This window comes from Desmodus rotundus, chromosome 8 (assembly GCF_022682495.2).
Source record: "Desmodus rotundus isolate HL8 chromosome 8, HLdesRot8A.1, whole genome shotgun sequence".
Classification (NCBI taxonomy): Eukaryota; Metazoa; Chordata; class Mammalia; order Chiroptera; family Phyllostomidae; genus Desmodus; species Desmodus rotundus.
The window spans coordinates 132,184,808-132,246,985 of NC_071394.1; the positions used below are offsets into that span (position 1 = coordinate 132,184,808).

At 53.5% G+C, this 62,178-nt stretch overlaps 3 long non-coding RNA genes across 6 annotated transcripts; 2 read left to right on the forward strand and 1 right to left on the reverse strand.

The window, feature by feature from the left end:
* Positions 1 to 8,025: 8,025 nt before the first annotated feature.
* Positions 8,026 to 51,414, reverse strand: LOC128781503 (uncharacterized). The gene is made up of 3 exons (XR_008427483.2): positions 50,994 to 51,414; positions 25,182 to 25,271; positions 8,026 to 10,131 (listed from the first exon to the last, which is right to left on the reverse strand). It is a non-coding gene; the product is annotated as an uncharacterized lncRNA (long non-coding RNA).
* Positions 51,415 to 51,715: 301 nt separating this feature from the next.
* On the forward strand, positions 51,716 to 56,762 carry LOC123480339 (uncharacterized). 4 transcript variants are annotated; one of them, XR_008427551.1, is made up of 4 exons: positions 51,716 to 52,230; positions 52,420 to 53,178; positions 53,279 to 53,614; positions 54,141 to 56,762. It is a non-coding gene; the product is annotated as an uncharacterized lncRNA (long non-coding RNA). The 4 variants fall into 4 exon arrangements; XR_011651505.1 differs by lacking the exon at positions 51,716 to 52,230 and having other exon boundaries at positions 52,366 to 52,962; positions 53,054 to 53,178; XR_008427552.1 differs by lacking the exon at positions 51,716 to 52,230 and having other exon boundaries at positions 52,366 to 53,178.
* A 1,258-nt stretch (positions 56,763 to 58,020) lies between these two features.
* LOC123480303 (uncharacterized) lies at positions 58,021 to 60,577 on the forward strand. Its single transcript, XR_006656238.3, has 3 exons — positions 58,021 to 59,368; positions 59,513 to 59,613; positions 59,979 to 60,577. It is a non-coding gene; the product is annotated as an uncharacterized lncRNA (long non-coding RNA).
* The last annotated feature ends 1,601 nt before the right edge of the window (positions 60,578 to 62,178 follow it).

Genomic DNA, 62,178 nt, shown 5'->3' on the forward strand with positions numbered 1-62,178 from the left:
GCCCCACCCCCGCGCCCGGAGCGAGACCAGACTTCGCGCTTCCGTGGTGCAGGGCCCCTGGCAACACCCTTCCCAGAAGTTCAGAAGTTATCAGCACTTCTTGCCCTCCCCTGGCCTACCCCTGGAAGTAACAACATATACTCATTTCCCATTTTTTATTTGCTCCACGTGTACTCCCAAGCTTCGGGAGCTGCGCCCACTCGGCCAAAGTTCTGTCGCACCCAGATTGTATTGTTGTTAGGTTTGCTTCTCTCGGTGGTGCACGACTACTTTCCTCAAACAAAGTAATCCCGCGCCGGCACGCCCCCTTCCCCCCCACCCCAAGACCCTGGTGTTCCAGCTTGCTGTCTCCTGGCGCTGTGCGTGTCTCGTGCGGGCAGCGCGCTGGTTTCGGGCCGCACGTCCACACCGCGCGTGCTGACGCGTGCACTGCACCCCTCGCCACCTTCGAAGGCCCCTTTTTACGTTTGTTTCCCACGCGCTGATTGAGCACTACCGCGCGCCAGGCACGGAGCTAGGAACCAGGGGGACTGAGGCTCCGGGATTGTCGATCCCGCCCCGGGTTGCGCAGCCTGGCCTTGGACTTGGGCGTTCGCCGCAGGTTTGCTGGGCCCCGCAGCTTGCTCTGGGTCAGCGGCGCCCGGCGCCCGGCCGGACCGTGCTGGCTCAGCTCCAGGGGGAGCCGCGCGCACTGCAGACCGAGAGAGCCCCCCAGCCCCCCACCCCGGAGCTGGGCCACGTAGCCCGGGGCAGGACGGTGTCCTAATGTGCTGCGCAGTGCTGACAGTGGGCGGCCCTCCCTCTGTCATGTCGCGTCTCAGCGCGGGGAGCACACCTCGCGGACACGGGGAGGAAGGCTAGGCTTCTCTTTTCCTTCCCAGCGGGGCTCAGCGTCTGGCCCGCGGGCGGGCCTGCACCGCGCGCCGGGAATATTTTAATATTTTTTAAATATTTTAATATTTTAAATATTAATAATATTTTTAATATTTTAATATTTTAATTTTAACCTTTTAATATTTTTTTCTTTTTGAGTTTTCTGACATGACTTATACTGGTGAAATTAGCAAGTGCTAATGAAGATTTATTGATTATAAATCGTTCTTTAGAGGAGTTTAAAGCATTGCAAAATATTTTGGATTTTAAGCTATGGCCAGTAGTGCTCTGGTGAACTTAAATTTTTTTTAAAAAAATAAATAATACTGTGTATCCTAATGCACTTGTCCCAGTTGTTACAATTCATGGGGGATGCTTTCTATGTTTGGCTCCACAATATTTTATTTTGATACAACTTTAGAGAATTTGGTTTCAAAGTCAAGATTAGTTCATTTAAAATCCTATCTATAGAATAGTTGAATTGGGAAAATCATTCCCTTTCAAAATACGTCTCCAAAGCCAAAGCACTTACATGCATGACCAATGAACATGAACAAGGGGGAGGGGGACTGCTAGAGGGAGGGAGGAGTACTAGGCGGGGCGGGGGGAGGGGGAAATTGGGATAACTGTAATAACATAATCAATAAAATATACTAAAAAAAGCAAAGTCTTCAGAAAAGACACATGAATAAACATAAGATTGTTAAATATATTATAAAGCCCCCTGAAATCCAAAAAAAAACCCTTTTACATTTGCTGGCTGCATATCCATCCCTAGTAAAACGAGAGAGGCCTCGGGTTTTTTTATCCCTGCTCACGGAAAGAAATGCATATTCTTTCATGACAACACGCACACACACACATGCACACACACACACACACACATTGGCCGGGCCACAGCACTGAGCAACCACTCCCCACTCTTTCATACTCCCCAGCAACCACTGGCCACTTAAGCAAAAGCTGAGCCACTTAGGAAGAAGCAAATCCCATGCATTTCAGGAAAAAAAAAAATCCCACCAGACAATACTTCCCCTGGATACATGCATTCTGGTATTTTCTAGTCTAGTCAAATCACTTTATTTAAAAAGAAAAAACGCTGACCTTGGCTTTCTAAATTGAGTTCACCCCCACCCATACATCCTGGTCTGCAATTTGGAAACAGGCCAACGCTAGAGCGAGCGTTGTCATTCTGGCTCGTCCCCTCCAGAAAAAGCCCGGTGGCATCTGCATACATGAAGATCTTCTAAGTCACGTAGAAAAAGGCAGCGGGTCCTGTTTGAATTCAGTGGCCAGATGCCCCCATTCGGGAGGCGATGCCCAGCAGTGGGGATACGTGTGCAGAGCTTCGCTGCTGTGTGCGGCGCTGTGTGTTGGGGACGTGTGTGTCCCCTTCCTCTGGCTGAGGGAGTCCCTTCTGTTGCTGGTTTGCTGAGCCACTTTGTCACCAGTGGCCGCTGAGTTTGTCCAATGCTCTGTCTACACCCGTGGAGACAGCCATGTAATCCTTCTCTTCCGTTCTGTCAGTATCATGAGTTACAAGTTTGCCGTTAAACCAGCCTTGAATTCCGGAGATGAGCCGATGTTGGTCGTAACACACTGTCCTTATTTTTCCTGCTGGATTTGATTAGCTGACATTTTTGGAGGGTTTTTGTGTCTATGTGGTGGATGGCACACAACTGCAGTCTTTAGTTTTCTTGTGTTCTGCCTCAGGTTTTAGTATCACGGTAATGCTCACAAAACGACCTGGAAAATACTTCTCCTCCTCTTTCCTAGAAGATTTTAAGTAGGGGTTGCAACTGTTTCTTTTTCAAATAGTAGCAGGAACTACCTGACTCTCGGTTATTTTTTGGGGCGGGGGATTTTTACTATGAATACATTTTCTTTAATAGAGGTCAGGCTATTTAAATTTTTTATTTCTTTGGTCAGTTTTGGTAATTTTTGTTTTTCAAGAAATTTGTCTATTCATTTCAATTTGTCAGTATATTCGTATAAAGCTTTATCCTTTTAATGTCAAATCTATATAATGATAACCTCCTTTTTCACTCTTAAATTTTTGTTGTTGTTGATTTGTGTTTTCTTTTGTTTCTTTTCTTGGTCGCCTTGCTAGAGGTCTTGTCAATTTTATTAATGTTTACAAAGATCCAAATTTTGATTTTGCTGGTTTTCTGTGTTGTTTGTGCGCCTTAGTTCGCCATTGTTCTCTCGTCTCTCTCACTCCCTTCCTTCTGGTGGTTTACGTTAACTTGCTCTGCTTTTTCCCATCTCTTGCGATGCAAGGTCGTATCGTTGATTTTAAACCTTTCTTCCATCATGAATATTGAAAGCTGCATTTTTCTCTCAAAGGCCTCTTTCGCAGGATTCCACAATATTTGGGTTTTGTATTTTTCTTAGTATTATTCAGGTCAAAAGCTGTTCTAATAGCCTTTGTGATCTTTCTTTGATTCAAGGGTTCTTAGAAGAGTGTTGTTTGATTTCCAAATATCTGCGAATCTTCTTTAACTTTGTTCTTTTGAAGAAATTAGGGCCACAGGAAGCTACAAAAACCACGCCGAGAAGCTGCATGTAGCCCTCGCCCAGGTCCTCCCGGTGGTAACACCCTGCACAGCTGATCCACAGTGTTAAACAAGGGCTTTGACATGCGTACGACTTACAGTTTCCAGATTTCACTGGTTTTACAGGAACTCACCTGCGTGCCTAGTGCCTAGTTCTGTGCCAGTTCGTGGCACATGCAAATGAATGCAGCCACCACCACCAACATGCAAAGCTCTCCCACCACTACGAAGTCCCTTCATGCCGCCCCTTCTTCATCACATCCCCTCCTTGCCCCCGATGCCCGCCACCCCGTCACCTGGGCTGGGTCTCCGTAACGCTTCCACTTTCAGCACGTTATATAAGGGGAACCTTATAGCATGGGACCTGTGAGACTGACTTTTCCCCACACTCAGCACAGTCTTTGCAGGTCCACCAGGGGCTGCGCATCCTTCAGGCTCTTCCTCAGTGATGAGTGATGTCCAGTGACAGACGAGCTGCAGTCTGTCGAGCCCTTCATCCCCTGGAGAACGTTTGGGCTGTTCGATTCTTCTGCTGGAAATAACCCTACTTGTGAACACATGAGTACGTGTTTTTGTGTGGACGGAAGTTTTCTGCTCCCGGATGAATGTGCAGGAGAATCATGCCTAGGTGCCCTAGTCACGTAGGGTTAGTTTTTTTGCGAAACCGAGCAATCATGTGCCAGGTCAGCTGTACCACTCTGTGCTCCCCTTCGCAACGCGTGCGAGGCCTTGTTTCTCTGTGTCCCTACCAGCCTTTGGTCCTGCCACTATTTTTTATTTCAGCTGTCCAAACAGGTGTGCTCTGCGAGCTCTCTTTTTGTTGTTGCTTCTTAACTTATCGCTGTTGGGCCAGAAGACGCCCTCCGTAGGTTTTAATTCCCTGACATGTACTCAGCCATCTTTCATTGCCCAGAATACAGTCCCTCTTGGCGAGCGTTCCACGCGTTTGCGAAGAATGTGTGTGCTCCGCGATGTCGTGGGAGGTCAGTTGAGACTGGCTGGCAGTGCCTTTCAAACACGCCTGCCCCTTGGTTTTCGGTCTGTGCGTCCCACCGTTACTGACACAGCGGTGTTTAACTCTCTCCAGCCACGAGGGTAGGTTTTGTCCCTTCCTGCCAGTTTCTGCTTTGTGCATTTTGGAGCTTTATTCTTAGCTTCATACACATTTCGGGTCAACAGTATTCTCAAGTCTACTCTGTCTGATAACCACATTTGCCTTTTTATACTCAGTGTTTGCTCACTATACGTTTTCTCCTCTCGGGCTTTCAACCTGCGTCTTCATCATTGGATCGCGTATTCGTACAAAGCTTGTTGCTGGATCTCGCGTTTGTATCAACCTGACAGTCTGCCTTTTCGTCGGAGCGTTTACTACACTTATAGCTGAGGAAAGTATTCGTATGGCTGGTTTCAGTCCCCCATCTTGGTGTTTACCTTCTACCTGTCCCACTTACTCTCCGTGTCTGCGCCCACTTTCCTGCCTTCTTTTGGGTGTATTGCGGTTTTCCATCATTTCGTTTCAACTCCTGTTTGCAGGTCTGCTTCTTGGTGGCTTATGCAGGTGGCGGTTCTTAGACTTGGCGTGCATTGGAAACAGCTGGAGGGCTTATTGGGACGGATCTCTGGGCCAGTCCCCCAGGGTGGCCAGATCCGGGGGCTTGTGGTCGAGGTAGAAGGTTGTCAGATGCTGCGGCTGTGCGTCTGGGGCCCCTGCTGGGGGCATCTCGGCGCTAGAGCTTGCGTGCCGCATCTCCCAGTTATCCCAGCCTGCCTTCAAACAGTGTGCCAAAATGTGCATACAACTCTGGGTGTGTCGGACCTCACGACAAATCGTTCTACTTGTTCCCCCCCTTCATGTTCTTGCTCACACTTTATTCTTCCGTCTACATAGAACGTGGGGGTTGCTTTACACAGTCACCAGTCTTTTACAGTACCACGCACGGAGGGACGGACACAGGTGTCGGTGTACCCCTCTGAACGGGTCTTCAGCGTCGACCCACCCACCGGTTTACCCTTGCGGATGCTCCTCCCGTCTCCCTGCAGGTCTTTCTGCTCTGCCTGGGAAACGTGGGGTAGCTTTCCTTGCAGCGCTGGCTGCGGGAGGCGAAGCCCTCCGGCTCCTGTCGGTCTGACAAAGTCTTCCTGTCGGAAGTGGGTCCCTCACTGGGGAGGGGACCGTGGCCGGCCAGTGCTTTTCTCTGGCCCCTTGGAAGACGCTCTATGGCCTTCTGGTCTCCACAGGTTCACCTGTTATCTGCACCTTTAATCCTTCATACGTTTGGTTGGTTTTTCCCCTGGGACGGCTTCCCAGAGCTGGTGCTCACCATCGCTGTGCGGCACTTGGGCTATGAGTCGCTACGTGCGGTTTCTCTCTGTTTGCTCTGCTTGGGGTCTGCTGAGTTTCTTGGTTCTGTGAGTTGGTATTTTCCATTCGCTTCGGTAAGTCGTAGCCACCAGGACTGCAGCGATCTCCTCTGTGCTGCTGTCCCTCTCCTCTTACTTCTGGGACACCGTTTACACGTAGGTTGGCCTGTTCGAAATGAGCCCAAACCCTGTCAGATGCTCGGTTTCCTCTGCTGGTGAGTCATATAATGAATTTATTCTCAAAACTGTTTTTTTTCATTTCTAGCATTTCCAAATGGGTTTTTCTAGTTTCAGCTACTTTGTTGAAATCCCCCATCTCTTCATGCCGGTTGCCTCGCTTTCCATGAGCTCTTTTAACATTTTCATACCGCAGGTGTTCTCCATCACACTTTGTCAATTTCAGCTTCCAACCTGTGCCCGGATCTGCTTCTACTGCCCCTTTTCTCTATTAACCACGAGACACATTTCCTCGCTTTTCCGTAGGTCTTGAATCCTTTTACTGCATGCTGAATGTTACACAGGAAAGCAGGATACAAAGTAAATAACATTTCCCTCCAAAAGAGCAAGCCCCCTCCTCTGTGTGAGGCAGAGTCCGTGGGACCTGAACATTGGCCTGGAACGGGGCTGTGCTGCAGCTTCAGCCTCTGGCTCAGCCCCTGCGGCTCTCAGACGCCCTGAGGGTGGGGCTGGGACCTGCCCAGCAGCAGAGCTCGGGATCTAAGCTCTGCGGAGACTCCAGAGACCTGCCCCGACCCCCAGCCCGAGCCAGTAGGCGTGAGAGCCGTGGGAGGTCTCCCCCTGCTCTCCGTGCCTCCAGGGCCCTCGCACTCCCTGGGCGCCCTGAGGAGCTCTCTCTCATTAGCCCCTCTTCCTGCCCACCCTGGTGAGCCCTTCTAGCCCCCGTGGGGACTCCTGGCCAAGTTCAGGTGCTGAAGATGCACCTGGGGCCATGCCTCCTCGGCCCATGGGCTACCACCGGTCTGTCCGAGGTTCAGCCAAGGTCTCGCCCACCCCGTGATCGCAGAACCTTCCTCCTGCGGCCCTTCACGGAGGTGAACGTGGTGCGTGGCTCCTCCCACCCAGGTGGAGCTTGCTGCTCTCCGAGCTCAGTTTATTTGGGTTCTCTGAGCCCTCAGCCCTCCAACGGGTCTTACAAATTGAGGACTGATTGGGCTGAACCTGGCTCGTTCTGGTGGTTAGGGTAGAAATGTGACCGACCTATGAGCAGGACCCCAGCCCCTCTCCCCCATAACTGCCTCTTAACTGGTAGGAATTGAAAATTTGAAAGACGAAGCCAGTCCAGGGAGCTAACAAAACAGAGGATGGAGAAGGTTTGTATTGTGGTCCATCAGACAAGGAGAGGGGGAGGGAGGAGGGGGAGGGAGGTGGGGGAGTGAGGTGTGCTGGGCCCCCAGCAGATGACATTTGCTCTCAGTGAAAGGACAGCCCACCGAACTGTGATGTTTTCTTTGGACAACGCCCACTCACTCATGTCTCTCTCAGGCCCGCGGCCCCCACGTTTCACTCTGCATCCCCATCCCCTGGACATCTCGCTCAAATTTAGGGGCGCCCTTACCAGGCTGGGGCTGGGCACGAGATCCGGCACTTCTAACCTGGGCGCCCCAGGTCACATGGGGCCTGTGACCATTGAGGCCTGGGAGTCCTGGCCCTGCAGCCTTAGGTGGCCAGAGTGATGGACAGAAGCGTGTGTGCTGAGCTGAAGGAGACAGGAACGGTTTAAACTGAACTAAGTAAAGCCAACGATCCAGAGCAGCCAAGAGGTCGCAGCAGGCGGGCACCCCAGGTGCAGAGAGAAAGGGCATTTTTGTGCTTAGGAAACTGGGGGAGAGGCAGGCCTGTAAGTCATCAAAATGGCTTCTTCGGTGGGGGTTTCGTTTTTTCTTGAAGTGGGCAGCTGCCATTCGGGGGGCTGGGGTCAGGGCCAGTTCACTGCCACATGGAACCAGGCCTGGGGCGGCTCTGCTGGGGGCCTGGAGTGCAGCGGTAGTGCCGGGAGGGAAGGAGGGCAAGGGTGTGGGAGAGGGGGCCCCGCCAAGAGCTGGGCCGGCCCAGGGCTGAGGGGCCCACAGTGCGGTTCCACACCCACACCCGGGCCCATCACGCCTCTGTCCCTTCCAGTGAGCAAGTTGGCTGGTGTGCTTTCCTCAGAAGAGACTTACTGACTGGAATTTTGTCTTCTTAAAAGATCTTATTTATTGATTTTTAGTGAGGGGGAGAGAGGGAGGAAGAGAGGGAGAGAAACGTCAATGCGAGAGGGAAACGCTGATTGGCTGCACCCCAACTGGGGAGCAAAGCTGCAACCCAGGCCTGTGCACTGACTGGGGATGGAACCAGTGACCTTTCACCTCCGGGGGCAACACCCAAGCCACCGAGCCACACGGTGCGGGCGCTGACTGGAGTTTTACCGCCCCGAGGCTGGCTGACTTAAAAACTCGTTCCTGCGCCGGCAGGGAAGCGAACGCATTCTCCTGCCTTGCCTGTGCTTGGCCACGCGGTGCTGGTCTCCAGCAAGGGCTCCAGCCCACCCCGTTGGGGAGAAAGCCCGGAGAACCTGGCAAGTGGTTATCAGCCAGCTGAAGGCAAAGATGCAATTTAACAAAAGTCACCAAGGACAAGCGGAGGGGGTCAGTTTGGGTGACGCCTCCCTGAAGACAGTTTAAGAAAGGGCAGCACTTAATCAGAAACATTTAGGAGAGTTTTCTGTGTCCCAGACACACGCCACGTGGACAAAGCTCTCGCGATAGTGCTCTCAAGCGCCTCCACGTCCGGGGCGGGGGTGGGTGGGTGGCGGTTTCGTTACTGGGAGGCACGTGAGCAGCCTGAACCAGCCTGATGGTTTCTGCGTGTGACCCCTTAGGGTGCCCGCCAATGAGTCAACAAGAATTACTCAAAATGATCGTTTTTTGGCCTATAAACAGGGCATTTTAACTGGAAAGTTAGTTGTTCTCTTAAGGACCTAGTCCGAGTGTCTTCTGACAGCGGCCGCACTCCGCATCTTCTCAGCAGTACCCGTCTCTTCTTTAAGCGAGGATGAACCTGAGGCCGAGTGCTAGCCAATCACCACAGTTTGCTCGAAAGAGTTGTGAAAGTTGGGGGTTGGAAAGTAGGTGACGAGGTCCAAGGAGGTTGGGTGACATTGCTGGTGGTTAGCTTCGGTGCGGGGTCAGACACACCACGGAGCCTGTGCAAGTCACTGACAGCCTCAGTTTGCTCGTCTGAGGTACTAGCTGTCTCATGGGGCTGCTGAGGGGATTGAACTACATGATGTGTTTAGAAAGCTCATCACAGTGCGCGGCACAGTGGCGACTCAGGTCATGTTTGTTAACCCTGTGTTTCTACTGTGTTTCGCTCGGTCACGCAGGTGTGAGGCGGGCGTTCGTAGCAAAACCAGAATTTTCTTCGCAGAAATGTCCTGAGGGGGACCTCGGGTCCTAAGACTATTCTGTGTTCTGTACACAGAGTACAGGTTGCTCTTTGGGACCGGCAACCAGGGGGTCGATTTCAGTGTCCTTGAACTGCCTGCCCAGAAGAGGGTAACGCTGGGCCTGCCTGCCCGTCCCCAGCACAGTGAAGTTGTCCAAGACCCGATCGGCCTTTTTATGGTAAAAATAAACGAGGAAAATCTCAAGTTCTAGATTTTGAGTATATAAAAAGATAGATGATTCTGTGGACTATGAATTTAATGTTTACAAGAATCGTGACAACTGAAAAAAGTTAGACCCATTTTTAAAGTATCTTCTCGGAGAATCTAAGTGGGAATTTTTAGAATTAACCTGAATATATTCATTCCACACAGAATCAAGGAGCCCGTGCTCCTGGCGGCACTGAGGACGCTGTGGCTTCGTGTACCTGGTGCTGAAACTTCTGAACAGCTCCAGCAGTGGCCGGTATTTAAAAAGTGAACCGAAAGCTGCCTGGCAGATAAGCTTGGTTAGTGAGGGCAGCCGACGCCGGCCTGCTGTGCACATGGACTTTGCAGGCTGCATCTTTCAATGAAGTTGAGCGACAACAGGGATTTGTGCTAACGGAAGCACAGAAAAATAGAAAAATGTGTTTGGTGGAGCTCCGTGTCTCAGTGGCCTGACAAGTACAGCGCGAATCCCCGGCCCACAGACGCGGTAAGAAAGCACCGGGCCCACTCAGGTCGCTCGATGTGCTCAGCTCCTCTTGATCGCTTATTCACTCAACGAGGAGGCGCCGAGCGTTGCCGTGGTCCCCTGGGCGGCGTGAGCAAGAGAAATTCATGTTCTCACAGGTTTGGAGGTCGGACACCAAGAGCAGGAGCGAGCACGGATGGTTTCGGCGAGAGCGACCTTCCTGGCTGAGTCCTCACGCGGCAGACAGGGAGGAAGAACGGGGAGGGAGAGAAAAGGAAGGGAAAGAGTGCAGTGAGCTTGCTGTTGGGAATCTCTTCTCCTAAGGGCACTAATGCCATTGTGAGGGCCCCGCCCTCATGGCTGAGGCCGACAGAGCGGCTAGAGCCGCTAACACTGGTGACCTCCCGCAGACCCCCCTCCGAGTGCCGCCACATGGGGGGTGGGGCTTCAACATGCGGAGTGGGGGGCACACATGCCTTTCTGCGTTTGGCACTGGAAACACAGATGGTACTGCCCCTACCCTCCTGGAGATGGCGGAGCAGACAGGGAGTAGTCCACACATAAAATCAGTCTCTGAACCGGGTGACGGCCACGGAGGGGCTGGCCATGTGCCAGGAGAGGAGGGACGGGGGTGAAAGGCGAGGAGGCCACCGGCCCTTCTGAGGACGGAGCATTTTGGATGGGGCACAAGGGACGAGAGGGCGCAGGCCACCAAAGGTGAGCCAGGTTGGGGGGCTGTCAGTGGAGGGGACCGCAAGGGCGATGCCTGAGGTGGGAGGGGCTCGGCATGTTCTGGACCAGGTCTAAGGCCATTGCGATCAGAGGGTCGTGACCGAGGGGGAAGGACACAGAAGAGACTGCAGTGGTGGCCCAGGTAAAACTGCTTTATCCGTGGGGTAGTTCGTGGCAGCGCCTCAGTGGCTGTCAGTGGCGGGGCAGTGGTTGCGAGTCCACCTCGGCAACCTTCCACACCGCAGAATGTCGGTAACTCGGCTTCCTCAGCTCATAGGGAGGCTCTCTGAAGCCGAGACAGCTCACCACCCAGGGTGACTTGGGAAGACGTGAGGTGTGCGAAGCCGTCACCAGCCGGGACATGTGAGGCCAGGTGACCCTGAGGCAGGCTCCCGGCACCAGCCACACGGGTGGGGAGAGGCCCTCGGGGCCTGGACGCTGCCCTTCCTGACCTGGGAAGCAAAGGAGCCCCCGTGGGGTGACAACCCAGTCTGTTTGCCTCCTCCTCCTCCAACCCAGATGCCTGGACCCCAGCGGGCGTTGGGCACAAGAGACCTTTTGTCCCTGCAGGGGAGTGGAGCAGGCCTTGTCCAGAGCCCCGAAGGGGTGCCAGGGACATCCCTGTGAGGGAGATGATGTTCGCCTCCTGGGGCTCCTGATGAGTCCATACTCCCCCCAACTTGACCGAGGGCTCAGGACTGGACCCCAGGCTGCTGCCCCGCTCTCTGCCACCAGAGTCGCAGTCGCCCGCACCCGGATGGACGCAGGGGCAGCGGGGCCCCGGACGACTTGGGATCTCCAGGGTCCGCCCTGCGAGGGGAAGGTTTAGTGACGCAAGGACCCTCATGGGTCCCACTGCCGCATTATAGAAGGCATTCAGTGTGTGGCTAACACCCAAGTGCTGGCTGAAAGGGTTAGTCACCATGGAAAAAGGTCGGATCCAATAAAATGCAAACACCGAAGACAGAAGGCAGGACAATCCGGGCGCCTCATGCTGCAGACGCAGGGTGGCTGGCCCAGGTCCCCAGGCGTGGGTGCGGGTTGCTGAGTGCGGCCTGGCCCGGGAGGACCTGCAGGGAGCTCAGTGGCGGGTGTGGCTCTGCACACTGGCCCGCCCTGCAGGTTAACCCCTTGTGGGCTGGACTAGAACGTGGACGTGTTACCATCAGTTGCCTGTGTGAGTCTCACTAGATTAATAACCCAACAAAGGAAGCTTTGTTTATTACCAAGTATTTCAGCGTGCACCACCCGAATGGGCATGGCACCGTGCCAAAAGGGCACTTAGCAGCCATGGCTTTTGCTACATTTACTTGGACTGGGTTTGCTTGAAGCTTCTTTACTTAAGGAAAAGAAAAGGCGCAGGAGTCAGCGAGGACCCAGCTCCTGAGCGCGTCCAGTGAGTGCCCGACTCGGCCACTGCTGCGAGCCTTGGCGGACTGAAAGGTGCCGGAAGGCCGGCAGTGGGAGCAGGAGGAAAGTGCGCCGGGCAGGGCACAGGCTTTCTCTAACAAACAGTGTGTTCCCAGGCCGGCTGCCCCACCCAGACTGAGTCATCAGCGCTCCATCAAACAGGACTTGACGCTGGGAGGGGTGTGAATGAGGAGCTGGTGGGAAGGGACCAGAGCGAAGACAGAGCAAGCCCCTGGTTCTGGAGCGAGACTGCAGAGAGGAGTCGGCCTCTCTCTGACTCACCTCTGTCAACTCTGTCCCTCCTTCCCGGCCCCTCTTCCACTCACTCGCTCACTCTGGTTGGTAGCAGACAGGGCCCCAGTCACGAGGAAATCCTTTCTTAGTCTCTTGTTTCCAAGGCTGAAGGACAGAGTGACCAGCGGCTTCCTGTCGTGTGTGGGGCAGATGCATCCCTTTGGACTTCCTCCCCCACCCCACTCCACCCCAGCAGTGCCCAGGGGCAGGCGGCCCTGCTCCAACCGTGGCTGGAGCTCCAGGGGAGGCAGTGCCTCCAGGGCAGGCCAGGAAAGGACCCCATGCCCAGGCGGTCACTGTGAACCATGGTGAAGGAGGCCTGGAAATGTTCCTTGTCACCTCAACAGTGACCCCTCACTGGACACTGAGTCCGGAGTGGCCACAGAACATTCCTGCACTACGGTCCCGGAGGGTTTGTTTCAGGGGCGGTGCCGGGCACCCTTTCTGGTCTGGGGCCCCCAGACACACACTGAAGGAGGCGCCCTCGAGGTCGGGGATGTGCAAGTCATTTCCTGCGGGTGGGTGCTCTGTTCAGTGTGGGGCCCTGGGGTGGTGAGGCCGCCCGGGGTCCAGCCCTGCAGTTAATTCCTCCTTTCCGGCCTCCACTCCTTCCCCGAGGGACCTGCGGTCGGAGGCACTGGGAAACCGTCGCTCGCCGTGCCCAGGGTGGTCTCCCGCTCCGCAGCTGCGCCCCCTCGCTTGTGTACACCCAGCGTGCGGCGGCCTGTCCGGGTCCCTGCGGGCAAGAAACCCTGCCATCCGGTTTCACCTGCATGCCCCGACCTCCCAAGAGTGCCTGACTGCGGGATTCTTTTTTTATAGGACTTCCGATGTCTCCTGGGCCACTCAGGGAAGCTGGTTAAGAGCTGACCCAGAACGGCTGCGAGTGGAACTTACTCATCAAAACCCTTTCTTTGCTGAGTAACAGCCTCCCACATCCGAATGGGGGCGAGGTGAGAACGGTTACCCTCCTGACCCCCAGGGGTGGGGTTCATTGATTCAGCCGATACTGACTAGGCACCTACTGTGTGCTGGGAATACAGAGGGGAGTGCGGTGGGCTTCCTAACCCCCAACGGCTAAGGCAGAGCACAGCGCCCAAAAAAGGCCCAAATACAAGTTGGTAATTGCCTGAAAGAGCCGTAGGGATAGGAAGGAGCTCCCCAAAATACCCTTTTATTGCGGTGCCTCCAGATCAAATTAGCTGCTGCTCAGGGGGAAGAGCTATATACAGTATTTTCCAGTCTTCCCTGTGACCCGAGCAGGAACTGCGCACAAGACAGACGCTCAGTAAGGACCGTATTTTTCAGACTATAAGACGCGCTTCTCCCCCCAAATTTGGGAGGAAAATGGGGGTGCGTGTTATAGTCCGAATGTAGCTTACCTGGCTCACTGAGGTGGAGGGCTGCAGTGGAGTGGGTTTTTCCCCCCTATTTTCCTCCTCTAAAACCTAGGGCTGGTGTGTCTTACAGTCTGAAAAATACGGTGTTTGCCAAATAGAGGACAGTGGAGGAAAAATTTCACAACCCAGTGGATGTTCATCAGGTAATTGTATCTAAAAGTAAACTCAAACCAAAGGCTGTGTTCACTCCTCGCCATGTCCGTCTCCCCACGGCAGAGGGGGGATAATGGCGCTAATTTAATGGGGTGCTGGGGGAGGGGGCTATGTGAGGTCCCGTGAAAAGCAGCCACTCTGTTGCCCAGCCTGTAGCCAGGGGCCGGTAAATGGCAGTTATTACGGCCACAGTACCCTGAGCTTTTTATCCCAAGCGTCACCATAAATGGTGCACTCGGACCGAAGCGGTCACTTCGAGTTTTATCTGATTCCAACAGCTCTCTCCTCGCTGAGAACACGGCTGAGAAGGGCTGGGGCGAATACATGCAGGCCAGGCACACGGCAAGACTTCACATACACCCACCAGACACCTACCACACACATACACACACACACTCTCTCTCTCTCTCTCTCTCTCTCTCTCTCTCCCTCCCACCCTCAGAGAGGCACCAGCGGTGGCCCCCTAAAGGCCTGACGCCCCCAGTCTCCACTGTGAAGGCACAGCTTGGAGAGCACGCCCACGGGCCCCCACTGGTGGCCCGAGGCACACCAGGGTGGGGTTCGGCCTGCTCGAGGTCCCCCAGCCAACCCTCTGTCGTGCTCCCATCTCTGTGGCACCCTGTAGTTGGCCGAATGGCCTCATCATCCCCACTGACCCACGTGCCCCTGAGAAGCAGCCCCAAGTCCCGGTCCCCTGCCGGCCCTCCTGCCCGCATCTCCTGAGTTGCAATCGGCACTCCAAATACTGGGCGACTGGGCAAGTAGATTATTTACAGAAACTTCTGGGAATGGGGCCCTGAGTGCTGTGCCTGCGCTCTGTTCTTGGCATCAGATGGTGCCAGGACGAGGTGACCCAGGAGCTAGAAAGTCACCGTGAGCAAAGGCGTCCCCCAGGGTGGCAGTGACGTGAGGCCCCGGGAGCGAAGCGCCTCTTTCCACCCTGCCGGCAGCCCACCGGGCCGGACAGCACAGCCGCCAGCCTGCGCCTGAACTCCTGGTGCTGGCTGCAGACAGCTTCAGGCCCCCGGCGTCCTGTCTGAGGAGCCCAGAGTGACGCGGCCTTCTCCCTCCCAGCACATGCTTGCGGGGATCAGGACAGGAGCTGATGGCCCAGCGTGGCTCACTCCCTGCCCTGAGCTCACCTCTGTGGCCACGGGGCTGGGGGACGCTGCTGGCCAGTCCTGTGGTCCTTCTTCAACCTCCGCCCAGGGGACAGGGCCCCACGATGGGCAAGCCCAGCAGAAGCACATGGAGATAGGCCATCCCTGGAAGGGATGGAGGCGGTGGCCAGAACTGGAAGGGATGGTGTGGGGAAGTGCACTGCAGGCTCCCGGCCGTGACCTTGGCCTGCTCCGAGGAACCAGGGCAGCCAGCCCCAGAGGGATGCATCCTGAAGTCTCCTTGGCTGTGGTTTCGCTCGCTGAGTCGGACCGCCACACGCGTGTTCTCACGACCGTAAGTGTTTGAGGCTGAGTCTCCCCCTGGTCGCGCCGACGGCCGCCATAACCCCTCACAGACGGCGCTTTCGTCATTATTAGCTTCTAGAACTGCTGCCGTTGTGGTTCTTATCCCCCCTTCGATTACGTGTCGTCTGACAGAGATGGTTTTAATTTTCACCTGCGCAGGCCTTTAAAACACCTTGCAGCTTTCCTGTGCTGTGCTAAGAGTTATCCACCCCTTCCCCGCCGCCTCTCCCGGCCAAGCTCCTCAAGGCTCCGTCTTAAAGGGCCTTTCACCTGGAAGAAACCTCAAAGACAGTGAGACTTCCTTTTCTGGGGTCTGGGGTCATAGTTCAAAGCAGGCCTAGCCAGTCAGTTAGTCTGAATGTGTTCGGAAGTCCCCGGGTTCGACTGAACGAGCTTTGTGAATTTGAGTGCGTGCCCTCCAGGGCAGTGGGCGGGCTCCGTGTGGCCCTGGCCCAGCCACGGGTCCGCTGTGTGGGGCTCGTGAGGGTGTGCGTGTGCGCACACGCCCACTCGCACCTGCAGCTCTTCCTGTGTCTGCACACCGCGCTAAAACCCGTGGTTTCCTATGGCGAGGCCCACGCCGGTCAGGCGCCACGCGCCGGCAGCTCCGTTCTGCAACAGAGCGCATCCACGGACAAGGTAACGCCTACCTTTGCCGACTCTGTGTTACATCCACACGACAGAGTCCTGGTCGGGAACAGCCAGGAAGGAACTGAGGCTCCACGTGGATTCACGGGTGACTCCGTGAAGACCGCGCCGAGCAAAAGAACCAGAGAGCCGCAGGGAGTACATTCGCACCTGCCTGTTCTGTGTGCATGCACGGGCAAAGCACCCCGGGGTGGCAGACACCAGAAAGCAGAGCTTCTGGAAGTGGCAGGAGGGCTATGTGGGGAGGACGAGAGGGGCCTGGGGGGGACGAAAATGCTGCAGGTCTGCTCTGATGGGGGAACGCTTTAGATCTCTGCGTTTTGTGGTGTGTAAATGATACCTCAATGAAAAGAAACGATATGAAATATGCAAAACAGCTCTTACACAAATGAAAAGATAAGTTTCACTAAATGCAAATTAAAACTACAGAGATACCACTGCACCCACCTACCTGGCCGCAACGCAACAGCTTGACAATACCCACTGTGAGATGAGGAGGGGACAGGTAATAATATCTAAATTTCCAAAAATAGCTACAGTCACCCTTTGCCCCACCAATCTCACTTCTGGGTATTCATGCTGCAGATCTAGTCTAACGCTGAGTTTCCACATAGACTTGGTCTATTTCTGGACTTCCTCTTTTTTTTTCCTTTTTCCTGCTGGTCTATTTATGCTCCAATGCCACACAGTTTTAATTCTAGAGGTTCTATAGTATGTTTTAATGTCTATTAGAGCTGGTCCTTTCTTTCTTTCTTTCTTTTTTTTTTTTTAGTTTTTCTAGATATTCTTGTGTGATTTGTTTTTAAAAATACACGTGAAGTTTAAAATTGTCAAATTGTCTAGCTCCAGAAACAGAAACTTTTTATTGGAGCTGCATTTCACTTATAGTTTAGGGCAGGGCGCTATCTTTGTGATCGGCCCCACCTTTCCAAAGCAATGGCTGTCCGTCCAGGAAGAATACTGACATGTATTTGAGAAATGCTCACACAAAATTTCCTCGTGTGTCTTTGATACGTTTCTTGTTAATACCGGTTTTATCTTTCTTGTTGTTGCTACTGTAAATGGGATTTTTGTTCTCATTATTCCTTCTATTGATTTCTGTAAGTTAATTTTATATCCTGCTATATTATTATTTTATTTTCTGAGTTAGTTTTATTATTAAACCACTTGGGTTTTGCAGGTATACTATTATGTTATCTGCAAATACAGTTTTACTTCTATTTTTCCCAATCTTGTAACAAACTCCTTTCCGAGCACTCACTGGCTGGCGTGCCCTAACGGTGTTAAGTAGCAGAGATAGTTGGAACTCCTGCCAGATGCCTGATTTTAGTGGGGGCGTCTCTAGTGTTTTCCAATTAAACAGAAAGCTGGTTTTTGGACTTAGGCATTTTTTATGATATTCAGGGAATATTCACCTTCCTATTTTATCTAATATTGGAATGAGTGTTGAATTGTTTCAAAAGCCTTTTCAGCAGTTATTGAAACAATTATATAACTGTTCTATTAATTAATATGAATTATATTAATCGATTTCCTAGTATCAAATCATTTTAGTATTCCCGATATAAATTTAATTGGATCATGAGATTATATTGTTTGCTCATGTTTTATTTAGATATTTTAAAAATCAATATTCCTAAGGGATCTTTAGGTTTTTGTATGTGCTATATTTATTAGCTTTAAGTATCATGTTAACCTTGCTTTATATAAAATTTAAAAGTTTCTGTTTTCTCTGCTCTGGAAAAGTTCACTAGTATCGAGATTATTCACATTTTGAACATTTGGTAGAATTTCCTTGTGAAACCGCCTGAGTGGGATGATTTTTCAGGGGCAGTTCTTTGAAATGTTAATACTGGTATGGAAATTTTTCTGTTTAAGCATTCTCTCTCTGTTGCGGTCAATTTTGCAAAATTGTATTTCTAGAAAATCATCCATTTAAAGTTTCCAATTTATTCGTATAGGATTGTGCCATGCGGTCTCTCATGATTTCTGAAATTTCTTTCATATTAAAGCTTATTTCCCACTTTTATTTCTGGTAATTTATGCTTTTTTCTTTGCCTTTTTTATCAGGTTAGCTGGTGCTCCCTCAAAACCCAGGGAATCTCCATTGTGATTACTAGTCGGTTCTCTTATTTTTCTGTCCCCCCCCCCCCCACCAATTTCTGATTTAATGTGTATTAACTCTTTCCTGAAGCTTCTTGGTTGACTTGGTTGTGGTTTCGCGCGCTCGCTGAGTGGGACCGCCACGTGCCGACCGTAAGTGTTTGAGGCTGAGTCTCCCTCTGGTCACACGGCCGCCGCCATGAGCCCTCACAGACGGCGCTTTCGTTATTATTAGTTTTTAGAAATGCTGCCGTTCTGGTTCTTATTTCCACTTTCGCTTACGTGTTGTCTAATAGAGATGGTTTTAATTTTCACCCGTACAGGCCTTTAAGACATCTTGTAGTGTTACTGTGCTAGGATAAGAGTTGTATTTTAAAGTATCAATTCAAATGTTGTCTTTTTCCTCTTGCAAACTACACAGTAAATCTGGCTTGGGGACGATGTGTCCTGTTCAGCTGGGAGCGTCCTGTGGCCCCGGGCACACGGCCATGTGTCCCTGAGAGCGTGCCGTATGCTTCCTGTCCACACTTTCTAGGGGGCTCTTCCCATCACAGCCCAGCGCTGCTTTCTCTTCGGTGTGAGGGGAGGGGTTGGTTACGGGGTCTGGCTAAGTCAGACTGTAGCGGGCCACCAGAGTGTCAGCCTAAGATGCGTGTGCGCTCGGTTTTCTCGTGGTTCGATGCTCTTGTGAGAACTAAGTCTCTCTCTCTCAGTCCCCCGAAGGTATCTGTCTGTCTGCCACATGAAGTCTTTGTTCATTGGCTCAAATGAGCAAAGTGGCTCCACCATCTGGGAAGGAAAAGGTGACAGCTCGTCACCACAACCCAGTGCCAGGCCGGAGAGTTAACACATGGCCGGTGACCACTTTCTGAGTTGACGAGGGAATGAACAAATCTACTACGTACAGATTATAATTCCATTTCTTCCACCAAATAGCACACCCTGCTGTGTCTTCTAGCGGTCCAGTGTGCGACCGTCACTACCGGGAGCCCCTTTCCTGCCACACTGTGACGCCCGTTCAGCGGGCCTAGCGCCCCAGAGCTTCGGTGCTGTTCCTTGAAACTGCGTTTTCAAGGGTGGGGGTCAGGAGACCTAAGGTTCTCTCAGGCTCCGGGGAAGAAGCTGCTGTCTCAGGCGGTCTGAAAACAGTGAGTCGTATGCTCTTCCAGTGGACAAGGAGACAAAAGCGGGGCTCTGGAAAGGAGCCCTGCTGGAGGCCCGGAATCCTCCCCTCCGGGGAGCGTCTCTTGGCGGAGGGTGGAGCGGGATGCGGCTCCAGTAAGCAAAGCTCGGGGCCCGGTGCGGCAGTTCGTGCACCGGGCAGCCCGCAGGGACCCGCCAGAACTGCTGCCGCGTGCGGGGCCTCTCGGAGGGCAAAGGCACCCCGGGAGTGCGCCTTCTTGGCGGTGCCACCCTAGGGCGGCCCCTCAGTCCAGGGTGAGCAAACCGGGGCTTCCAGCCAACAGGGGCCGGCACCCTGGCACAGCGCATGCCCGCTCGGCCTGCGTCACCTCCGGATGCCCTCTCCCTGCGCGGTGCGGCCTCACAGACGTGGCGGGCACCCTACGGCCCCCAAAGCCCAGAGCAGTCACTGCCTGGCCCTTCACAGGCAGGTGTGCCGACTCCTGCCCGCGCCAGTGGGGGCCCAGCTGAACCCCCAAACCCCGGGCTCCTGAGCAGTGCTCGTCAGATGGCTGTTGTATCCAACCCCCGAGTTCGGGGAGCCTCGGCATCCAGCGACGAACCGTCAGACCTGCTACCTGGATCTTGTAAGCTCAGTGGTTTCATGGTTAAATCTGTCTTCTCTTCTCTTCACTTTCCGTCAGCTCGGTTGAGATGTCCCTCCTTCTTCTCCGCCGTGTGCTGCAGGAACTCCACCCCCCACAGCCAACACGCTGTGACTGAACCTCTGATGTCGCTCTGCCTCCTGGTCACCTCTGGACGCTGCTGACCGCTTCTACGTTCTTGAAACATCTCCCTTCTGTTTGTTTAAGCATCGTCTCCAGCTGTCTGTGGTGCGCTGCAGGGGGTCCCTCTGGATTTCGTTGTTGAGGGCTCTTCCCCCGTGCGATGATGTGTGCGGTCCTCAGGACTGTCCTCGGCGCCAGTGAGCGCGGGTGTGCCTGCTCGTGACCTGGCGCTGCGCTAGGGGCGTGGGGAACACTGGTGAGCACAACTACCGAGAGTCCCGTGCTGGGGAACATGCTAAACCCGCACGCACCACCGCCAGTCACACAAAGGCAGACGTGAGCAAGTGCTTTGGAAAAGAAAGAAGCAGAGCAGGGGTCAGGCAGGGTAACATGGGGGGGCGGGGCGGGAACACAAAGAGTGAGGAACTTAAGGACTAGACAGGAACACGCCCTTCTGCGATGCCCACGTTGGAGCGCAGCCCCCCCCCCCCCAGCAAGGCCCAGGAGCGGGGCACGGCTACCCCGAACCGCACCCGGACGGGACAGCCGGAGTGCCTCGCAAACACCCCAAGGCCAGAGCAGGCCCCCTGGGGGTGTGTCTGGGAGCAGGACGGAGGCCTGGGCCAGGCCCACAGTGAACTGTAGGAGGCGAGGGCAGAGAAAACGGGCTTCAGGCCCCGCGGGCCTTGGAAGCCATCCTTGGGACTTTGTCTTTTCTCTGTGAGATGGGGGTTGGGGGGTTGGAGTCTCTGGAGAGGTTTGAGGAGAAGAATCGAGTCACCCAAAGGACCACTGAAGCAGCTGAGTTGAGAAGGGAAGTGGGCGGCAGGCAGAGAGGCAGGCCCAGGAGGAGCCACGGGAACCCAGAGGAGAGACCGCCTCTTCTCGCCGGACCCACTTCTCCTGGGCCTTGGGCTGCCGGCAACTGTGTTCCCAGCCCAGCTCCCTCCTGGGTCTCGGGCTCGCGTGTGTGCTGACCTGCTGGTCACCCCCTCCCTCAGGGTTCCCTGGGCGCCGCAGCGCTGTCTACTCTGTCCTCTGAAGTCTCCGTCTCCCCTCTGCTCCTCTGCGTCACACGGGGCCGCACAGCCACACCCCCTCGCGAAGGCCTTCCCTGTCAGAGGCCACCGCTGCCACCGAAGTGATGGACGGCCGGTGCTGCCCATCGACGCCCTGGGTTTTACGGGCACGTGGTCATGGCTCAGTTATCACGTTTCCTGCCTGCAGTGGTAGCTGGAGCGGGGGTGGACGTAGGACGGGGGGTTTGAGTCGGACAGGAAGATGGAGCGGTGCCTTAGAAGGGAGCTTCTAAGGTCCTTGGAAGGTGCCTTAGAAGGACAGAGCCTGGGAATTTCAGAGAAGGTTGCTGACATGTTGCAGTTTCCGCATTGGACAGCAGGGAGACACAGAATTCTGAAATCGTCACTTCTGTCCAGACAGGGAACGCAGCACGCGGCCACTGTCGCAGGCGGGGAACGCAGCACGCGGCCACTGTCGCAGGTGGGGGACGCAGCACCCGGCCACTGTCGCAGGTGGGGGAAGCAGCCACTGTCGCAGGCGGGGGACGCAGCCACTGTCGCAGGCGGGGAACGCAGCACGCGGCCACTGTCGCAGGCGGGGAACGCAGCACCCGGCCACTGTCGCAGGTGGGGGAAGCAGCCACTGTCGCAGGCGGGGGACGCAGCACGCAGCCAGAACGCGGAGGCTCCGTGTGTATCCCAGGGTTTGATATGTGAATTCGGTTTTCTTCCATCTCTCTTAGGAAGTGTTTTTGTCCCTTCCCCAGTATCATTTTAGAATTTAGTATTCATTCTTTTGACTTTTAGCAAAGGAACTAGTTTTACTCTGGAAAATATCGAGTCAGAGGGTGTGTGATTCCTTTTTCCACGATCTTTGCTTTTGTAATTTGTGTGTAAAGGAGCTTAAGAAATGTCTTACTCTTCTGTGCCTAACTCTCACAAGTGGTTTTTAAAAATAATCATTGATACAAGGGAAGCGGTCTCCCTAGATTATACATTTCCCATATCATACTTATATGTGGGAAAGAGTCTTGTAAAAATTATTAATGTGAAACTAACCGGGCCGATGAGAGCCATTATTTTTTATTAGAAAACCAACTTCAAAATCAATGTTTAAATGCAAGCTTAACATAGTTAAAAGCATAATTAAGTCTCATTTCTTGACACTTGAAAGCGCTTTTTATTTTGGTATCATATTTAATATCAAAGGACTGCTCCGTACTGGGCAGTTCGCTTGTGCTGGGGAGAGAATGCAGGTGAACAAGCAGGGGCTCGCTGCGGGCGCGAGGGGCGGCAGACACGAACCAGGCAGCCACGTCACTGCTTGTACGTAGGCAGCCGAGGAAGGGTGTGAACAGCACGGCCACAGGGACACCTGGGGCGGCTACTTGAGGGGGGAATCTCTCTGCCATGGGGCATTTGAGCTGAGACCTGAAGGGAGAGCAGGGGACCGCCTCCTGGACAGAGAGCCCAGGAGGAGAGTTCCAGAGACAGGGCGGCCAGAGTGGCTGCTGTGAGGTGACCAGGAATGACACGGCACGGGCAGGTGGGCGGGGCGGGACCTGGCGGGCTGTGGTGAGGAAGCTGCATTCTGTTCGGAGTGGCATGGGAAGAAGGGTTAATGCAAAGGAAGGACGTGACCAGATGCCGTTCCCTGCTTTTCAAAAAACTGTGGTAAGCCCTTTCTGGCGTGGCTCGGTCGGGTGGAGCGAGATCCCGTGAACCGGAAGGTTGCAGGTTCGATTCCTGGTGGGGACACACGCTTAGGTGGTGGGTCTGGTCTTCGGTTGGGGCATGTAGGAGACACCAAGCGACGTTTCTCTCTCATATCGATGTTTCCCTTCCTCTCTCTCTCCCTCGCTTCCTCTCTTTCAAAAATCAGTAAGCATTCCTCAGGTGAGGACTGAAAAATTCTGGTAAGATACACATAAAGTTCACCACTTCGACCACTTTCAAACGTGCAGGTCAGTGGCACTCAGCACAGTCCACGTGCTGTGCGACCGTTGCACGGCCCATTTCCTCATCTTCTTTGTCAGAGCTTTTTTACCCCCTGCGGAAGCTCTGCCCCGTGGAACAGTTCCTGCAGGCTGCCCTCTTCGGGACTCTTTTTCTGTCCCCCTTTAGCTCTTGTGTACCTTCACAACTTTTCTTGGAACGTCCCTCTAGACAGATGCCTTCCCTCCCCGGGAGAACTAGGGCGGGGACCCCAGCGGCCCTGCCCCTCACCCTTGTCCTTACACCGGAGACCCGGGCTGCAGCCCCCGAAGCACAGGTGGGCGCACAGGAAGGGGCGCTCCCTCATCTCAAAGGTCAGCCACCTCACTCTGCGAAGTGTCCTGGCAGTTTCTCAAACGGCGACCCATAAAGCCCCCGCGGCCCCGCACGTCCGCGGCCAGGTACCGCCCAGCAGAAACGGGAAAGGGCCCACACAGAGCCTGGCACACAGGTGTCTGCCGAGGCTGCGCTCCTGAGAGCCCTACCTGAACGTCCCGACTGGCACGTGGGTGGACACAGTGTGGCGCGTCACGCCATGGAGCTGACACACAAACCACGGACACCGCTGTGCTACGTCGGGGCTGGAGTGCAGCCACGTGGTGCTAAGTGAAAGAAGCCACGTGCGAGCGAGGACAGGCTGCACCTACGCGAACTGCCCCGAAAGGCAGATGTCTGACGCGGGAGCTGGATTTGGTGCTGCCTGAGGTTGGGGCCGGGAACAGACAGCAGCCTCCCGTGGGGGGAGGGGCCTTGTTCCGGGAGGTGGAACCAGATGTCAGCAGTTCACGGGGATGGTTGCTGCACTTGGTAACAGTTACTCAAGGGCACAGAATCGCACACTGGACCTCCTACAGGGTAACACACGCCTCACCAGCAGTGTGGGGAACACGCCGTGCGCAGCGCTCCCTGGGGGATGGAAGGCGCTGTGCTGGGCCAGTGGGGAAGCCCCCTCACTGAGCAGCACGGGACGGAGACCTGTCCCAGCGGAGCCTGCGGGCCTTGTGCTCTCTGTGACAGCTCCATCTCTGAAAGGCTCCCCACTGCTCTGTTTGAAAGGGAAATAAAGTGTCTGAAGCCACGAAAGAACTCCTTAATTATTTGAGTTTTCCCAGGATCTGTGCAAAGCTTATTCCGCTGTTTCCCAGGCAGGGTTTAGGCTCAGGAGTTACTTCTGTTCCCGGAACTGTTCCCTCTGCCCCCAAGTCAGTGCGCGTGCCCAGGGAGTAGACGGAAGGTTTCGTTTTGGGGGCGGAATGAAGGATTTGAGGAATTTGTTTCTTCAACTTTCAGAGAAGCGTTTGTCCCTCAAATGGCTGCAAGGCCCTGATGGATAACTCGGCCGGCGTTCCCACGACCCCGCGCCCGGCTGTCCCTGACACCCGCCCTCAGGTTGATTTCGCCGCTATGGGGAGAGGTTAGGAGAAGGGCGGCTTCTCAAAAGCCTTTCAGGACAACCCATCAGAGCCCCTGAAGTGGCCGCCGGCTGGGGACCCCTCCGAAACTGCCTCCCTTCCCCTGGAGACCGCCCCCTGGTTGTAGCTGGTATAGGGCTGATTTCCCCTTTTACACAGTCCTTTCTTCGCAAGAAGCAGAAGGAAAACTACCCAGAGCCATCCTCACCATCCGCACCATCATCATCCTCAATGACAGACGCTTACAAATACAGTGCCGTGCCCCGAGCTGCGCTGGGCGGGCCAGCCTCCCCAGGCCCGGGGTGGACAGCCGGCCGGCTCTGCCGCTGCTAGCTCAGCTGACCTCGAGGAGCGCACTTAGCTTCTTTGAGCCTTGTTTACGGAATACCCGGGCACCTCTGTCACAGGACAAAGATTAAACGACAGAAGGTGCAGACAGCACAACGCAGTGTAAAAATGAAGCCCAGCGAGGACAACTGGCGACTCAGACCTTTGTCCTTCGTGTAAGGCCGTCCCCAGCCCGGCCGGCCGGCCGTCTGCTCGCCCCTCAGCTCTGCTTTTTGTTGACTCCGCTCGGTCTGGGATCGCTAAGCTCGGGCGTCCTCGCTGGCAAGCGAGAACCTCTGCGGCAGCTTTAATGAAAGACGGGGCGATGCACCGCCTGGCCCTTCTCTCCTTGGGCCTCTGCGCAGCTGGGGTCCCCGGAAAAGACTGGAAACAGGCCGTGCTTACCGTCACGTCTCCGAATCCCGCTCAGCAGTGTCCTCGCTCCGCCACCGCCCGGCGCCTGTCCCTGGGTGTCTGGGCTCCTCACGTTGCCTCCTACGGTAGACCGAGACGGGCAAAATGTTTTAGAGCTGCTCCTGTCAAAAGGTAGAGTCTGCCCACACCCTGAGTCTGGGCTGGGCTACAGTGGCTTCCGCTGACCAGCTGAAGGGGCCAGAGGGGACAGCCTGCCCCTTCAGGAACCCCAAGGGGCCTTGCAGCTCCTGCCTTTGCCTCTGGGAAGAACGTAACCACCGGACTGCGAAGAATCCTGGGCCGGAGACCAGGAGGGGCCGGCCCAGCCCTGCCCACCCACCACTGAGAGCAGCCACACACATGAGTGAACTGGCCTGGAACCCATAGGGGACGAGCAGGACCGAGACTCAGGTCACAAACGTGGTAACCAGTGAGCCCATTGCGTCCGATTCCAGCTTTTCCAATTATGAAGTGGCTTCAAGAATAGTGCGAATTTAACACGTTTAAATGCCAGTGTTTTATGCTCTCATTTCCTGCCTGTCAAGATGCCCAACAGAGGGCATGGACCCTTGGCCCTGGAATGGGAGGGGACGGGGTAAACCCAGGTGCTCCGGGCTAGCTTAGCAACAGGACTTTAAAAAAAAAGCATGTCCACCCCTCCTACAACCCTTTCTCCGTCCTGAGGTGGACCTGTTGGTCCAAAATTCAGCAGGTCTGACTTGTTGTTTACTGATTTAATATATTGTAGGTATTTGAGCACACAGAGAAGTCCCAAAATCAGTGAAATCAAGAAAGTTGGTTCTTCTTGGTGGAAAACAAACCCTTCTGCTGTAGTACATTTTTCCATTAAAAAAAAAGAAAAGAAAAACTGACTTTCAGAGTCCTGCCAACACCACTCTAAATCTAAGTGCTAGATTTGCAAATAGGCTTATATTCATATTTAGAGAATATGCATATTCAGAGACTTATTATTCAGGAAATATTTGGTTATCATCAGACTAAGTAAAACTATGGCTAAAAATAAGATAAAATATAAACAGTGGGAAAAGTTAGGGATCGTGAACAGCAGCCACGACAAGAATAGAACAGAGAGGAAGCGGTAAGGAGGCCCGTGTGTTGTTTCTGTTTTGGGGTCTGTCTTCACCACTACCTGAAAGTCAATCCGGCGGAACATGCATGAAGTGGATGCCAGGCACGCGGAGGGTCCCCGTGTCCTCAGGGCAGACCGGCTGGGCACCAGGCGCAGTCAGGGTGCAGTGCAGGGCTTGGCCTTCAGTTCCAGGGTGGGGCTCTGACTGGTCTGTGCCTATCAGGGTAGCCGCCCCCCCCCATGACTGGCTCAGGCTCCCCCATCTAAGCCTGAAACTTCAGCGCTCAGGCCACAGTCGTGGTTGGTTCTGGAATGATTGTGTGACCCAGTTTAGGCCGATGAGATGAAAAAGAGTGTTTTCTGAGGCTCCAGAGCAGGGCAGGGTATTCTTCCTGGAGGCGGAGAGCCACTGCCTTCTCTCGCGGTTTGAGCGGAGAAGATGTGAACGAGGACTGGTGGTGTCCACAAAATCACAGAGAAATGGATGAGGACCGCGAGAAGCGTGGCCTGAACCCGCACCATTACTCAGTTCTAGTTATATGAGCTGTAGGTTTTTTTAATTCGTTGAAGGCAATTTGAGTTGGGTTTTCGCTAACTGATGCGGGCGCTGAGCATACTGATCTTTAGAACACTTGTTAGCATGTGATCGGCTAGGTGAGGTTTCCACGGAGAACAGAGCAGAAGATGGGCCCCCGTGACTCGTCGGAAGTGCAATAGCAAACCGTCACCACTGAGACACTGAGCCAGGCTTACCAGAATGAATACATGCCTGGCAGAACAAATAGCAAACCTCAGTAAGAGAAACCCAAGTTGAAAACGATTCATAGAGTTTGAGAGTTAGAAGAGATCACAGCGCTTGCATAGGAAAACCCCGAGATGTGCTGTGCAGAAACCGGCGAGAGGGTAAGTGTGCGCTCAGTCACAGAACAAGGTGCACACGGGGCAGCACCCAGTTCTCTCGGATTCCCAGCGGGGTTCTTTCTGTTGCGTTACAGTGTTTCCTCCCAAAGGCAGGAAGTGAAATAGGAAAAGGGTATTTTGAAATGTCAGCACTGGAAGAGGGAGGAGAATTCTGCATTTTTTGTTTAACAGATTTAGGAAGTTCACAATAGAATTTTTGAATATTTTGTTTTTAAGTAAGACCTTCACCAAAAGGTTGAGCATATGCCACAGCAGGGAACCACCCGGGCAGCACTGTTGCTAGGCAACATCTCCCCCCAAAGCAAGGTAGTGCTGCCACAGCCCACTCTCACGGACATCTTGACCCCCTGAGCTGTCAATCAGCTGCACTTGCTGGAGTCAGGTGATCCACTTTTCACAAGACCAGAAGTCCACCCAGGAGGGGTCAGACCAATAGTGGGTTCAGCCTGGTGTCCGTCCCAACATTCGCACTAAGGGGTGCTCTCCTCTTTATTCTTCCGCATGTTCCATGAGACAGGAGATTCCCGTAGACAGGCTTTATGCTAAAATTGCCATAAAGAGGACCTCTGGAGCTGGCACGCTGTTCCGGTCTTGGGGTGTTCTATTTGAAGGGCTCTAAGCTCTTAAACACAGATTTACTCTCTGAGCCTCTGTTTCCTTGTCTGTCCAATTGCCCTGCGTGCCTTTGGGAGTGCTGGGGCCATCGGAAGAGCTGTTGGCTGTGAAGGCGGAGGGTGAATGAACTCTGCAGCCCTACCGACCGCCCCGAGCTGCTGCCTGCCCCTGGGTTTCAAGATCAGGGACCAGGAGCAGCTGAGCGATTTCCTCAGGCGTGTCAGGGACACGTAGCCAGGTGGCCCTATCCCTCCAGCAGGAAGATGCAGAACTGCGTTCAAAACAGCCACAAAATCAGCTAGATTTATTCAACAGCTGCCTAGTGAAGCTACTGCTGAACACTGCATTCTGCCATCTCTCCTGAAACGATGCCCCAAATGTGACAGAACATGGAAAATGCCTAGAGGTTGGTACGAACAATCTAGCCAAATGAGGCCCATTAGAGAAGAAAACAAAACGGTTCCCAGTGTTTGCTTTTTAGCTGAAGAAAAGAAAGATGATCTAAGAATGACCCCAAAGTTCCACGAAGGAAATGGAAACGATGCCCCGTGGGTTTGCGTTCGCACTGCAGCCACCCACAAACCGCCCTCTGGCCTGGACCGTTCCTGAATGCCCCGCTTCCCCCAGTTCGTGAGACTGCAACTTGAGTCCTCGAGCTGCTACTCACACACAGCTGGAGCCTCCAGGGCTAACAGCCTGGGGGAGTGACGTCTGCTCTGTGGCTGCACCCTGGTCCCCTGTATTAACTAACATTCCTTGTACCCTGTGTGTCTGTCTGCCGCACTGCCCGGAGGGATGTGGAGCAGTTTACACCGGTGTAAGATCTGACCAAGAATAAAATAAAGTGCAGTGAGTTTGGGGAAAGAAGAAAACATATATACATGGATAAGGAAATATCATAAACTGCCAGGCATATATGCCCAAGAGCCCTACTTAGTTGCCAGAAGTGAGGGAAAAAAGAAAAGGAAAAATTAATACACTTGCTAAGCCTTCCAGAAGCCCAAGCAAAGTCCCTCTCTGCCAGCCGGTGACTGGCACCTGGCTTCTACTCAGCAGCCCGTGCGTGGCTGGAGGGAAGGGCGGAAGGCAGGCTGGGCTTCTGTGTAGCCAACACCCTGAGCTCCCACGCAGCCATGTGAGTGGAAGCATGCAAATGCACCGTGAACTCTGAATACTCAGACATGAATCCTTCATGGGCCCACTGGGCCCAGTGGGGTGGACAGTCATCTACCCCAAGTGAAGTGCAAATACCCAAATTCAACGTCCGCTGCCCTCGGTGATTCCATCCCAGGCAAATCCCTCTCTGCGCTTTCCCCACCTGGACTCACTGTTCCAACTTGCTGGTGTGGGTCAGGGCTTCTCCGACACCCAGAAGCCCATTCCTAGGCCTCACGCATTCAAGCTTGTTTTCGCGTTAATCAATGACGTTCTTTTGTAAACTAGCTCCTCTGAAGAAAAGTGAGTTAGCTGATTTGGAGACAGACAAGTGTCTAAATTGTTGCCCCGTCACGTTTTCACGACAGACCTTCTCTAAACTGGAGTCGAGCTGTGTGCGAGTGTGACGCAGGTGGTCACGGAGCGTTAGGGAGCGTCTGCGTCTCTGGGTCCCACTCCTGTGGAGGTTCTTCTCCCTCGGGAGTTCCCTTTCTGATGCTGTGCTGTGTTGACAGCCTTGCTCGCGGTTGACAGGACTTGTGAAACAGGAGAACAATAGGTGTGCGCAGGAGTGCGCAGGCAAAGAACGGGCATCGCCCGCTGGGCCGCTGGAGTCATCTCTGTCTACAAGCATTCCTTTGGGACGATTTTTAAGTCCTCATCTGCCTTAATAATGTTTTGAAAGCAGGACCTTAAGTCAACCCCTACAGATTGTTTTAACCTATCTGCTCTACCTTACAACTGGTGAGAAATTACCAGAACCTTTCAAAGAAAAATTCTTTAATTCACTTAACACAGGCTGGGACGCTGAAATTACATGAACATATCATCGCTTTTATTTTAGTCGCAGTTTTCTTCTCTCGTTTGGATCTGCTGTCTGACTTTTTTGCCTTGCCAACCCGGATTCAACTGTCTTCAAAGCTGTCTTAACTGTCGCGCTGACAGCCAGCTCGCTCTCCTTCGGGTAACGCCGCAGCCTGGGGGGCCAGGATGGCTGCGTCTCACCGATGCGCGTGAGATCTCCAGAAAAGTGCACCGTCTTCCTGGGGCTGATGGGGGTTTTAGCGCGGTTCCCACGACCGCGTGTGCCTGGGAGAGGGGCAGGGACTCCATTTGTTTCTCTCCCCTGGTCTTCGTGACACGCAGGGTCCGGCAGAAGTAACCCCTCCCTAGGTGTGATTGGTAGAGTAATAATAGGGGTGTAATAATTTACAGTTTTAATGTGAACAGCTCACCTAAAATGTCACATGGTGTGCTTGAGTGTGGTCTTTTACGTTACAGAATTACATGCTTATGATTTTGCAGTAAAAGATTTTGTGATGAAAGGAGGTGCCATTTGTGCTGGGCCCTGCAGAATGTGGAGGGTGTGCAGGGGACACCTTACTCCAATTCTACATGCCTGTACCATGGATTTCATGTTAGAATGTCATTTTTGCTGAACAATGCAGTTTAGGAAAAGAAACTCAGCCTGCGAAGCGGGCGCGTCAGAACGCTTTCTATGGATTCTGATTGCTCTCTTGCCCACCTGTCGTCACAGACTCGCCAGAGAGAAGCAGCGAGCCCTCCCGGCTCTCGGGCAGCCCCGTGGTGGTCGGCGAGCACAAGCGTCTTGCAAAAGGGAGCTGGGAGGAAGCGGCTGACCCGTTTTCTAGGAAAGGGCGGTGTGATGGGAAAGCCCCGCTGTGTTCAAATAAGAAATGTTGGGAAAACCCCAGTCACAAGGACTCAAGGAACCCAAATCGCATCCGACGGTCTCCAGGGCTGCGTTTTTGAGGTGAGCCTTGTCGATCTGCACAACAATGAAGTTCATTCAGAAAACCCAATCCAATGACTGAGAACATTCAGGGCAAAAACCGCCCGCCTAATTCCCACGCCACAGAACCCACCTGTGACCAAACGTGCTCCGGGGCCCAGAATGGCAGACCACGATGGGAGCTCATGCTGGTGCCAAGACTACCAATGGGTATTTGCTGTCTATTCCGTGTGGGTTTCACTAAAGAAACACAACAGTCGGATTCGGGAGACCTCGGGAGGCTCAGCATCAACAGGCCTGCCGAACCCCGAGGGAGAGGTGCAGGCAAGTGACCGGAAAGAAGTGGCCAGTCAGTGGGTCCCCGATAGCACTGGGAAAGCCATGGAAAATCCTTGCCGGCCTGTTTCCCTGCTCCGAGATGTCTCTGTTAGAAAAGATGACGCGCCCAAGCAGCCCTGCTCGGACTGGGAAAACCCACGGAGCTTCCCGGGGAGGGCCCAGCTCTAGCAAAGCTCCTGGGGATGAGACTGGCACTCAAGTTGGACAAGCTGGTGGGGGGAGTCCAAGAATCTGTTAAAAACTCAGACTTTTAATGGTGACAAATAGAAAATCTCATTTGTGATATTAAAAAAAAAAAGAAATGGCAATTACTATGTAAGCAGCATAACCAAAGCACGGTGCTCTCCAGCTCTGGAACAGGGTAACTACTTGTTTTCACCTGCACGTGAGGGTGGCGAGCGTCAGCAGGGGGCTCCTGTCTCTGTGCTCGGGGTCACTTGATGTTGTTTTGTAGGTACGGATAACGATGGGCGCGACAGGTTCAGTCCTGGGGCCACTCCGCTATGCCCCAAAGTAAGATCCTAAAGTTCAAATTCAAGACCAGAAGTGTGATTGCTGCCAATCCCCATCAATAGATATTTCCAGATTTTGGCACCAAGGTCATGTTTATTTGGCAAGAGGAAGAGCGGGCTGACTGGCTAAGATTTTTGTCTGTCTCTCTGGTCTTCCCTCCTCTTAATCAGATACAGCGTGGGCTCAAAAACAAGCTGCCTTGCTCTCCCCAAAATTTCATCTGCAAAACGAGGATTACAATACTAACACTTGCCTTAGGAGTTGTTCTAAGGATGAAGCGAGAAATGTAAAGAACTTATGACACATTGGAAACTATTATAATTATGATCAGCGCATGAAGAGAAAAAATGGAGACCTTCAAAACCCCTGACTTGGGGTTGGTTGAGAGAACGCTTGTAATACAGCATTTACTTTGGAAAAGAGAGCTTATATTATTTTCCCCAAAATACTGCAAAGAATAAAAATACCCTTCTGTGGACACACGTGCTTGAGCCAGAAATCCTATCACCTGCTGTTATCTGTTCTTCTTATTAGCTCTCCGCTTCCATCACTCACACATCTCTGGCCTGCCTTATCTGTGTGTCTGTTCTATCTAATCTACTATTCTATTATGAAAGAATAAGCTTCTACCCTGGAACTGCCTCATTTCCCTCGGGCCAGTTGACCAGGGTCCAAGGGTCACAGGGATGACAAAGAAGCAGCAGCGAAGTGGTGGCCAGCCACGGCTTCTGTGAAACTGCCCCTCCTCGATGATTTCTGACCTAAACAAGAGGCAGTCTCCTGTGACTGCACCAGCCTGAGAATGCGAAACCGAAGCAGACGATATATTTCCTGCCGTGTCCTCTCACCCACTTGCAAAAGCACACGGAACAAACATGTACCACCAGGCTTGTTCAAACAGGCTGAACCCTGGGGCTGTTCAAAGTCTAGAAGGAAACAAACTTCAGCTGGTGGCACTTTCCGTCTTCAGAAGCCAGCGCGGGCATGGGGATGGCATTTTCTAAACACGAGCACAGGGTCCGGCAGAAGCGACCCCTGCCGGAGTGCGGTGGGCAGGGTAATAACGTAGGTGTAATAATTTACAGTTTCAGTTTGCACATTTCTCCCGCAGTGTCCTAGGCTGTGCCTGAGTGTGATCCTGTTGCGTTCCAGAATGACATGCTTGTGATTTTGTAATAAAAAAGAGGCATTATCTGTGCCGGACCCTGTATAATATTGAATGGTATATTTTTTTAAATTGTGGCTATTTCTAGCACTAAGGCCTACTGTTTTATTTCCCTCAGAATCAGTTTTTTTTAAGCCCAGTCTTTTAATGAGACAAATTTATTTAAAAAATTTACTGTCGATCAGACTTACTTGTACAGGGCAAGATTATTTTTAATAAAATTCTTTACTATCCTAGACCATATATTCTTATTATGTTAAGCCACTCGGATTTTGAAGAGTATTTCTGCAAGAGAATTTTATGACGTCCTTCATGCTGTTTTGCTTCCTTAAATGGCCCCCTGGTGAACGCACTTTCTGTCTGAGACATTAGGGCTCCCCTGCCCGAGGGAGAGTGGAGGAGCTGGAGGTAAAGCTGCCTAGGGCCAGGCAACCACGGCTGTGCCCTCTCCGCCCTGCAGCTTGCTCTCCCCCGTCAGACGAGCCCTAAACACCACTAATAAATAAAACCGTGACTCGCCTTCCAACGCACCATTAAATCCCGCTGAAGTTCGGGGGTTTTCAGAGGTGACACCTTGAAGACAGTTTGATTTGCGTGAGTTTCCTAAACCATCCCCGGCGAACCATCAGCAACACCCACCCGTGCCACGCTCAGCTGGATCGCCTCTCGGAGACGGGCTGGACTTTTAGCACAAGGTTTTCTGAAAGGCTCCCGGAGGCACCTTTGCTGAAAAGATATTAAACCAAACAGCTGCTAATATGGAAACCGACTGAACTACAACTTGGTGAATCTGCTAACGGGGGCGGGGACTACGGTGGCTGACAGACATGATGCAGGAGATGGCTGGACAGTTAATGCTGATTACTCTGAAGTGTCCCTGGGGCCAGGGAGGTGGAGAGGCACTGGGCAGTGACCCAGGCCAGTGAGACCTGAAAGGGATCATTTCCCTGTCCTCCTTCCTTTCAGGCATTATAAATACTAACTTGTCCAAGATCCTGCTTCAGAGCAATCACTGTCGGAACAAATGAGGGATTTGCGACACCTTTAAAAACATTCTTATCGGTGCTGCAGGGCTAGTGCTATTGTTCCACTTCTGCTGCGGGCCGTGTTTGTCAGGGTGATGGAACTTGGCCCCTTCACTGACGCAGAGGACGCGGCGGCCGGGGTTTCGTAAGGTCGCGCTCGCACGTGCACGGGTGCTAAAAGCACAAGAAGTCAGGAGTATAAACGTGTGTTTGGCTATGGGCCTGCACCGATCTTTCGCAGTATTAGAAAGTAGAAGCAAGCGTCCTCTGTTACAAACGCTGCTACGTATTTTTAAACCAGCACAAAAGTGACCAATGACACCAAAATTTCTGCAAGTTCAAAGTCAGTCCTTTCCAACCTGCTTGAGGACCATGGGGGGCAATCCAAGAACTCTCCCGTCAGCCAGAGGTCAGGCAAACTGGGGCAGAGGACCAGACCGAGCCCCTACCCTGCTGACCCTACAGCTAAGGATGCTCTGTGTATTTTTAGAGGGTGGAACCAAGTCCACAGGGGCTGTTCCCGGCTGGCAGAGCCGAAGAGGTTTCACAGGACAGAAACCTGCCCTGCCAGTAGTTTGTAAGTGGTTGCTAATCCCAGCAGAGGGGTACAGGGCTGGCCAGCTAGGCGGAAAGAGATGATGGTGTCAGATAAGGCCTTCGAAGAAGAGACCCAGAGAGGTGGGGAAACAGGGAGGGGCTCACTGGGGGGTGACTCTTGATGAAGCTGGAAGATAACAAGCAAAGCTGAAGGACAGAGTGGGTGGAGTGAAGAGGGTCGGACAGGATGCGGGGTGAACTCTGGGGCCAGGGCGTGATTCACCGGCAAAGCCCCCTGGGTGGTAGGGGTGGGGGGGTCTCGCAGCCTGAGGTGACCCTTGTACAAGGAAGGCGGTGACAGGGAGCTTGTGCTGCGGCTGAAACAACGAGGCACTCTGTCTCTCTGCAGTCCGGGGAACCACCCTCCCACACGCGAGCAGGGAAGTGTTTTATTACAGTCAGTGGAAAATGAAGGAAATACTTCCCGTTAGGCAGAGCGTCTCCTAAATGAATGGCTTTTGGCGGTAAGTCAATGACTAACATTAAGATATACAGCCACCAAGTCCCCTGTAACCGACAGCACTGCAGGGCTCCCATCCGCTCACCAGAAGTCTCCATGTCCTACTTTTACGGCACTTCAAAGAGAGGCGAGGCCGGGAGGGCAGGAGGCTTCCAGGAACGGCGAGTTCTGCCCCTGCCCCTGTGCTTGTCCCCGACTCAGGACAAGTCCTTCGGCAAAGCGCTCAGCGGCACTCAGTTTCCTTGGCAGTAAAGTGTGGGCGGCAGATGTTAGCCACCTCATAGGAGGCTGGCAAAGAGTCATTGTCTCCAAAAAGCTTTCAAGATAAGTGCTCCTGGACACTGAGGCAGGGGGCATTCTCTTTCAACAATTTAGGGGGGGAAAATGAGACTTTCAGAATTAAAATAGGATGCTGTTTATAGCTTCTGAGAGCCCAAGAGCTTTGCAACACAGGAGGGACCATCAGTGATAGAGTCTGCAGGAGGCTGAAGGAGTCCCATAGCCCCGGGATTCCGGGCCGCACTCTCCCAGTGAACTCTGGGACACACGTTACATTGGCCTAACAGTGGGAGGGAGGAGGGCTGTCACACAGCACCGCCCTGGGCGAGGCAGCCACGTGGGGCTGCTGTGGAAGGGCTCGGGGCCCTCGCCAAGTCTCCTGTGTGTTGTTCAGTTAAGAGGGTGCAGGGATGGGTCCTTTCTGTTCTTGCCTTTGGCTCCAGACTTTTGCGCTCTGTCCTACAGGGGTACTGTGGCAGGTACTGAGAGTGGCCTGGTGCTAGCAGACTGTCACTGGCCCTGGGAAGCTCAGGGAGGTAGGAACGTTTCTAGAGAGTCAAGGAACCAACCCGGGAACAAGGCCACGCGGCACCTGGAGCCGACCAGGGTGGACAGGAGACAGGGCCTGCTCTGCTCTGGGAAGTCTCGGGTGGAGGGGGAGGGGGAATGTTTCTTAGGATCCTTCTGGAATGCTTGCCCTTTCTACCGTCATCTCCCCCACTCTTCCTCTCCCTCTTTCCCCTCATCCCCCTTCTCTGTCTTCCTTCTTCTTAAACACACCTTTACCTTAAAGTTGGCCCAGCAGGAGAGACAGACCGACACAGTTAAGTTTGCAATTTGCTGATCGTCGGGAGGGTGGCAGCTCCAAACCACAAAGCCCCACCTGTGACCCTGGCTCCCTGGGGCAACTCATGACTCATAGTGATGGCAGTGGGGGACTCTTCTCTGCCGGCTGGATAACAACTGGTGGGTGGGAAGGGCGCTTCAGTGGGACGGAAGGCCTAACATCCGCCCAACCCCGGGGCTCAGAGAAACGGGATGGGCAGGACAGGCGGCGGAGTCCCAGCCAGAGGGGCCTGGAACCAGAGGGAAACCTCGGTTTTCTGTGACTTTTCTTTATAATGGGCTTGCTGAGTAGGGAAGTCGCTAGAACCTGACGGCAGCCCTGTGGCCTTTCTTATTTTTCGGAGCTCTCCATCCGCTGGGGCTGCCTGCCACAGCTCCATCTATCGCTTTTCATCACGCTTTTCCCAGAGTGAGGAGCGTGTCCCAGAAAATGCGCCTCCGTGACCCGGCACAGTGCCAGGACCACGTGACCTGCCCGCCGGCCCAAAGGAAGCACTGATGTGAATTCAGCTGCTTAAACAGTTAAGTCTCCAGGCCGACAGCTTGAAGCGTCCTTAAAGTAAGGGCGCAGGTCCTGGAGGGGAAACCCGTGGTTGGTAACTGTTGTAATTTCTCAGTGAATTCGTTCTCCACCTGGTTGCATGTCCGGTGCTCTCCAGAGTTAACTCTGATTCCGCCGTGAAACGGGAATACTCTTCGGCGCAGCTATGAACTTCCTCACAATGATCTCGTCCAGCTCCGGGGCAAAAACTGCGGGGGGCGGGGGGGGGGGCGCGGCCCACAATTCTACTCCAGCAGTGTGCGCGGTACCCACGCATACACAAAAACGTGTGCACACGTGCACCAGAAATCGCCTTACTCGCTGCCGCACTATTCTGAACAGCCAGACTGGAACACCTCTGATGCCCACCGGCTGCGAATGGACAGCTAGCCTGCGGCCACTCACAGGAGGGACTGCGGTACCGCCAAGGGGATGGGTGGGTGCTGCTCCCCACCACGCAGGCAGGCTTGATAGGCGAGATGCTGGGCATGAGAAGCCAGGCCCGAAGGAACATGCTTAAGAAGCGCGGCCGTGAAGCTCACCCACAGTCAGAACGAGTCAGTGGCCGTCTGTTCTGACGGAATCTCAACATGGGCATCTTTGGGGCCAGGATGCAGCGACTGAAGTGACAAGGGAACTTCTGGGTTTGGCAAAAGCTACACAAGTATATTTATGAATGCTTTTAAGTTGCACACGATGAGACCCATCCCAAAATGTTTTATTTATTTTAAAAAATATTTATTTATTTTTAGAGGGGAAGGGAGGGAGAAAGAGAAGGAGAGAAATACTAATATGTGGTTGCCTCTCGTGATCCCCCTACTGGGGCCCTGGCCTGCAACCCAGGCACGTGCCCTGACTGGGAATCGAACCGACAACCCTGTGTTTCGCAGGCTGGCGCTCAGTCTGCTGTGCCACACCAGCCGGGGCCCAAGATGTTTCAAACCAGGGTTGGCAAACTTTTCCTGAACAGGGACAAACAGTAAAGACTGCAGGGTTCGCAGGCCACGCGGCTATTTCTCGGGACTACTCACCTCTGGGCTGCAGCCCGAAAGCAGCCATGGATGACAGCGAACAGAGGCGCACGTAGCTGCGTCCTGGGAAGCCCCCCAGGCAACAGCACACAGGAAGCCCACATTTGCAAGGGCCAGGGTTTTCTGGCCTTCTGGCTTGGCAGGTTTGGCTTTAAAACCCGGCGCCACAGAAGCACTGGTAGCATGGAAGGCCCGAGAGGTCTTGAGTCATTTGTTGTGGCAGGCAGGACTGTCAAAACACCACGTAAGATACTGTTTCCAGAAAGGCAATCCGAGTAGAAAGGTTTTTACTTACTTCAGAGTGTGTCTGTTTGCTTCTGGACTACGGAACACACTCACGGGGTCCTGTCCCCAGAGGAGAGCTGTGAAAACGTTTTTCCCAGCTGTCTCATGTGGACATAACACACAACTGCAGTCTCCTGCTTAACTTTTCCTCCGCAACAGGTCACAGAGGCCCTTTCACATCAGTGTGTAGAGTGTCTTCATCCTTTTTAACAGCTGCGCAGTACTCCACTGCGCAGAGGTACCGCAATCTGCTTGACAAATTTCCTACGGATAAGCATTTAGGTGGCCGTGACAGAAGATCGCGTTGAACAGCTCAGTGCCCATGGAGCCCACGCACCCTCAAGCACACGTGACAAACCCCGCAAGTGGAACCGGAGCATCAAGATGTGCTCCCATTTACGCCTTTGATGTGCATCACCAAACCGCCCACCGTGGTGTGCCGGTTCCAGCGTTCGGCAGTCAAGCGGCAGCCCCTGCTTGCCCGTGCTCTTTCCGACCGGGAGTCCCACTTGCTCTCTCCCAGCCTGGTGGGTGAACATGGTGTCTTATTATGAGTGAACTGGAGCTTTTTTGCCATTTCTTTGTTTTTCTGCAAAAAACGGTTATCTCTCAACTTTGTCAATTTTTGATTGTTGCTATTGTTGTTTTGCCATAAAGAAATGTTTCATTTTTATGCATAAATCAATCTTTCATGGATTCTGGCTTATATTTTATACTTCCAAGGGGCAACTATACTCTTAAGATTACATAAAAATCATCCAACAACTTATTCTGCATGCTCAGGATGTTCGGTGACAGTCTTTTTCTCTTTCTCTAATTCTTTTTTAAAAAAAGATTCTACTTACTATTTTTATAGAGAGGGGAAGGGAGGGGGAGAAACATCGATCAGTTGCTTCTTGCACGCCCACAACTGAGGACTGCACCCACAACCCAGGCACGTACCCCGAAGGGGAATCGAAAATGTGACCTTTCAGTTTGTGGGCTGGCGGACACTCAGTCCACTGAGCCACACCAGCAGGGCCGCTCTCTCTCATTCTAACAATGTTAGTCTGCCTGGAGTGTATCATGGGGAAGGTGGAAGGTTTGGATCCAACTTCAACTTCTCCGCCCAGAGGGCAACCCCGTTTGCTTGAGCACCTTCACTGGCTAGGCACCTCTCCGCACTGAGGGGAGACACCACTTTCCCTCCCCCGACTTGGTTTCAGCTTTTGCGTCCTTCCCGTCGCGCTGGGCCGCCTGGCCCGTGGCGCACGGCACTCTTCAACCGGTGCCGCTTCACAGTTTCCCGGATGACATCACCAGGTGGCCTTGCTTTTCATTTGCGAGATTTCCCTGCACATCCTTGCTGGTTTGTTTTTCCACGTCAATGTTATAAGCAGCACAAATCACTAAAAAAAACTTTTTTTCAACTGAGATTTGTTTACATTTATAGATGGCTTAGGGAGAATTCATTTTTACAAAGTTTTCTTTTTAACTAAGAACACGGATATCCTCCCATTTGTTCAAGTCTTCTTTTTGACTCCCAGGAGCTTGAAAACAAGTCTTCTTCACAGGCTCCTCACTTCTTAAGTTTATTCCTAGGAACTGAACCTTTTTTTGCTCACACAAATCCACTGTTTTTTCTAACTTACTGTCGTCCTGAGAACGTAAAAGCCAAAGAAGAAAAATTATTCTGTTCTCAATACATGGAATTTTCTAACCCATAACAAGTAACCATAGCCCTTGTAATTTAATTCTGTTCAAAAGAAAAAAATACCCCCAGATTCATAGAAGAAACAGGATATTAGGAATGAATATTTAACACACTGGTCTCTGAGTCTCATTTTAATGTGAAAACAGGACCCTGTCACCGGCTCACCCTCCCACATCGCTTGGTGCCCCTACTTCCCTACTGGCGGACTCGCGCTGCTCCTGCGCAGCGCTTCCCAGGGAGCTCGGGCAACTAACTGCGCGCCTCTCTCCAGGGCGCTGGCAGCTCAGCTGTTCCGGTCCTCCCTCACCTGGATCCTAAGAGACCCACACTGCTGGGAACTGGAGCCTGCCAAGCAGGAGGTAGCTGAGGCCCCCTGCCTGCCAGTTCCCCTCCACTTAGCCTGGGAGAAGAATGTGTGCCCAGAAAATCACAGCTCTACCAGAATTGGGCTGTCCAAGGCCATGCCCCAGGTCTGGAGAGAAGAAAAAGAGGATGCAGGATGGAGGCGTGTGCTGCTCTGGGAGGGGGCCCTGGAGCTGACCCTGGGGTGGTCTTCTCCTTTAGTGAGTCTGTGGCCTCAGTCTCAGAGCTGAGTGGGCTGGCTTTCTGGGAGAGCCACTCCTGGGCCAGGAGAGGAAGGGGCAAGGGACCCCTCACCTTTCCTTTCAGGCAGGGAAGGGGCCACAGGCCACCATCTCCTCCTCCTGATATTCGAAGAGGCATCTCCTGGGAAGACCCCACAGGCCACATGGGTTCTCAGGTGGCTCAGTGCCCACAGACAGGCAGTCACAAGACCTCCTGCACCGTATCGCTGCCGGGAGCAGGGAGGCTGTGGTATGCTGGGGACCAGCCGCGATTCTCTCCTCCGCCTGGACGCCCTCGCCTTCACCCTCATGGCGGCCGCTTATGCTCACCGAGACTATCATTTCCAGTTCACAGGGGAGGGAAGCTGGGTTCCAGAAAACTGAACAGCAAAAGATGGAGCTGGATTTAAAATCAAGTGTCTGACTTTGACGATCGTGCCTTCGACCACCACACTTGGCTTCCGTGAAAATTAATGGCAAACCCCAATATTCTGAAATAAGGGTGAGCAAAGAGGTTAAAGTTGTTTCTATGCATTCTATGCATTAAACACTTCTCCCTATAATTTTACATATTGACATACTCAATTCTACAAACATGGGCTTTGCTTATTTTGACGGGGCTCACATCCACAAGGGAGGCTGTCAAGCCCCTTCGTGGGCACATTTTTCCCTCCGAGGGATGGATCTGCCCGTACAGATGTCAGAACCAATCGTGCACCGCCTGGCACATTCACTCTGCGACGCTCTGAAGACCACCACGGGCGACGATGATTCTGCGCTCAGTGTGTAACATTCCTGCCGAGCTGTCAGATCTGTGTACTTGTGTGAGTGCCCGTGTTTATGAATAATATGATTTTCCTGTGGGCGTGAATTCCACCCTCTCTGTGATTCCTGTGCCCCAACCATATTGCTAGGCAACACCAAGCAACACGCATCCCACAGTCTCCTAATTCCATCTGATGTTCCGCAAACGGACCCTTGCTTTTAGATGCAGGGAGGTAACACCAGTGGGTCAGCGTTTGGGCTTCCTGAGTGATCACGTATCCACGCAGATCAGAGCCAAATGACCGTGACTGTCGGTAACAGGTTGGCATAAGCCAGGTGCATACATATGTTTGTTTTAAGACCTTGGCTGATAATTCACTAGTGAAATCCAAGGTGATTCCCGCCCTCCTGACGTGCTAGGTGGCATTGAGGAGGGAGAGGGTGCTGGCTTCCTCCCAGAATAGTCCTAGGACCTGGAGGGGGATTATACGTGGAATACTCTGACACCGGTGAGGTCACACGTATTCAATTTGCCAGGTAAAAACTGGGAGCGGATGTCCTCTGTCAGCATGGAAACCAGACCGTCCAGGCCAGAGTTTAGCAGAGCACAATGAGTGGACCTTGCATCTCAAACTGAAGCCACCCCCAGTGGGTTCCCAGGGAGAGGTCAGAGAGGCGTCAGCATCCCGGAGAACGCCTGGGGAGGGGTGCAGCGCCTCACCACTCCGAAAGGGTCCTTGCTTTTTCCCACCCACTCGAGCTAAACTCGGAGGACCACAGGTGGCAAGCCTTGCAGGTCCTGACACGCTGGCTGACATTACTGAGAGGTGGCCCGGCCCAAGCGAGGACGTCCTGTGTCGGCACCCTCCACTGACTCCCCCGTGACGTGCCGGCAGACGCCTCGCTGCAACACTGCGGCCGCAGGTCTGGAGGAAAGTGGCGCGGTGGCGTCGGTGCCAGCCGAAGGTAAAGGAGCAGTGGTGAGAACTGCACTGTGGGCAAGTCCGATGGTGTCAGTTATCCCAGGCTGCGCAGCAAGTTCTCCCCAAACACAGCAGCTTGAAATAATAAACAACATGGGTTACTCAGCACGGTTCCAGTGGGTTAGACACCGCGTGGCTTAGCCCGTGGTGCCTCTCACGACCCCGGACGAGTTTACAGCTGAGGCGATGGCTGAGCTTGGGGTCATCTCAAGGCCCAACTGTGGCTGGAAACCCACTTTCAAGATGGTTCATTCACATAGCTATCAAGTCAGCGCTGGCTGTCTGCAAAGGGATCTAATGACCACGTGGCCTCCTGTGTGTCCGCAGACGTGGCTTCCCCAGAAGGGGCAGTCCAGGAGAGGGCCAGACAGAAGCCACCGCCTTTTCTACCTGGTGTCGGAGGTCACTCGCCATCGCTGCAACCTTAGCCTGTTGTTTATACAGGTCACCCCCCACCCCCTCCCTGGTCAGCGTGGGTGGGGACACCAGAGGGTGTGAGTACCAGGAGGTGGGACTCCCCGGGGAATCTTGGAGGCTGGCCACCGTGGTAATGGAGACATTTCTGTGCAGAGAAGACAGAGCAGACATTCACCTACTGATCGCACTGGGTCGAGCGTTCCAGGCGAGCTGCCAACCCGAGCCTCCGAGGAATCGCCTGCTACTCGAACAGCACTGGTGTCGGGTCCCGTCCCCCGGGCCTTCTGATTCACTCAGCGGTGATGCCCAGGCTTGGGAGCTGCTGGATTCCACGGTCTCCAAGGCAAGTCTAACCTTGACCCTGATCTGCAAACTGTTCTGGTCACAGGTGTTCCCCCGGAGTCAGTGGGAGATGCAGTGTTCCAGACCCTGCCTCCAGGTTCATGAGTCAGGGTCTCCAGGGAGGGGCCTGCAAATCTCTATGTCATACAAAACACACAAGGCAGACGAATGTATTTTATCTGTGTGTGCGCGTGTATAAAGGCAAATCAAAAGCCAAACGGGACAGAGAAAGGCAAGTTCTCCACTGGCCTTCATCACCGGCTCTCTTCAGATGCAAACACTTCGCCAGTTTCTCGCACACCTTTTTCTTCTCAATCACAGCTGACTCAGTATTACCTTGGCTTCCGGTGTACGGCATAATGATTAGACATTAACACAACGTGCAAAGCGATCCCCCCCAATGAGTCTAGTTCCCATGTGACACCTGTGTGCCTCCTTCAGCGACAGGACTCTGTCATCAGCCAGCGACTTGGGAAGCCCCACGCCTATTACAACAAAGAGAAACACCCAGAAAACCTCACCTGGCTGCACACAAGCTGTATGAGATGCACGTGTGTGGATTCTGGCCTGGATGTTATACTTAGATTCATCCATTGGGCATTCGCAAAGACCTACTGTGTGCCCGGCTCCCGAGCTCACGGAGTCTGTGGGAGGAAACCTCCCGTCTCGGCACCGGGGCAGTGGTTACGAGCGACCGTGTACCTGGTGGTCCCACGCGCGCTACTAGTGGGCAAGACAGGCTCTAGGTTGTCCTAGTTTGTAATTACTCCGGGTGCCGCTGACACCACACCCCTGAAGTGCTGTCCTGGCAGCCAGCTGCACTGTGGTTGGATTTTAAGCAGGTAAGCCTGCAGCCAGAGGGCTCTTTGCCTTTTGGAGTTATTCATTCCTTTCGCTGGAATTAATGGAGTTAACCAATCAGGTATTTGGAAAGACTCACCTTGGTTTTGTGCTGTGAACCACCAGTCAGAGGGACTTCACACAGAGAGGGTGACTGCGGAACTCAGACCTTTGCTACTGTGCAGAGAAATCCAGGAACCTCACCCATTCTTCAGTTCTTTCTAAGTGGCTCATTGCACGCTGTCTGTGTGTACGGTCTGGGACAGATTTCTCCCTGAACTTGCAGCATGGGGGAAGAGAGCAGTCCGTGCCAGTCCATTTATATGGTATGTTCACAGGAGAGCTGACAAGTGTTGAGAGGTTTTTTATTTGACGTGCATTTTTTAAGTAGAAAAAACAATCCGTAAAAATAGGTACTTGTTAGTTGGTTTTCCCAGTTAGTCTTAAGATCGTAACCGATTCTGTTCATTAAAGAGTTCCACTTCGGGCAGACTGTGTCGCTGTCTGGGCCGCGTTTAATATTCACGATGAAACCACACACCACATGGGTAGTTTTCAATGATCTAAATGCAAAACCACTTTAATTTTCTGTGTAACTTCTGAGAGCCATTCCTTCTAAAATGGGGCTGCTTATGCTAATTGGCTAGAGTTAGTGAGCTGCAGGCAGCTCTGTGCAGTCGCTTTTCTTGGCAGCTCTAGAATCTCCTGCCATAACACATACTGACGAACCGTTTGATGGGTTACAAAAGTCTGCATGTACTAAAGGTACATCTTGTGCAAACCATAAAATAAATACATGATTACACTAAAAATCTGCTATCTTACCAGGGTGAGGAAATTGTCCTCATAACTAACCAAGGAAAATGAAAGCACTCTGAGTGGAAAGCAGACTTGCCACCTGCACACGCTGCGCTGTTGGTGCTACTGGCCCGGGTGTGGTCTGGCTGGTCCCTCTGAAAACACAGCCCGCTGAGCACGAACCACGACCACATCCCACCCAGAGCCCACCTGGGAGACGGGTAGCACCTCGTTGCTCTAGTCGATATGCTTGTGTACTAATTTCTTATTAGTGCAACTAATAAGACATATTAGTTGTCAGGACTATTGGTGCAAAGCACAGTTTTAAAAGCTCGTTATCATCATTTGTTAACCACGCCGGTCAAGGTCTGTTACCGCAAGGATGCTGAATTCCTGGATCCGTCAGCATCAGCGTTGCCGCTGGTTCGGGACCGCTTCGCGAGGAGCCAGTGAGGAAGGAACACGTGTGGTGCCGCACCGTGTCTGCGTCCCTCACTGGCTCCTTTGAGACAGTCCCTAACCTGGGGAGCGTGCATTTCAAACAGATGGAGATGCTGGGAAGAAGCAAAGGCGATTCATTTGTTCACTTACCAACAAGTGCACGAGGACTGGCCAGGAGGTGCCCAGCCACGCACTACGAACAACGAGACATCTGCCGAAGAAGATAAAAGATAAAAGAAACACTGTACATAGGACAATGACGCTCAGTCCCCTTCAAAGCAGGCACCTTGGGACCTCACACAGTTCTCCCAATCGCCATCAGCTGCCCCGTCGTATTTTCCTGAATCTCATCAATGGTCTGAAACCTCTTCCCTTTCAAGAATGATTTTAGTTTTGGGAAAAGTCAGAAGTCGCAGGGCGCCAAATCTGGGCTGTAGTGGGGCTGAGTCACCTGGGTGATTTGCTGTTTCACCAAAACACTGCATAAGATGTGATGCGTGAGCAGGCGTGTTGTTGTGATGAAGCTGCCAGTCATCAGCTGCCCACAGCTGTGGCCTTTGAATCATCCGAATAGTTTCCGTGGAGGAATGTCCAAGCTTAACACCAAACCTGATTCGTTGCTCTACTCGCTCAGTTTGAATGTGACGGCCACACAGTACACGTGCTCACTCAAAGGCACCTACTGCCCCCACTGACTAGTACAGGAAAGTCGTCATTGTTCACACACGCACATTCCAGTCCTCTCTCCTTGGCTGTCAGGTCACATCCGTGTCGCACAAACTGTTCTCGTTATAGTAACAATGGCTGGGCTTTCTCTGGACAGACTGCGTACACTGAGAGTCTACTGTGCACTTAGTTACTGGTTCCTGGGGCCTGGGGAACGGGGGAGGCTGGGCTCACATTCTTGCCTTCGATCAGGGAGACGAACACGGAACAGCAACTTGTACAAGCAATTCATAATTATGGGAAGTGTTTCCGAGGAAACCGACAGGGCGGTTGGGGGCACCGAGTGTGTGGAAGAGCAAGCCTTTCTTCAGGAGGTTCTTGAAATTTAAGTTGTGTTTGGAATGGACTGGGATAAAATCTTAATTGTGTCAAGGTTAAAAAAAAAAAAGAGTTCTTGCATTTAAAGGTAAAAAGCCAAAAGATCTCTAAGCGAAATGTGGCGTGGTTTGATGAGAATCTTCTCCAGCCAGGAAAATACCTTCGCGTGTTCTGAGACCACATCTAGCACTTGAGGGATGACTTTCTGCCTTAGGGGGTCAGAGTCCGCGTTAGGAGGAGAGAGAATGGGGAAGAAGGCAGAGGGCTAGTTACCTTGAGTCAACCTTCATGCGCGTGACAATAAAAATACTTTAACATGCACCCTGGCTGGTGTGGCTCGGTGGTCGAGTGCCAGCCTGTAAATCAAAGGGTCGCCAGCTTGATTCCTGGTCAGGGCACACGCCTGGGTTTCGGGCTAGGTCCCCAGTAGGGGGTGCATATGGAGATTCACACACACACACACACACAAATGTAACTTTAAATAAAAGGGCTGTAGTTAGGAAGTGTTACTACTAATGGTGGTACCTGACCTGCATTTACCATGCATCTTACTTATATTGCAGCTGGAACAGCTCGGCAGTGAGAAGGCAGGCCGGCCACGTCTTCCTCGCTGTGGCTCGGGCAAGGCCCTGCGCTTCCCTAAGCGCCAGGCTGATGTCTGTCCCTGCCGTCAGGAGGATTTCGTGGAATGACGCACACGTGTGCTGAGAGTCCAGGTCGTGGGAAACCTTCGGCTCGCAGCCCTTATTTTCTCACACACCCTTTCAACCCTCTTGTGAAAAAGCAGAGCGTGTGGGATTATCTCCGTTCTACCCACGAGGGGCACTGTGCTCAGAGAGATGAGGGGCAAGGACAAGTGATCTTCGGGTTTTAAACCCAGCTTCGACTGCAGCAGTCCTAGTGCCGGGGCTGGAAAGGGCCACCGGGAGAGTTCACAGGACGTCTCTCTGCGGGGGAGCAGACGCACAGGGAGCCCGCAGTGCCTGCTGGCTGGCAGGGCCTTCCTTTGAAACCACCAGGAGGGTCCTGCGTCGCCCGGCCAGAGGTCCCTTCTTAGCGATGACATTTCTTTAACCAGCTTACAGGGACCTCCTCACAGCACGCTTTACCGTTCTTGGCACGTAACCTGGTTTTCTTTTTTCGAACAGAATGCCTGTTAAAACAAATCCTCTCGTCTTAAAATGAACTGAAGTGGTAAAATGTTTCAGCCAGGAGCAATCTCCTTCCTCATTCTGTTGTGCTTCTTGCAGAAATACCCTTGGATGCTGAGCTTTAACCGTGGAAGTGAAAACTCCCCGCCAGGGCAGTGATTCACGTTGTGAGAGCGCATTTTGTCGCTGACGGACTCTGCTGGGGACCCACCTGAGTTACAGGCAGGAACAGTTCGGAGTCGGCTGACCAGCAAAATCTCCGAATTGCCTCGTCGAGAGGACAACTTAAAATGCAAACATCTGACGCGTACTACGGGTTCTGGTGGTGCAGCTTATGGGATAAATGTTAAGTGGCATCGATAAAGACAGTCTGGAAAACTGATGTTAAATATTTATAAAATCCTATCTTTGGATTACACTACAAACACAGTTTAGGAAAATAAGCTGGAAAAACTAGGTTCCGAAGTCAGACCACAGCTAGAAAAGGACTTAACGTCGGTACAAAAATCTGCAAGGAATACAGGGCGAATTTTTACTTGGTATTTATTTTTACTTGTAAGTTTCAAAACAACTACAAAATGCTCTAGATGTTTCGCAGCTCTTCCGCAGCTCTTCCTAATTGGTACGTGTCCTGGGGGCACATTTTCGCAATCAGAGAAACGTTACTTTTGCCATTCACACAAAACTTCAATCTGGCTAATTAAGTCTTAGGCACAATGTGACCCTATCAGAATAACAGTGCCCACTTCACTTTCCTTCCCGGCCTGAGTGTTGCTAGGCAACAGTTAAAAGGGCAACACGTACCTTTGGTGTGACACTGCCAGGTTTAAAAACACACACACACACAAGCGGGTAAGCTGGGCTGAGAAGCTGGAAACCCCTTGGGAGTGAAAGCCACTGAAGGAGTATGCTGTGTCATGCACGCACACACATAGAAATGTAAGTTACTAGTATTCATCCGAGACTTGCTACAGAGCACGCAAAACGAATTTTCTTTAGAATATGCCAGAGCCAGATGAGATTCAGAACGTCTCAACCTTGCTATGAATACCCTACTTGTTTCAACTGTAAGCAGTGAATCTATTTTCTTCTCCAGGGGGAGGTTTACAAAACAGCAACAACAGTGGACTATTCACAGTCCCCTCTCCGCAGCTCATACCAAATCCCTGGGGGACAGGGATAAATGAGAGCCCCCAAACCAAGTCGTGTGTAAAGGAAAATGAATGAACTTTTGTAGGTGTTTCAATTAGTAACAATGTTTTTTTTTTTAAACATCAAAGCTCCTGGAAGTAGTTTTTCAAGACTTTATACCTAGCATAAAATTCAGATGCCGAGTTGGGACGCTGGATGAGACGGGATTATGTTTTCTAGATACGGCAGCACCAATGTGGCCCCCCCCCGCCCCCCAACCATGGTCCGCTAACTTGTGCTCGGGGGCTGATGGCAGGGTAGGAGGGATGCCGCCTCCCTTCCGTAGCTAAGCCATACCATGTGATGCAGCTTCTGCTGGGATCCCTGTCCGGGGACTTGTCTTACTGTCCCCATGCTGACAGGTAAACGCACCAGCCAGCCCGAGCCACCCTGCTGCAGAGATGACAAAGCCAGAGCCTGGCTGGTCCTCCGCCCACCAGCCTCCAGACCGGAGGGAGACTGCCTGCAGGCCGGCCCTGGCTGATGCTGAGTGGGGGAGCCCAGCCATCTCTCCCCCAGCCCCCCACAAGCCCGCTCAAACTGCAAAGTAGGGAGCAAAGTCAACTGTGGTGTCTTGAGCCACGGAGGCTTCTGGTGGCCTGAAATGCAGCATTAGACAATCAGAACATTAGGATCTGGGGAAAATTTTGTTACAGCTAAATGCTACGTAAAGACCAATCCACCCGTAGCAGGGATGGTTGATCAGCAAATCGATAAACTGTGATTAACATCCAGTTTTACAGCTCGAGTTATTTCAAGCAGACCACCTTGTCTTGGTAAGAGCTGCTGATATCCGTGGACAGCTGGCTTTTAAGGTCCCTTAACAAGACTTCGGAAACCTACCCACAGTCTCGTGTCCTGATTTGTTCATTATGATAGTCAAGTTTTAACAGAGTGAGGCAGAGGAGGTAGCAGTCTTTCAGCTGTCTGTTTCCCATGACTCTCTGGGTCAGGAGGTGGGGTAGAGTCCGGCTGGCTAGCTCTGCTCCACGTGATCTGGAGGGTCGCTCACCCAGCTGTGTTTGGCGGGGCTGCCTAGAAGGCCCAGGAGGGCAGCCCCTCGAGTGCCTGCGGCTCCTCCATGTGCCTCAGCGCTTGGTGTTTTCGCCTACGCTTTGTGAAAGGTGGGGGCTGGCCCCCCAGAAGCCACCAGGCCTCTAGGGCCTGAGCTCAGAGCTCCAGAGTATCGTGCCCACTGCATCCCACAGGTCAGAGGAAGTCACGAACCAAGTCGAGTGGAAAGACTCCACACTCCTCCTCCTGGTGGGTTGCAGGGTGGGTGCGTAGAGTGGGAAGAAAGTGGTGGCCACTTTGGGGATGGAGGGGCAGAGTAATTGGCTCTGATGAGGGAGAAGGTGGCTCTAACCCTGGCTCTGTCACTAACTAGCTGAGTCGTGTTGGCCAAGTCACCTATTAACGTGTAACCATTAGCTTGGATGCCATTCCGCGAGAAGGGGCCGTGAGCTACAAGATCCTGCCAGTTCCCCCAACCTGCCTTCCAATCAGGGCAGAACCCACCTGACCCTGGGGGGCGGGGAATGTAAACAGAAACACAATGAGTGAGTTACCCATCTGTGCTCTTCAGGGATGCTGTTAGGGGAGACTGAGGTTCAGCCCTGGGCTGGCTAACTCCCCGCCTACTCCGTCACCGGGGGAGCTCAGCTGCTGAGGCCTATTCTCTGTCTTCAGGCCGTGTGGGTCTTGTCCCCTTTCTCCTCCACTGTGGTCTTTTGTTTCCGACTTGGGGGTGGGGTGGACACCCTGAAACCATGTGCCCTTAGTGCAACTGAGCCCGAGGTGAACGTCCCACACGGAACTGTCACGCCCTGCCACTGTCCTTCCTACTTCAGTGCCAGAATTCTGAGGACCCCTCATGTGCAGAAACAGTGGTGTTTTTGGTCCCCATAAGCAACATATTGGTACAAACCCTCACGCACAAGACGGGTCATTAGCTGAACATAAACACAATCGGCTAGACCAGCCACCCACCGTTGCTTCATTCTCTCCCTGAGCTCCCGCGTTATCTCCCCACCCAGCACCTTCTCACCCTCCTTCCCGCACTCCCGGCACCGTCCCCTCGCACCCCATTTCCTGGGCTTCCATCCCGACAACGTTCCACTTTAGGACACACGAATCCAAATGCAGCAGCAACGTGCTTTCGAAAGTTATGAGGAAAGACGTGAATAAAACCAATCCATGCACAGTCCCTGGGTCCTGTAGCCTGTGAGGAGCTGGCAGCAAAGGGGAACCCACGCTGGGCGGTCTCAGAGCAGCACAGGCACACCTGGTTTTAAGTGGACCTGGCTTTCCTGCTCCTCACAGATGAGGTGTTTTCCACAAATCGAAGGCAAGACCCCCCACCAGGAAAAAGTTCTGGGCTGGCTTGCATTGCTGCGTTCTGGAACCGAACCAGAGCTGTCTCCGGGGTGTGATTATAAAAATGTTGCTACGTGTTCGCTTCTCACTGCTCCTTCATCCTTCTCCAACCCTCGGACTATAACCTTCAGCCAAACTGCCCCTTCCCCCACCCCCCCCAGGAAGACAGAAGGGAAAACACGTGTACCGACCATTCCATAGACACAAGAAAACGAAATCTGGGGTGTCGAGCAGCAGGTCTGAGCTCTTTTCCCGGGGTGTTCACACCCAGGTGTCAACCCAAGCAGCTGTCCACGGCAGGCACTCACGCCAAACACACCCACCTGCTGCCGCCCAACGAGACAAACGTGGGCCCCAAGTTCGGCTGAGCCCTGCCTCAGGGACTCCCGTCGCATCGCTGGCCGTCCTGACCCGGCCTGGTAGCGTTTCCCACAGTGACCAAGAGCTTCCTCCTCCCCAGGGACGCGTGGCTTCATCGAGGGGCTCACGGCACTCGAATGCACACAACCAGGGCGCCCATTTCGGGCTCTGCACGTGGCAGCGCAGTCTCGTCACGGCCCTACCTTTTCTTCGTAACACCATCCTCGAGGAAGATGCGCAGCAGGCACGGCGGGGATGGCGTTGGCGGGAGAGGCGCGTGTCGCCGAGGCCCCCCCGCGCGCCCCCGCCTAGCCTCGGCAGCAGGGCCCTGGCCAGGGGACCCCGGGTCCGCCACATGTCTGCGCCTTGCCACTTGGGCTGGGAGGCGGGAGACCTGGCCCCCACTGCAGCACGCGCAGCCACTGCCCGGGGGTGCGGGCCACGCGGGGGTAGTGAGGGTTCGCCTGACTCACGTTTAGCGGTAAAAGGGGAAAACTTGGAGCAACTTTTTCCGATCGCCCTCTGACTGGGGCAGAAGGGCAGTGAGGGCAGCCCCGGGCGCCCACCCGCCCACATGGAGGCCTGTGCGCACGCCCACGCCTGCCCCGCCTTCCCGCTGAAGCTCACGGGCTCCGCCGCCTCAAACGCGCGCGGACCCCGGTTAAACCACACTGTGCGCGCGTGCGCACACAGCACGCGGCCCAGCAGGCGCTGTCCACGGCTGGCTGGGAGAGGAGGCGCATGCGCCAGGCCAGGGTCCCGCGCTCCCTCGAGAGGGCGGGGCACGGGGGCGTGGCGACCTCGAGGCCTCTACCTGTCATTGGCGGCGAGGGGCCGTGTGGAGGCCCAAGTGCGGAGCCGGCCCAGAGCGCTAGGGCCAGGGCGCGCAGGCGCACAGCCGGGCTGGGCGAGGGCGGAGGTGGCACTGGGGTGAAGGCGGGGGAGGGAGTTCCTGGGAACAAGTCGCCTTTGCCTGGCCCGGTGCCTTGCAGCTGGCTGCGGGTGGGGTCCTCGGGCGGGCCGCTGGTTTCTCCTGGCGACGAAGGCTGCTGACGGGAAAATGTTCCAGGACGGGAGCGTCCCGGCCCTGGCCCCTTCCCGTGGGAGGCTGCGAGACCCTTAAGGAGGGGGAGGGGATTGTGGGGCGGAGCCCGGCAGCGGCCATGTGATCTCTGGCACATCCCTTGGCCCGGGCCTCAGTTTCCCCTCTCTGGTGGAGTGGCCAGGAAGGAAACAGTTCACGTCCCAAGCACCACCTGCCGAACGCGGGCACAGAGCAGGACCCGAGTCCCTCGGTGGTGGTTGGGCGCCAGGGCTCCCCGCTGCGCCCCGGGGGGCGTGGCTGCCCTGCCCGCGGGAGCCTGGAACTCAGTTTACTCATCAGCGCCCGGAACGGGAATGAAGGAGTGCGCGTGTGCGGCGTCATCCCGGGGCTTCTAGGTGCCGGCGCTGATTTCAGAGCAGCCCGGCTGCGGGGCGGGGGGGGGGGGGGGGGGGGGGAGGCGCCCGGGGGACCGCGGCCCATCTGCACTCTGTGGGCTAGCCGGGGGGGCGGGGGGGGCATGCACTCGCCGATGTGCCCCTGCGTGCAAGAGGGCTCCCCAGCCCTAATTTTCCCCGTTTCTCTAGTTGGTGATGTTTTAGAAAGGCCGAAGGAAGCGTTTCATTGGTTTTCCTGAACTCATTCTGGTGATCACGAAGGAACAGTGTGGACCTGCATTTGGGGCGGTTAAGTGTCCTGGAATAACTTGGAATAAAATTGCCAGTGCTGAAGAGGCAAGCTGGCAAAACCAGATGTTTTTCAACTGTTACTGTGGTTCTGTGTTGAGAGCTTGAAAAATGTTCGTGTTTTAGGCCATAGAATCTTCTTCTTCTTTTTTTTTTTTGTCTTGTCTCAATAATACCCCTACCTCCATTGTGGCGATGATGGTCTCTGGAAGCTCTTAATTTATTTCTGTAGCCGTGCACTTTGCCATAATCTTACTTTTTCCTACCAGGAACCACTTCAAGATCCTGTTGCAACAAGAGTTCAGGGAAAAATCCATTAGAGAAGGATGGCCACGCCCTGGCTTCCGCCGTGTTGAGTAAATCACACCACTGTTCAGTCTGGAAAAAGCCTGCAGCTGAAACTGGGATTAGGGGTGAACCCAGCTGGATTTTGTGGGAGTGCTGGTGGTAGTTTCTGTTTACGGTCTGTTTATCATGCAGCGTGTTTTCCCAGACTGGGACTGGCTTTTTGTAAACCTACCGTGTCTGTCCACAGCACGTGGCGCCTGGTGTCTCAAATATGTGCAAACAGCTGATGGGTCCTGGCCCCCCAGTGAGTGGCAGGTGGCAGGTGTTTGCTCAAGTCAGCGGACACCCACATGTAGCTCCTCCTTGGAAAAGGTAGCCATTTGACCGATGTTTTCTATGAATTCTTATTAAAAATATGTCATTGAGAGTGAAAGAGTGATTCCATGGCTTGACTTTTTTCACTTATTTTCAGTTTCCATTTCAGGACTGTAAACATTTGCAGAGTTTACCTGCTAATGTTCCAATTGCTTGAAATTGGCTTAAAAGAGCCAGTTGTCCTTGGTCTCCACCCCGACTTCCGTTCCACCGTGTTTAACGGAGAGCGCGCTGCGTAACTGCAACAATCCTAATAAACAGTCACGGAGAAGATGCCGTTTATGTGTCGGGAGCCCACCGTTGCCCTTCGCCATGTTGGACACGGAAATGGAGGTGTGTTTAGTGAATGGCCTTCCACCTTCGGGAATTTATCACATTGTCCCTCTGTTTTTTGGAGAAAAGAGTCTTCCTGAAAAGTTATGCCTTTTAAGAGGTGAGCTGATAGAAGTCCTGGATATTTATAATGTTTCATTGAGAAATACTAGTTTCCTTTAACATTAGTTTTGTTTCAAATGAAATTACTACATCTTATGATGTTAGTAGGGCCCTTAGCTGAAACGGATCATTTCTTACGTCAGTAACAGGATTGAGAATTTTAATTTAACACACTGCGTGTGCTTCGAATCTGCTCATAAAATTGATATTAGATGATGAGTGTTTTAGAACAAGGGTTTTAGACTCCAGAAAAGGAAAGGTTAAAGTAAAAAATTGAAAATGTAGGAAATTAATAGCAGAGAGCGTTGATGGCTAAAAATAAGTTATTGGAGTTTGGGTGCCATGGATTAATGATATGTATAATGTGTATATGATGCGTGCACATGTACAATGATATGATACATGTGTGTATATAACATGACATCTGCATACCATTGTTTGATTTACAAAAGGCTTTCACTTTTTCTCCTCTTATGTAATTCTCCTATATGACTGTGATGTACGTGTATCTCGGCCCATGGAAGAAATGTGGAAAAGGTTTCAGAGAGGAGAAGGGAATTGCCCACGGCCTTCTGAGCCCACACACCTCACACGTAGTGACACGATAGGGTGGGCAGCGACTCTTCTTGCCTGAATGCGTGGTCAGTGCCGTCCATATACCCAGTTATCACCCCCCTCTGCCCTTGACCCCTCCGTTCTGGGTTGTTCTGGTTTCCGTGAATAAAGCAAGGATTTCGGAATGGGACAATCACAGGAAGAGAGGGACGACCGAGATGTCAAGTAGCCCCAGCTGTCCCGGCGGTTGGAGGACAGAGGGAGGGTCAGACAGGAAAAGAATTACAGCGTGTTCTGTGCTGAAGGGACGGAGGGCACGTGGCACAGATCAAGTGTTCCACGGAGCTTCCCAGCAGGGGGATGCCGTTGGAAGACTCAATATTGCCAAAAGGTCATACCGAATCAATGTCGAGACTCGAGGAAATGACAGTCGCCACCGTGGTCCTCATCTTGGCAGAAACCTGCAGGGTGTTACTAACATGTATGCGGGGAAGCGGAGAGAACAGCGGGAAGGATCCCGAAAACAAAATCAGCGGTGGAGGGCTCGCACTGCCTGATTTCAAGGCTTACTGTGAAGCTGCAGCGGTCGAGATGGGGGCTCCGGAAACACCGCAGTGACAGCACCGGGGGCGTCGGAGCGGCCCGCATAAAGCTGATGTGCGGGCTGTTAACTCGAGTGCGGTTTGTGCACCGGGTCTCTGGGGCTTTTCGATGGGACGTGACTGGAGTGTTATACCCATTGATAGTGGCTCCCTGCCCCTCCCCTGACCCGAATGACCACAGCTGCACTTCCTGCCCTGATGACCTCGGCTACTGTCCACACCTCATGTAAGCGGGACCATGCGATAGGTAGCCTGCTGTGACTGGCTTGTTTCACTTCACACGTTGTCCTCAAATTTCACCCATTGTGTAGCCTGTGACAGGATTCCCTCCTTTCCACAGTGTGCGTGTACCACACTGTCCATCACCGGGCACAGGCACTCGGGTTGTGTCCCCACTTCCTGCAGGGCACGCAGCCCCCGCAGGGCAGCCGTCTCCAGGAGTTCCTGCCACGGGACTGCTGGGTCACGTCGTGGTTTTGTTTTTACTTTTTTTGAGGAACTTCCTTACTGTTCTCTGTAGTGGCTGTCATTTTCCATTCCCACCAACCGTGCACGAGGGTTCCGGTTTCTCCGCATCCTCACCCCTCCATGTTTTCTGTTTTGGTGATAACAGCCATCCTAATGCGGGGGGGGCTCTCATCGTGGTTTGATTTGCACTTTGCTGACGTTTGGTGATGGCGAGTGTCACGGGTCTGTTGGCCTTTGAATATCTGGAGAAGTGTCTGTTCAAATCTTTTGACCATTTTTCATAAGGTGGTGTTTTTACTGTGGGGCTGTAGCAGTTCCGTGCCTATTTTGGACGTTAACCTTTGTCAGTTTGCAGATTTCTTCGCCCTTTCTGTAGGGTGCCTTTTCACTCTGTTGTTTTTTCTTCTGTGTAAAAGGTTCTTAGTTTGATGTCATCCCAACCTCTTAATTTTTGCTATTGTTGCTTGTCCTTTGGGGGCCATGTGGAGGGACCTGTGGCCCTGGCTGCTCTTCCCTGGGTCTTTTCTTGGAGTTTTACAGTTTCAGGTCTGCCCTTTACATCTTTAACCCATCTGAGCCGGTTTTTGTGTATTCGTTAGCTTGGGTTACAGCATGTTTTCATCTTTGCAGAAAGCTCTGTTGTGCACACTGTTCTAGAAGGAAACAGGAAAATAACCTTTGGGACTCGAGTTAGGCAAAGATTTTTTAGGACACAAAAAACATGAATCATAAACGAAAAAACCTGATAAACTGAGTGTCCTCAACATTAAAAAATTTTGGTCTTTGAAAAGCTCTGCTAAGAAAATGAAAAAATAAGCCACAGACCAGGAAAAAAGATTTCCAAAACATTTGATAAGGCAAGCAGAATATAAAAGCAACAAAACTTTTAAAATTCAGTAATAACAAAGGAAATAAAAAACTGAGCAAAAAATGCGAATCAACACTTCACCGAAGAAGAGATGCGGATGGCCTAGTACTTGAATTTTCTAATTGTATACATGCATTCGTTGGCTTTACCATTATTTTTTAGTCAACAAGGGTTATCCGGTTGGGGAAGTTCACGGTCCACTTTTGTCTCCTTTGCACTTCACCTGGTCTTACTTGATTCTGGACTGTTAACCCCCACCAGTGAAACCCGAGGCAGACAAGACGTGTGGGGTGTATGTGTGTCTAAAACAGCAACCCCATCTATTTTCCCCCGTTGTTTCTCCTTGTCCCAGAGTGTCCGCAGTGAAGGTGACAGGAAACAAGCCCCTCTCAGTGACACCCACAGATTGTCGGTGTTCGAGATCCCGTTGGTGACCTGACCTCACACCTGTCTGGGCTGGGGGGACCTCTGACCTCCTGCCTTCAGATCAGTCAGGCTGGGAAACAGGCAACTTGTCCTCCTCGTCCTTGTCCTGAGCCTCTGCCTAGGGTCTGTGCGGCACACGGAGGAGGCGAGCGCTCGGCCTTCTCTAAGGAGTCCCTGTCGGAATGCCCGACCCTGTGAACGTGCCGCCTTACGCAGCCCAGGGATGTTGCGTGGGGCCGCATTTCGGGTTTGGAGGTGGGCTAGCCAAGCGGGACTCACGTAGTCAAGGGTCCTCACAAGGGGACGGTGGGGGGCGGTGCAGAAGCACCGGTCAGGGCAACACTGCTGGCTTTGGAGGTGGGCGCAGGCCCCAAGCCGAGGGATGTAGGCCCCTCTAGAGGCCGACGGAGGCGGAGATGGGGATCCTCCCCCGGGGCGTCCGGGAGGCAGGCAGCCTGGCCACCCACTGCAGACTTAGACTCGCTAACACACCTGTGTTGTTTGGGCCACCGGAGTGCTGGTGGTCACGGCAGCAATGACGACTAACAGTGTCCCCGGGGACTGGGCCGTGTGCAGGCTCGGAAACGGGGTCAGCGTTTTCGAAATCCTTTTTTAAAAGAAAAGTCACTGCTAGCCTCACCGGGCAGCCAGCGGGTCTTCACCCTCACCCTCCCACCCTCCTCTGCGAGGTGGTACTTGCTTCAAACAGGGTGTGCCTTGCTCGCCAAACAGGACGAAGGGAGGGTTGATGAGCTGGACACTGGCACGAGGCACCCAGACACTAGCAGCCTCAGGGGCGCCTGCGGGGCGGGACAGACACGGGAGTCTGGGACTGGCCCTTTACCCGTCTCACCAGGGTGTTCTGTTTTTTTAAGTTTTTAAAGGCACGCTTACTGAAGTATCACTTACATATATAGTACAATTTCCCCCTTTTGGGTCACAGTTCTAAGAATTTGGAGAACCTTCTATAGCATAACCACGAAAAGTAGTTCCATCACGAAAATGTTTCCCCAGAGTCCCTTCGCAGTAAATCCCCTTCCCAGGCGCCTGGTCTCTGGCAACCACTGACCTGACTTCTGTCCCCAGTTTCGCCGGGTCCAGAAAGTCACATCCGTGGAACGGCACAGCCTGTAGCCTTTTGGCTCTGACTCCGATGACGTAGGACCATAGTGCCTTGGGGATTGGTTTGTGTTGTATCAATGTTCACACGTAAGTGAGCCGGCACAGCCCCTTTACGCACAACGGCCATCGTGTGTTACCTGAGCCTGTTCTGTCGGGGGGCGGGCCCTTGGGCCTAGGGGCCCAGGGGTGGGGCGGGGATAGGGAGGTGCGGTGGGGCTGAAGCCGCTGTCGTGGAGGTGACAGCTTTGGGTGTTGCAAGGACTGACAGAGGGAGAGAGAGGTCGGTCAGGTCACTCGGTTGGAGGGAGCAGCGGTGGAGGGTTTGCCCTGTGAAGTAGGATTACCGCAGCCAGAGGTGGGGCGACCAGTGGGTGGGTGCGGGAGTCCTAGGTCAAGGAGCAGAGTAGCAACTGCCTGATTGTTTGTTCCCTACACAACTCCCTCCGGGCCGCTGCTAGAGATTCCTTCCTGGTGAAAGACCCCTCGTGGGCCTTGGCTCTGAGACCCTCGGACAGATGCAGGGAAGGTTTGCAGACTGTTTCCCCCTTCAAAGGCATGGAGCCCCTTTCTTTGGCAGGGACGGTGCCAGGCAGGGCCGTGAACCGGCCGCGCCCCTCGCCTGGAACGGGGCGCCGTTCCCTTGGCGCCCCTCCACCCTTGCTCTGTGGGGTCTTCCCTGAGCAGGTGGGCAGGTGGAGGCAGGGGCCCCGCACGCTGTCAGCAGGACCGCAACCGGCACGGAGAAGTGGTGCACGTGGGAGGACGTAGCACGTACTCGAGGGACCTGCCTGGGACTCCTGGGTCTGCCGGTCTGGGGTCACTTCGCCTTTCTAAACTGAGGTCCCCCACCCCGTAAGAAAGGCCTGAGTCAGGGGCAGAACAGCGCTGTCGCACACGCTGGTGGCTTTGAGTCTGAAGCTGAGGCCATCTGAATCATCACGATCTGGTTTTGGTTTGGTCAAGGGAAGGGGCTAATCAAGGCGGAGCGGCTGGGGCCTGGGGCTGAAATTGCTCTGTAACAAGGACACGGATTTTCAGCGTTAGCTTGAAGCTGGATGGAAGTTTTTTATTTAGCTGTTGTTTGGGCAGGGGTGGCGAGGGGTGGGCCCTGGCCTTAGGCCGGAGGTAGAGGCGAAGGTGCCGCTCTGGCTGCAGGGAGTTGTGGCGTCTCAGCCTCAGGTGCAACAGCTTCCTGTTGGTACAAACCCCCTGGTGAAGGTCTGCTCTCCGCAGCACCCAGGTGAAGATGCACTCGGGTTTAGAATCAACAGTGAGAAGGCTCCTCAGGGTCACATCATTGTCCCTGAGGTCAGATGCCTCTCCACGAACATGTGGGAAAAGAAGTCACGTTTGAGTAACACCAATCACAAATACGGGAATAACGACATGGAGGGCGTCAGCTAGCTGTCTGACGGTTTTCTTCCTTCGTGAATTCAGTTCACACTGAGACCACATAGTTTGGGTGTCAGAGATAGTTTGAAGAAATGACCCAAACATGCTGTGGTGACGCAGGGGACTTCGGGTGCCACGGCAGCACCGTGTGGCCCCGCGGCAGGACACAGAATAGCGCTCGCTGGCCGGGCAGTATTTGGCAGCGGCTGTGGAGAGGTGTGGACGTGGAAGCGGACGTGTTGCCGAGATGGGGAAGTACCATGTGTAGGGTAGAAGCATGTGACACAGACGTCTTTCCTCCCGGTCATCCCACCCAGAGGTAAGTGCGTGCTCTGGGCGGGGTGGGGGCTGGCGCTGGCGCAGAGGCCGAGCCCTTCCAGCTGCACTGCGGCCTGCAGGGCGACGGCCACTTGCACCCACGGCCGGTCCCACTCCTCATGAAACCTTACGGTTTTCCATCTAGAGAACGTGTGCGGAACGTTTCCAGCCGCATTGGATGAGGTGCCAATGTGACCAGTCTGTGGAAAAGGGTGGGATCACCGGCTTGTGTTCCAGAGTGAGCAGGTGACATTTCTGGATGGCCTAAAGTTTCGTCCTTGACGGGGGACCCACCACCTTTTGAGGGGTCCCGACAGAAACGCTGGCCCCGTGTTTCCACCAGCAGCCCCGGCACACAGCACTCTGCGTGGGGCTGTGGGACGCTCATTGTTGTTCTGGGTCCCCGCCGGGGGCTTTCTGAAACTCCCCGTCCTTACTCTGTAGCGGTTTCTAGCTTTCTTTTTTCTTTCCAGGCCGGGTGGCTGGTGCAGTTTCCCCTCAAGGTGTTAGGATTCTCTTTCACACCTGTGCTTCGTGACCTTAAAGCATTTTCAGTATTGTAAGTCTCTCCTTTGCTAATGTTTTTTTTTTTTTTTTTTTTTTTAATGTAGTGCCCAGTGAGCTAGAGATTACTTTTACCAAACAAGTTTCAAAGGCGAGCAGCTGGGGAGTGCAGACCCAGCAGCGCTGTCTGAGTGGAGCGCATGGGAGAGGCAGCCCGCTGGCTGGCTGCCCCCACGTCCTCCCGCTGGGTCGGCTTGCGGCGCCGACGGGAAGGCCACTTGTGCTGCCGGACGGGCCTCCAGGTGGCCAGGCTGCCAGACGTGGCGTGCAGTCCCCAGGGTGGAAAGAGTCAGGATGGCCGCAGGTGTCTGAATTTGCTGCGATTGCCATCGAGGCTGCCCCTGCAGATCACCGCGGAGGCAGACGGTCGTTCCGAGTGGCAGCCACCCACAGAAACCACACACGGCATTTTACTCAAAACTTTGACAAGTGCTTTGTGATGCACAAGGGGTGGAATTTTGGGTACTTTCTGTAAAATCGAAATCTTTATGGGGGTTTCCAACATTCTAGTCGATTGTTAACAAACGATCGGTTTGAGGGGAGCAAAGCGGAGCTGGCTAGTAAACACCTCCCGGGGCGGGACTTTCACTGGGACAACAGCCTCCTCTCCGGGCCACGGTCAAGTGAGAGGCGTCTGGGTGAGACTCCAGGCGACCCGAGGGGCTTATCCTCGCCAGAGCTCTTGGTCCCGACAAAGTGCTCGGGTCCAGGGCTTTCTAACTTGCAAACCCTCTTAGGAAAGAGACTCGAAAGGCAAAGCAAGTCCACGTGCCTTGCAGGACAAGGTCCAAATCTGCATGAGCACCGGGGAGAGACACGCAGGGTCAGATGCCCCGTCTCTGTTCGGGGGAGGAGGCGGCGGCCGGTCCTGGGCCGTGTCTTTACCTCTCCCAGGCTCCGTTGCTGGTCTTGGAAGTTTCACTCTGCTGCGTGGTCGATAAAGGAGACTTCTATTGTCATATACAACCAAGGCCTTTTTTCAAGCACATACTTTCTTTTTTAAATCTGTGAAAACATTGTCTCAGCTCCAGCCAACTCTGCTTCCGTACTATGTGGCCCTGCCCCTTCTGTGTCTCTGAGTGGAAGCCAGGCCCACGGCCCAGGACCAGCCTCAGGGCGGCAGGCACCCCTCGTCTGTGCACGTTGCTGCATCGCGCCACACGGGTGCTGAGTTTTTCACAAACCGAAGGCCGCGCCCCCGCTGGCAGCAGGACCACGACTCGCTTTGCTGCGGTGGGTGGTGGTCGGGCCCGAAGCCACAGGGCCTCTGAGGTGCGCCTGTAGCAGAGACCTGTGGCCGCTCATCATCAGTGCTGCTGCAGGCTGCCCATGGCGGGAGGCGCAGCCCCAGAACAGGGCTTTTGATGAGTTAACCCCGTCGCTCCCTGCAAAGGCCTTGGTCCTGTCCTACCTGCACGTTGGGGAGGCGGGGTTAGCAGCTGCTGCTGCAGACAGAGCTGCAGGCTGGCCTCCAGCACCCAGTGTGCCTGCTCCCTAGTCTCTGTCCCCCAGCTTGTGAGCAGGGAGACGCCGCACGACCCAGCCAGCCACCTCCAGAGACAGCCGCCGAGTCAGAACTGCAGGAAGGAAGCACGAGGGGTGAACCATGAGATGCAGGCTGTGCTTAGTGTGCGGTGGGGGAGGGGCTTCGGCAGCTCTGAGAACATGGTGCAGGTGGGTGGGTCAGAGCTCTGGGGCCCGCAGGAAGAACGGAAGCTTTGTTTGTAGGGAGAACAGGGTTCCACTACACAGTTTTAGGGTCGGACGCAGAAAAGGGCAAGATACTTGCAGAAAAGGGTAAATGTTGGAAGAGTGGGAAGGAATTTCCCCGACGCTTTGATTTAACAAACGACTTAGTTAAGAAATTGGCAAAACCTTGAAATTTGAAGTGGCATCATAGCAACCCTTTAAAATCAAGTGCTCGAAGTCAGACTTCCTCGCACAGGAGCGCCGTGCTCCTAGCCAGAATTCTTCATGGGGGGGTGGTGACTGTGCCAGCGATGTGGACCTTGGTCCCCAATGCAGAGGTGCTGAAAGGCCACGTGTGGAGAGAGGTGAAATCACAGTGCCACGTCACAGGACGCAGGAGCTTCGAGTCCACGCTTCCTGTTTCGGTTTTGTGGGCCTTGGGTTGAGGCAGGCCCCCAACCCCTGGAGGGGACCCTCTGCCTGTCACGGGGGGCAGGGCAGCCTCCGCTCGCACGGCTGACTACACAAGTGAGACACAGGGAACCTATCATAGCGGCC